Consider the following 72089-nt stretch of genomic DNA (forward strand, 5'->3'; position numbering starts at 1 on the left):
GAAAAGGCTACCAGTCTGGAGAATACCATAATAGCCCCCTTTAGAAAATGACTTTTCTCTCTCTGTATCTCTCTCTCTCTCACTCTACCCCAAACGCACCCTTAGAAAAATAATTCAATGGACTGGAATAATAGGGGAACACTTTACAAGAAAGAAAGGGCAGAAGCTGTACCTTGAAGGACAGGGTGACAATGGATAAACCAAAAGATGGAGACATTCTAGGTGGATAGAAGGGGCTGAGCACTGAAATGATTCCCAAAATGCACTTCTAGGTTAACATATAATTCTCTTAGGTATAACAGCCAGGACTCACTGCCTTTTCTTTCAAGTTAGAAATAAAAGAGCAAAAGGAAGAAGGACCACTTTTTATTCAGTGAAGGGGTAACACTCTCTCTCTATTGCTAGATATTGGTACATATATATTAAAAAAAGTTAAGGGTGTTTTCTTGACTCTTCCGTACTCAAAATTATACTTTTTAAATTCTAGTGGTGCTCTTTCTCCCTTCCAAGGGCTTGGCCTAGGTACAATTCCTAAGAATAGGAATGAATAAATGAATAAAAATAGATAACATCTTCAGCAACCTTAGTGCTGGTTCTACATTAAGTTCTTTATGTGTATCTTCTCATGTCATCTTCTTTATAAAATATGTATTATAAAACAAAACTCTACCAAGCTAATAATTAACAGGAGGAGAAAGACTTTCCCCAAGAAGTAATATTTACACTGGATTTTCAACTACCATGTGGGAGTTCTCCTGGTAATCAAGTCTGGGAACAACATTCCAGGCGGTAGCATTGCCATCAAAGAGATAGGAACAAGGATAGAATGTTCCAGAAAAAGCAAGTGGTTCACCAAGGTTAGATGATAGGGTCCTTGTGGAAAGGGGTAGGGATGGGAATGAACAGGGTAAAAGAAACCAAACTGTGGGGAGCTTTGGATGTAGTGATTTTATCAAAATGCAGCAGAAATCCACTGAAGTACTTTAAGAAATGTGCATCTTTGAAAGATCATTTAGGGGTGGCATGCAGCACGGACTGACGGAGCAAGGAAACTGGTGGGAGGAACAGCCAGCTAGGAGGCTATCGCTATAGCTGTCCACCTGAGAGATGGATGAGGAACAGAACTAGCCAGTGATGGAGGAGACAGAGGGCCAGACTCAGTCAAGAGGTGTGTGAAGAGGAGGATGAAGTCCCTGCCCTCCAGGGCTAAGACCCAAAGAGAAAAGGAAAAGCTAGCAAACAAGTGCCACCAGCTGTAGATGGGTGAGGCCAAGCAGACAGCAGATGAGGGAGGTGCTGGGCAGGTTCAGAATGCAGGGAGGAGGGCCTTTCAACTGGGGAGGGACAAGCAAAGCTTCCAAAAGGGATGATGGTTGAGCTTCATACCAATTAATGAGTAGGATTCTAACAGGCAGAACTACTGTGAAGTGCTCTCCAGGACAAGACAGTGAAAGCAAAGATTTTAAAAACGGAAAGTGTGGGGCTGCCTGGGGAGATGGGAGAGTGGAACAGACAAACACACAGAGGCCAGCTTCACCACGTAGCTCCAGCCATCAGAGTCCTAGAGCAGGATGCTTCAGCGCCCCCACTCTCCTGCAAGACCCTCAGTGATAACCCCCGTCCAGGCAGAGGTAAAAGAAATTACAGGTTGTCTTTGTAACAGAAAACCCCAGTTAATGGTCTGGACATGATCATGGACCTGAAATAGCACTCCCTCAATAATGCCCAGAGGATGGCAGTGGGATAGACTCTTCATCAAGAGGAGTTTCTCTTATAAATCTGTTGGGCTTTTTTAAGCCTGTTCTAGCTACACTCCACTCCTAGTTTTCTCGGAACAAATGGCCCTGCATATGGTTGAGTGCTTTGTTGTCTTGAGAGTTCTTCTCAGATTGTTTCGAGAACAAAGAGAACATATGGATACCCGGAGGGGAAGGAGGATTGGGATAAATTCCAACACTGGCATTGACATATCTATACTGCTGTTGTTCAGTCACCCAGTCATGTCCAACACTTTGCAACCCCGTGGACTGCAGCAAGCCAGCTCTCCCTGTGCCTCACCATCTACCGGAGTTTGCCCAAGTTCATGTCCATTGCATTGGTGATGCCATCCAGCCATCTCATCCTCCGATGCCCTCTTCTCCTTCTGCCCTCAATCTTTCCCAGCATCAGAGACTTTTCCAATGAGTCAGCTGTTCCCATCAGATGACCAAAATACTGGAGTTTCAGCTTCAGCATCACTCCTTCAAACAAGTATTCAGGGCTGATTTCCCTTAAGATTGACTGGCTTGATTGCTTTGCTGCCCAAGGGACTTTTCAGGAGTCTTCTCCAGCACCACAATTTGAAGGCATCAATTTTTTGGCCCTCAGCTTTCTTTACAGTCCAGCTCTCAAGACTATACATGAACACTGGGAAGACCATAGCCTTGACTATAAGGACCTTTGTCAGCAGAGTAATGTTTCTGCTTTTCAAAACACTAAGTTTGTCATAGCTTTTCTGCCAAGAAGCAATCATCTTCTGATTTCATGGCTGCAGTCACCACAAGGATTTTGGAGCCCAAGAAGAGGAAATCTGTCACTACTTCCACCTTTTCCCCTTCTACTTGCCATGACGTAATGGGACCAGATGCCATGATCTTAGTTTTTTAATATTTAGCTTTAAGCTGGCTCTTTCGCTCTTTAGTTCCTCTTCGACTTCTGCCATGAGAGTGGTATCATCTGCATATCTGAGGTTGTTAATGCTTTCCCCACCTGTCTTGACTCCAGCATCTAACTCATCTAGCCTGGCATTTCTCATGATGTGCTCAGCATATAGGTTAAACAAACAGGGTGACAACAGACAGCCCTGTCGCACTCCATTCTTAATCTTGAACCAATCAGTTGTTCCATACAAGATTCTAAGTGTTGCTTCCTGACCAATAGATAGGTTTCTCAGGAAACAGGTAAGATGGTCTGGTAGTCCCATCTCTTTAAGGGCTTTCACAGTTTATTATGATCCACAGGGTCAACTAAACATGCAAAAATGAAGTTCATGGCACCTGGTCCCACCACTTCATAGCAAATAGATGGGGAAACAATGGAAACAGTAACAGATTTTATTTTCCTGGGCTTAAAAACCACTGCATATGGTGACTGCAGCCATGAAATTAAAAGAAGAAAAAAAGCTATGACCAACCTAGACAGCATATTAGAAAGCAGAGACATTACTTTGCCAACAAAAGTCCATCTAGTCCAAGCTATGGTTTATCCAGTAGTCATGTATGGATGTAAGAGCTGGACCATAAAGAAGGCTGAACACCAAAGAATTGATGCTTTTGAACTGTGGTGTTGGAGAAGACTCTTGAGAGTCCCTTGGACAGCAAGGAGATCCAACCAGTCCATCCTAAAGGAAATCAGTCCTGAATGTTCATGAGAAGGACTGATGCTGAAGCTGAAGGTCCAATACTTTGGCCACCTGATGAAAAGAGCTGACTCACTAGAAAAGACCCTGGTGCTGAAGGCAGGAGGAGAAGGGAGCAAAAGAGGATGAGATGGTTGGATGGCATCACTGGCTCAATGGAAATGAGTTTGAGCAAGCTCCAGGAGTTGGTGAAGGACAGGGAAGTCCAGTATGCTGCAGTCCATGGGGTCACAAAGAGTGGAACACAACTGAGCAACTGTACAACAACAAAGTCAAAGGCTTTAGTGAAGCCCATTAAACAGAGGTAGATGTTCTTCTGGATTTCCCTTGCTTTTGCTCTGATCTAGCAAATGTTGGCAATTTGATCTCTGGTTCCTCTGCCTTTTCTAAACCCACCATTGGCATCTGGAAGCTCTTGGTTCACATAATACTAAAGCCTAGCCTTCAAGACTTTAAGCATGACTATACTAGCATGGGTGGAGAAGGCAATGGCAACCACTCCAGTACTCTTGCCTAGAAAATCCCATGGATGGAGGAGCCTGGTAGGCTGCAGTCCTTGGGGTCGCTAAGGGTCGGACACAACTGAGCGACTTCACTTTCACACATTGGAGAAGGAAATGGCAACCCACTCCAGTGTTTTTGCCTGGAGAATCCCAGGGACGGGGGAGCCTGGTGGGCTGCCGTCAGTGGGGTCACACAGAGTCGGACACGACTGAAGTGACTTAGCAGCAGCAGCAGCAGCATACTAGCATGGGAGATGAAAGCAACTGTCCAATGGTTCAATCAGTTCAGTTCAGTCGCTCAGTCGTGTACGACTCTTTACAACCCCATGGACCTGCAGCATGCCAAGCTTCACTGTCCATCACCAACTCCCGGAGCTTACTCAAACTCATGTCCATTGAGTCAGTGATGCCATACAGCCATGTCATCCTCTTTCGTCCCCTGCTCCTGTCTCCTTCAATCTTTCCCAGCATCACAGTCTTTTCTAATGAGTCAATTCTTTGCATCAGGTGGCCAAAGTATTGGACTTTCAGCTTCAGAATCAGTCCTTTCTGGACTGATTTCCTTTAGGATGGACTGGTTGGATCTCCTTGTGAAAAGTTGTTGCTGAACCATGAAAGACACCAGGATTCTTGGCCTCCGGAGGAGAAGAATTCAATCCAGGGCCAGAGATGAGGCTTGATCACTCAGAGTTTTTGTGTAATAGAGTTTTATTAAAGTATAAAAGGGACAGAGAAAGTTTCTGACATAGACATCAGAAGGGGGCAGAAAGAGTACCCCCTCACTAGTGTTAGCAATGGAGTTATATACTTTTAATTAGTTATTACAGTGAATCAAAAGAATGTCTGGAGGTTGTAAAGACCTTACTAGACCCACTCTCATAATTTACATTTTAAGATAACAGTATAGGCCAGAAGGTTTTTCCAGAAACTGTCCTCAAACAGGATACATTATTGTTATATAATCCCAAGGAATGTAGAGGAAAAAAAAGTTTGTCCTTTCCTCTTCCTTGAGAATTCCAGACCCCTCTCTCCTTGGGGACCCCTGGACTTCTTATCAACCTGTCTAGGAATTGACTCTCTCACTTGCAGTCCAAGGGACTCTCAAGAGTCTTCTCCAACACCACACTTCAAAAGTATCAATTCTTCAGCACTCAGCTTTCTTTACAGTCCAACCCTCACATCCACAAATGACTACTGGAAAAACCATAGCTTTGACTAGACAGACCTTTGCTGGCAAAGTAATGTCTCTGCTTTTAAATATGCTGTCTATGTTGATCATAGCTTTTCTTCCAAGGAACAAGCATCTTTTAATTTCATGGCTGCAGTCACCATCTGCAGTGATTTTGGAGCCCAAAAAAATAAAGTCTGTCACTGTTTCCACTGTATCCCCATCTATTTGCCATGAAATGATAGGACTGGAAGCCATGATCTTAGTTTTCTGAATGTTGAGTTTTAAGCCAACCTTTTCACTCTCCGTTTTCACTTTCATCAAGAGGCTTTTTAATTCTTCTTCACTTTCTGCCTTAAGCGTTGTATCGTCTGCATATCTGAGGTTATTAATATTGATATTTCTCCTGGCAATCTTGATTCCAGTTTGTGCTTCATCCAGCCCAGTATTCTACATGATGATTCTATTCTAACTCTGCATAGAGGTTAAATAAGAAGTTAAATAAGTTAAATAAGACAATATACAACTCTGATGTACTCCTTTCCCAATTTGCAACCAGTCTGCTGTTCGCGACTGAACTGAACTGAACTGCTGTTCCATGTCCAGTTCTAACTGTTGCTTCTTGACCTGCATACAGATTTCTCAGGAGGCAAGTCAGGTGGTCTGGTATTCCCATCTCTTGAAGAATTTTCCACAGTTTGTTGTGATCCACACAAAGAGTTTGGCATAGTCAATAAAGCAAAAGTAGATGTTTTTCTGGAACTCTCTTGCTTTTTTGATGATCCAACAGATGTTGGCAATTTGATCTCTGGTTTCTCTGCCTTTTCTAAATCCAATGCCCTTTCTAAGTCCAATGGTTAGCATATTCTTTAGTACTACTCTTCTTGGGAACTGGGATGAGGATTGACCTTTTCCAATCCTGTGGCCACTGCTGGGTCTTGCAGTCCAGATTTGGCCAGATTTGCTGACATATTGAATGCAATCCCCTTCACAGATCACTGCCTTGTCATGGTGAAGGGGCTTGTGTAACTCGATGAAGTTATGAACCATGCCATGTAGGGTCACCCAAGACTAACACATCATGGCAGAGATTTCTGACAAACATGATCCACTGGAGGAGGGAATGGCAAACAACCCCAGTATACTTGCCGTGATAACCTCATGAACTGTATAAAGGACAAAAAGATGTACATACAACTGTGTGTAAAGTCAATTACTAATGAGAATCTACTGTATAGCACAGGGAATTCTACTCAGTAACCTGGGGTGACCTAAATGGGAAGGAAATCCAAAAAAGAGGGGGTATATGTACATGCATAGCTGATTCGCTTTGCTATACAGCAGAAACTAACACAGCCTTGTGAAGCATCTGTACTTCAATTTTTAAAAAATAAATAAATAATAGAAACAACATGACTAACCAAATTTTAGTGATATTCTTAAATTAATGTTGTATGGACTAAAATGTAGCCATTAAAATCATTGTCGAAGAATTTCTAATGACACAGAAAAATAAATGTTCATGATTTAATACCAAAAAAAGATACAGTTTAGCTCAATGCCTTCAGCTCGGAGGCAGCTCGGGAGTCCCTGCCTGCTGGCTCCCTGGACTCCCCCACCTGGAGTATGAGGTCTGCAAACTGAAGCCTAATATTCCCTCATTCTTCCCTCTCTTTATTCACAGGCAGCACCCCCCCCAAAGCTGTTCATCAGTCAATGAAGCATTTATTCTTTAATTCTCAGATGTATATGATCTGAAAAAAAATAAAGAACAAAATAACCCGAGGACGTCAGAGGGAGAGAAATGTGGGGAACAGATGCTGACACTTGTTTTTGCCCTGTTTTATCTTTGAAAAATACATAAAACATGAATAACTAGGGAGAAAGAGTTCCAGCTTCTGGTAAAATCAAAAAAAGGGATTTATCTTTTTTCCATTGGGCTGGAACTTCTTAAATTTTAAGACGTTTTGCTACCCAGCACTCTTTGTGAAGTTAGAGAATCCTAGAGCAGGAATAGAACTTGAGAAGTCATTTCTTCCTGTTTCTGGTCTTTACCGGGTAAATGGGCATCTTGGCTATAAAAAGCCCATTTTCCCTTTTCACTCAGTTTACAAATTCCCCTGCCATGCCATGCTCACCTGGTTGAAACTCCCATGGAGTCAAAGGGATTTTTTTTGCTGTTCAGTTGCTCAGTCATGTCCAACTCTTTGGGACACCATGGACTGCAGCACGCCAGGCTTCCCTGTGCTTCACTATGTCCCAGAGCTTGCTCAAACTTATGTCCGCTGAGTCAGTGATGCCATCCAACCATCTCATCCTCTGGCATCCCCTTCTTCTCCTGCCATCAGTCTTTCCCAGCATCAGAGACTTTTTCAATGAGAAAGCTCTTCTCATCAGGTGGCCAAAGTACTGGAGCTTCAGCTTCAGCATCAGTCCTTCCAATGAATATTCAGGACTGATTTCCTTTAGGATAGACTGGTTGGATCTTCTTGCAGTCCAAGGGACTCTCAAGACTCTTCTCCAACACCACAGTTCAAAATCATCAATCCCTCAGTGCTCAGCCTTCTTTAGGTCCAACTCTCATATCCATACATGACTACTGGAAAAACCATAGCTTTCACTAAATGGACGTTTGTTGGCAAAGCAATGTCTCTGCTTTTTAATAAGTTGTCTAGGTTGGTCATAGCTTTTCTTCCAAGGAGCAAGCATTTTTTAATTTCATGGTTGCAGTCACCATTTGCAGTGATTTTGGAGCCCAAGAAAATAGTCTGTCACTGTTTTCATTGTTTCCCCATCTATTTGCCATGAAGTGATGGGACCGGATGCCATGATCTTAGTTTTCTGAATGTTGAATTCTAAGCCAGCTTTTTCACTCTCCTCTTTCACTTTCACCAAAAGGCTCTTTAGTTCCTCTTTGCTTTCTGCCATAAGGGTAGTGTCATTTGCATATCTGAGGTTATTGACATTGATATTTCTCCCAGCAATCTTGATTCCAGCTTGTGCTTCATCCAGCCCAGCATTCCACATGATATACTCTGCATAGCCATTAAGTAAGCAGGGTGACATATACAGCCTTGCTGTACTCCTTTCCCGATTTGGAACCAGTCCATTGTTCCATGTCCGGTTCTAACGGTTGTTCTTGATATGCATACATGTTTCTCAGGAGACAGGTCAGGTGGCCTGGTATTCCCATCTCTTGAAGAATTTTCCACAGTTTGCTGTGATCCACACAGTTAAAGGCTTAAGCATAGTCAATGAAGCAGATGTTTTTCTGGAATTCTGTTGCTTTTTCTATGATACAATGGATGTTGGCAGTTTTATATCTTTCATGTTATTACAAGTTATTAATTATAGCTCCCCATGCTACATAATAGGTCCTTGTTACTTATCTATTTTATATATAGTAGTATGTTTGTTAATCCCAAATTCCTAATTTATCCCCCTACTCACATTTGGGTTTTTTTTTAATGAAGGAATATTGACACTGTAGATTCATTTGAAAATTTTTGTGTTTCATCTATTTGTTTTATTCATTTATCAAGTAAATCATCCACTGATTTTTTTGTTGTTTTATCATTACCTAAGTGCAAATGTATTTATTTTAGCATTTTCACCTCTTGCAATATTTTTCTTAACATTTGGGTGAGTATGACACTGTACTGGCAGCACTCAAAGATTTAAATCTTTCCATTCTGAAGATAATGGGCAAAACAAAGTAAAGAAATGTTCATTGGTTTCTATAAAAATCTCTTTGAAATATATTTTTCTTGAAAATCATACCTATTTTCTAATTCATTTTTATCACTGGTCATCTACTTTTCTTGATGTAAATGAACTATTTTATTCATTCACAAAAATTACAAAATGCTTGCTAGATACCAGATACTGTGCTTCATGCTAAGGACACAAAGATACAAAGAGCTGTTATTCAGTGGGGAGACAAGTAAGTAAACAAGTGATTATAGCACAACAGAGAGAAGCACAAGATAAAACATATAATTCATGCTGGAGGAGACGACACGTGAGCAATTCAAATTAAAGAAAGTCATTATAGCCAGGCAAAGGAGAACCAGACACAAAGAATGTCTTGTGCCAAGTCCCTGTGTCAGAAGGGACACAGAGTAACCAAGGGAAAAAGATGGTCAGCCAATAAGGCTGAAATACAGAAAACCCAAGAACGGCACCACAGAGGTGTCCAGAGGACATGTGAAGTGTGTGGTGAGAGGACCTAAACCAGACTGAGGATGAAGTTTGTGGTAAATGATTTTAGCTTAAGTGACAGAAATATTAAAAAAAAAAAAAAAACTAAGATCATGGCATCCAGCCCCATTACTTCATGGCAAATAGAAGGGGAAAAAGTGGAAGATGACAGATTTCCTCTTTTGGGGCTCTAAAATCACTGTGGATGGTAACTGCAGCCATGAAATCAAAAGACGATTGCTTCTTGGCAGGAAAGCCATGACAAACCTGGACAGTGTGTTGAAAAGCAGAGACATTACTCTGCTGACAAAGGTCCTTATAGTCAAGGCTATGGTCTTCCCAGTGGTCATGTTCGGTTGTAAGAGCTGAACCATAAAGGAGTGTGAAGTGAAGTGAAGTGAACTCGCTCAGTTGTGTCCAACGCTTTGTGACCCCACGGACTGTAGCCTATCAGGCTTCTCCGTCCATGGGATTTTTCAGACAAGAGTACCGGCATGGGTTGCCATTTCCTTCTCCAGTAAAGAAGCGTGAGTACCGAAGAACTGATGCCTTCAAACTGTGGTGCTGGACTCTTGAAAAGTCCCTTGGACAGCAAGGAGACTCAAACCAATCAATCTTAAAGGAAATCAACCCTTCAATACTCATTGGAAGGACTGATGTTGAAGCTAAAGCTCCAGTATTTTGGTCATCTGATACAAACAGTCAACTCATTGGAAAAGTCCCTGATGCTGGTAAAGATTGAGGGCAGAAGGAGAAGAGGGCATCAGAGGATGAGATGGCTGGATGGCATCACCAGTGCAATGGACATGAACTTGGGAAAACTCTGGGAGATAGTGAGGGACAGGGAGGGTTAGCAGTCCATGGGGTCGCAAAGAGTCAGACATGACTGGGCAACTGAACAACAACAGAAATATATAAACACAGCAATATTTCTGCATCATTCTTTACTTTTCAAATATGTTTACAACAAGCTCTTCATTCATTTTATTATTATGCCTGATTTATACATGAGGAAATGGAGATCTGAGTTTTCAAAAATAGTAGGTGACTCACAGACCTAGAAAAACAAACTTATGGTTACCAAACAGGATAGCAGCAGGTGGAGATAAATTAGGAGTTCTGGATTAACATATACACTCTACTATATATAAAACAGATAAACAACAAGGATACACTGTTAGCACAGAGAACTATATTCAATATCTTGTAATGACATATAATGGAAAAGAATCTGAATATATATGCATGCATGTATGTGTTTGTTATATATATATGTTTGTGTGTATGTCTGTAATATAATATATCTACATAGGCTTCCCTGGTAGCTCAGATGGTAAAGAATCCACCTGCAATGCAGGAGACCTGGGTTTGTTCCCTGAGTTGGGAAGCTCACCTGGGGAAGGAAATGGCTACCCACTCCAGTATTCTTGCCTGGAAAACCCCATGGACAGAGCAGCATGGCAGGCTGCTCTGCCCATGGGGTCACAAAGAGTTGGACATGACTGAGTGAATAAGCACAGTGTATTCATAAATATATATATTTGAATCACTCTGCTGTATACCTGGAACTAATACAATATTGTAAATTAACTATACTTCAATTTAAAAAATGGTTGAAGAAGTTCAGTTCAGTCTCTAAGTCATGTCCCACTCTTTGCAACCCCATGGACTACAGCACGCCAGGCCTCCCTGTCCATCACCAACTCCCGGATTTTACTCAAACTCATGTCCATTGAGTCAGTGATGCCATCCAGCCATCTCATCCTCTGTCATCCCCTTCTCCTGCCTTCAATCTTTCCCAGTATCAGCGTCTTTTCAAATAAGTCAGCTCTTCACATCAGGTGGCCAAAGTATTGGAGTTTCAGCTTCAATAACAGTCCTTCCAATTAACATTCAGGACTGATTTCTTTTTGGATGGACTGGTTGGATCTCCAGGGAGTCCAAGAGACTCTCAAGAGTCTTCTCCAACACCACAGTTCAAAAGCATCAATTCTTCAGTGTTCAGCTTTCTTTATAGTACAACTCTCACATCCATACATGACCATTGGAAAAACCATAGCCTTGACTAGGCGGACCTTGGTTGATAAAGTAATGTCTCTGCTTTTTAATATGCTGTCTAGGTTGGTCAGAAGTTTTCTTCCAAGGAGTAAGCGTCTTTTAATTTCATGGCTATAGTCACCATCTGTAGTGATTTTGGAGCCCCAAAAAATAGTCTGTCACTGTTTCCACTGTTTCCACATCTATTTGCCATGAAGTGATGGGACCAGATGCCATGATCTTTGTTTTCTGAATGTTGAGCTTTAAGCCAACTTTTTCACTCTCCTCTTTCACTTTCGTCAAGAGGCTGTTTAGTTCCTCTTCATTTTCTGCAATCAGGGTGGTGTCATCTGCATATCTGAGGTTGTTGATATTTCTCCCGGCAATCTTGATTCCAACTTGTGCTTCTTCCAGCCCAGTGTTCCTCATGATGTACTCTGCATATGAGTTAAATAAGCAGGGTGACAATATACAGCCTTGACGTAATCTTTTTCCTATTTGGAACCAGTTCCATGTCCATTTGGAACTGTTGCTTTCTGACCTGCATACAGGTTTCTCAAGAGGCAGATCAGGTGGTCTGGGATTCCCATCTCTTTCAGAATTTTCCACAATTTATTGTGATCCACACAATCAAAGGCTTTGACATAGTCAATGAAGCAGAAATAAATGTTTTTTCTGGTACTCTCTTGCTTTTTCAATGATCCAGCGAATGTTGGCATTTTGATCTCTGGTTCCTCTGCCTTTTCTAAAACCAGCTTGAACATCTGGAAGTTCACGGGTCACATATTGTTGAAGCCTGGCTTGGAGAATTTTGAGCATTACTTTGCTAGAGTGTGAGATGAATGCAATTGTGCAGTAGTTTGAGCATTCTTTGGCTTTGCCTTTCTTAGGGATTAGAATGAAAAGTGACCTTTTCCAGTCCTGTGGTTGAAAAAGTAGTGGGTGACTGAATTGGGAGTCACACGCGGGTCTCGGAACTTTAGGTTTCCTGCTCTCTGCTCTCGCTGACACTGCCTTTCTATTTATCATTTAAAGAAATAAAGTACTACTGTGGAGCAGAGCACTGTGGTGTGTTCGGTGCATGGGGTTCGAGACGATGGTACAAAGATGAGTAAACCTTTAAGAAGTTTCTAGGTTGAGAGAAGGAGAATAACAATCATACACAAAGAGAAGGGTCTCCTTTTGTTGTTGTTGTTGTCGTGGTTGTTTGGCAAAACTAAGCGCACCCAATAAGTGAAGCAGACAGTGACTGATACAGGAGTCCAGGGAGGGAGACGTCACCACACCATGGGTGTCACACAAAGGATGGGCTTGGTCTGAGCGTCACAGATGGAAAGCAAGGCCTTGCAGCTCGGGAGTGGAGGTCAAGTAAGGAAAACGGAAAACCATGAACTCTATGTGAGAGTGATCAGAAATAAGAGTGGTAAGAGTCAGTTGGAGATGGCTTTGTGTCCCCACTCTGTCCCTTTTGGGTGACTGTGGGTCATTTACTTCCAGACCATGTAAGCATTGGATGAGATTTCACACATAAACATTCACCATGATTCCTGGAACACACCAATCTTCAGTAAATGGTGGAGATGCTGGTGGTGGTGGTGACATCACTGTTAACATCATCACCATCAAGCCTGCCCTCTCAGGACCCCCACACGCTCCCAGCCACCCACCCAGGGGCTGATCTACAAGCCTCTTAGGAAGGCATGATTCTCCCCACTCCTCCCTTCTCCAGTCGCAGTGCCCGCCTCTCACAGAATGACCATTTCCACAAACCTGCCTTTCCTGCAGGATCTCCCTGTTTTCTCAAAGATTCTGTGGGATTGACACCCCCAGAATGGACAGGCCTTCTCCCCAGGGATCTGGAGAGTGCCTACTACCACCCCCAGTAGCCCCTGGGCAGGGAGGAGTCCAGGCAGGGAGGGGCAGGGGGGAGAGGCGGCCCTAGGACTTGACTGCTCTCCCCTGGAGCTCCTCTCCCGGTCTGCTACTACTTACTGCATGACTCTGGACTGCGTTATTAGCAGCCGAAGCTGTGGGGGACCCAGCTGCCATGAAACAGACACAAAAAGAAAGAATGTGAAGCCAAGAATGAAGGGCTACAGCTGAAATCTGTGAAGGAGGCAATGTTTCTATTTGGAGCTCAAGCGCCTCGCCAGCAGGCCTCCACACACCACCTCCTCCCCTACCCCATGCTCCCTCAGCCTCCTCCAGTCCTCCACAAGTTGTCAATTAACCCCCCTGATAGGAAGGCCAGAAGGTGTGCCAAAGAGGGCTTTGGCTGGGAGTCAGGACCCTGGGGTCCAGGTTGGATTCTGCCAGTGATGAGCTATGGGAACTTAGGCAAAGGATTGAATTTTTCTGAGCCTTCATTTGAAAATGACTGGACTAGTGGGCCCTCCAGCTTTAAACTTGTTACTGACCTCTTTTCTTAGCACATACTTATATAGATACACAAACACACACATTCACTTATTGAATCACATTATTTCCAACTGTCATAACAGTTATCCAACAGTCAGTTTGATGTTAAGAGCAAAGGAATTCTTGTATTAATTCTATGGACAAAGGTTACTTTCTGTAAGGTATAAAATTTGATTCAACATGATAAAAAATGTAAGTCTTAAAAATAAAATTATGTAGAGAATATGAATGGAATATTTACATAAGAAAATGTACAGATGGGAAACAAAATTTGGAAATACATCTTCTTTATGGGTAAAACTGCAAGTGCCAATTAAAGAAGCATTAATATATTAATATATATTGTAAACTCTTATTAATCAAAACAGAAACTTCTGCAGCAAAAACAGAAAAATGGATCAGTGTGACAGAGAACTCAAAAACTGGTGTGCATGTGAATATGTAGGTAGGTGGGTGTACACTTGACAGGTGATAAAGGTAGCAACACAAACCAATGAGGGATGACAGATGATTTAGTAGATGGTTTTGCAGAAATCAGCTCCCGTATGAGCAGACATGAAGAGCCAGATCACAAAAGTAACACAAATGTCCAACAAGCATTGGAAGAAATGCTCCAACTTACCAATAATCACAGAAATCAGACTGAAACAACCTGATACAACGTGGTAACTTTTACAGTCACCAGAAAGCAAAAACAGCTGGTGAGAGTATAAACTGGCACTGCCGTCCTAGAAAGAATCTGCCAGAGTTTAGCAAAACGAAATGTTTATTTTTCTGACCCAGTGGTTCCACTCCTAGGTGTAAATCGCAGAGAAGTTATCCCACAGGTTCATAAGTGTGCACATATTAAGATGCTTCCCATGACATTGTTCAGAGTCACAGGCAGTTGGAGGCAAACTGTTTTGGTCACTAAGAGAATGAATATATTATGTGTAGGAAGTGCACGCTATGGCATCCTGTGCAGTAATAAACTAAAAAGCAAGAATAAATCTCTAAAATATATAAAAAGTCAGAAACAAAATGAGAATTATAACATAATTCCATTGATGTAAAAAAAAGATATCAAATGCAGTCACAAAACCACTTTACAAGAACATATATAGCGGTACATATTGGAATGGTTCACACATATTGGAATGGTTCCACAACAAACTGTGGAAAATTCTTAAAGAAATGGGAATACCAGACCACCTTACCAGCCTCCTGAGAAATCTATATGCAGGTCAAGAAGCAACAGTTAGAACCAGACATGGAACAACAGACTGGTTCCAAATTGGGAAAGGAGTACGTCAAGGCTGTATATTGTTACCCTGCTTATTTAACTTACATGCAGAGTACATCCGGAGAAGGCAATGGCAAGCCACTCCAGTACTCTTGCCTAGAAAATCCCATGGACAGAGGAGCCTGGTGGGCTGCAGTCCGTGGGGTCGCTAAGGGTCGGACACGACTGAGCAACTTCACTTTCAATTTTCACTTTCACACATTGGAGAAGGAAATGGCAACCCACTCCAGTGTTCTAGCCTGGAGAATCCCAGGGACAGCAGAGCCTGGTTGGCTGCCATCTATGGGGTCGCACAGAGTCAGACACGACTGAAGCAACTTAGCAGCAGCAGCAGCAGAGTACATCATGCAAAATGTACATCAATACATCTGAGCTGGATGAAACACAAGCTGGAATCAAGATTGCCAGGAGAAATATCAATAAACCTCAGATATGCACATGACACCAGCATTATGGCAGAAAATGAAAAGGAACTAAAGAGTCTCTTGATGAAAGTGAAAGAGAAGAGTGAAAAAGTTGGCTTAGGACTCAACATTTGAAAAACTAAGATCATGGCATCCAGTCCCATCACTTCATGGCAAATAGATGGGGAAACAACGAAAACAGTTTCAAACTTTATTTTCTTGGGCTCCAAAATCACTACAGATGGTGACTGCAGCCATGAAATTAAAAGATGCTTGCTCCTTGGAAGAAAAGCTATGACCAACCTAGACAGCATATTAGAAAGCAGAGATGGTACTTGGCCGACAAATGTCCATTTAGTCAAAGTTATGGTTTTTCCAGTAGTCATGTATGGATGTGAGAGTTGGACCATAAAGAAAGCTGAGCACTGAGGGATTGATGCTTTTGAACTGTGGTGCTGGAGAAGACTCTTGAGAGTCCCTTGGACTGCAAGGAGATCCAACCAGTCCATCCGAGAAGAAATCAGTCCTGACTATTCATTGGAAGGACGAATGCTGAAGCTGAAACTCCAATACTTTCGCCACCTGATGTGAAGAAATGACTCATTAGAAAAGACCATGATGCTGGGAAAGATTGAAGGCGGGAGGAGAAGGAGACGATAGAGGATGAGATGGTTGGATGGCATCACTGATTCAATGGACATGAGTTTGAGTAAACTCCGGGAGTTGGTGATGGACACGGAAGCCTGGCATGCTGTAGTCCATGGGGTCACAAAGAGTCGGACACAACTGAGCAAGTGAACTGAACTGAATTGGAATGGTTTTCTCCCAAACCATAATTCAAAAAGATACATGTACTCCAATTTCATTGCAGCACTATTTACAATAACCAGTACATGGAAACAACCTAAATGTCTTTATATACCTGCTGTATAGCACAGGGAACTCAGCTCGGTGCTCTGTGATGACCTAGAGGGCAGCGATGGGGGCTTGGGGAGTGGGAGAGAGGCTCAAGAGAGAAGTTATATATATATATACACATACAGCTGAGTCGATTCACTTTGTTGTACAGCAAAAACTGATACAATAGTGTAAAGCCATTATACTCGAATAAAAAATTAAAAATATAAAAGAGTGGTTTTCTACCAAAGATTTATCAGTGAGGATTCAGTTGAAAAAATAGAAATCTCCAAGCAGAAAGGACTTAATGTAGGGGCTGAGGTATTTTCATAAGTATTCAGGATTTCCCTGGTGATCCAGTGATTAAGACACCACACTTCCAATGCATCGGGCGCAGGTTTGATCCCCAATCAGGGAACTAAGATCCTACATGCCCTGTGGCCCCCCCAAAAAAATTTTTAATTTTAATAACAACTTTTTTTTAATATGTTGTATGCAGTTTAAGTTTTTTAAAAAGAAAACTATCGGAAGGGCTAGAGGAGTGAAGGGCAGGGAAGACCGTTGCCAGTTCCCAAGTTCACTACCTGCCTTCATGAAAAAAACAGGATGTTGATGCTGCAACCCACAAGGACTAAAGGAAATGTCACCGATGGTTACAGCTGCATGAGCATCAAGGCAGGCGATTTATGGGACAAGCCCTGAAGTCACTGCAAGATCTCACACCAGCCAAAGCTCACACATCTGCCTGCCACTCAGTTCAGTTCAGTTCAGTCGCTCAGTCGTGTCCGACTCTCCGCGACCCCATGAATCACAGCACGCCAGGCCTCCCTGTCCATCACCAACTCCCGGAGTACACTCAAACTCATGTCCACAGAGTCGGTGATGCCATCCAGCCATCTCATTCTCCGTCGTCCCCTTCTCCTCCCGCCCCCAACCTTTCCCAGCATCAGAGTCTTTTCCAGTGAGTCAACTCGTCTCATGAGGTGGCCAAAGTATTGGAGTTTCAGCTTTAGCATCAGTCCCTCCAATGAACATCCAGGATTGATCTCCTTTAGAATGGACTGGTTGGATCTCCTTGCAGTATAAGGGACTCTCAAGAGTCTTCTCCAACACCACAGTTCAAAAGCATCGATTCTTCGGCGATCAGCTTTCTTCACAGTCCAACTCTCACATCCATACATGACCACGGGAAAAACCATTGCCTTGACTAGACGGACCTTGGTCGGCAAAGTAATGTCTCTGCTTTTTAATATACTATCAAGGTTGGTCATAACTTTCCTTCCAAGGAGCAAGCGTCTTTTAATTTCATGGCTGCAATCAGCATCTGCAGTGATTTTGGAGCCCAAAAAAACAAAGTCTGACACTGTTTCCACTGTTTTTCCATCTATTTCCCATGAAGTGATGGGACCAGATGCCATAATCTTTGTTTTCTGAATGTTGAGCTTCAAGCCAACCTTTTCACTCTCCTCTTTCACTTTCATCAAGAGGCTTTTGAGTTCCTCTTCACTTTCTGCCATAAGGGTAGTGTCATCTGCATATCTGAGGTTATTGATATTTCTCCCAGCAATCTTGATTCCAGCTTGTGCTTCTTCCAGCCCAGCGTTCCTCATGATGTACTCTGCATATAAGTTAAATAAGCAAGGTGACAATATACAACCTTGACGCACTCCTTTTCCTATTTGGAACCAGTCTGTTGTTCCATGACCGGTTCTAACTGTTGCTTCCTGACCTGCATACAGGTTTCTCAAGAGGCAGGTCAGGTGGTCTGGGATTCCCATCTCTTTCAGAATGTTCCACAGTTTATTGTGATCCACACAGTCAAAGGCTTTGGCATAGTCAATGAAGCAGAAATAGATGTTTTTCTGAAACTCTCTTGCTTTCTCCATGATCCAGCGGATGTTGGCAATTTGATCTCTGGTGCCTCTGCCTTTTCTAAAACCTGCTTGAACATCTGGGAGTTCACGGTTTACATACTGCTGAAGCCTGGCTTGGAGAATTTTGAGCATGACTTTACTAGCGTGTGAGATGAGTGCAATTGTGCGGTAGTTTGAGCATTCTTTGGCATTGCCTTTCTTTGGGATTGGAATGAAGACTGACCTCTTCCAGTCCTGTGGCCACTGCTGAGTTTTCCAAATCTGCTGGCATATTGAGTGCAGCACTTTCACAGCATCATCTTTCAAGACTTGAAATAGCTCAACTGGAATTCCATCACCACCACTAGCTTTGTTCGTAGTGATGCTTTCTAAGGCCCACTTGACTTCACATTCCAAGATGTCTGGCTCTAGGTCAGTGATCACATTATCGTGACTATCTTGGTCGTGAAGATCTTTTTTGTACAGTTCTTCTGTGTATTCCTGCCACCTCTTCTTAATATCTTCTGCTTCTGTTAGGTCCATACCATTTCTGTCCTTTATCGAGCCCATCTTTGCATGAAAAGTTCCCTTGGAATCTCTAATTTTCTTGAAGAGGTCTCTTGTTTTTCCTATTCTGTTGTTTTCCTCTATTTCTTTGCATTGATCACTGAGGAAGGCTTTCTTATCTCTCCTTGCTATTCTTTGGAACTCTGCATTCAGATGCTTATATCTTTCCTTTTCTCCTTTGCTTTTCGCCTCTCTTCTTTTTACAGCTATTTGTAAGGCCTCCTCAGACAGCCATTTCACTCTTTTGCATTTCTTTTCCATGGGGATGGTCTTGGTCCCTGTCTCCTGTACAATGTCACGAACCTCCATCCAGAGTTCATCAGGCACTCTATCAATCAGATCTAGTCCCTTAAATCTATTTCTCACTTCCACTGCATAATCATAAGGGATTTGATTGAGGTCATATCTGAATGGTCTAGTGGTTTTCCCTACTTTCTTCAATTTAAGTCTGAACTTCGCAATAAGGAGTTCATGATCTGAGCCACAGTCAGCTCCTGGTCTTGTTTTCGCTAACTGTATACAGCTTCTCCATCTTTGGTTGCAAAGAATATAATCAATCTGATTTCGGTGTTGACCATCTGGTGATGTCCATGTGTAGAGTCTTCTCTTGTGTTGTTGGAAGAGGGTGTTTGCTATGACCAGTGCATTCTCTTGACAAAACTCTATTAGCCTTTGCCCTGCTTCATTCCGTGCTCCAAGGCCAAATTTGCCAGTTACTCCAGGTGTTTCTTGACTTCCTACTTTTGCATTCCAGTCCCCTAGAATGAAAAGGACATCTTTTTTGGGTGTTAGTTCTAAAAGGTCTTGTAGGTCTTCATAGAACCGATTAACTTCGGCTTCTTCAGCATTACTGGTTGGGGCATAGGCCTGGATTACTGTAATATTGAATGGTTTGCCTTGGAAACGAACAGAAATCATCCTGTCATTTTTAAGATTGCATCCAAGTACTGCATTTCGGACTCTTTTGTTGACCATGATGGCTACTCCATTTCTTCTAAGGGATTCCTGCCCACAGTAGTAGATATAATGGTCATCCGAGTTAAATTCACCCATTCCAGTCCATTTTAATTCACTGATTCCTAGAATGTCGACGTTCACTCTTGCCATCTCCTGTTTGACCACTTCCAATTTGCCTTGATTCATGGACCTAACATTCCAGGTTCCTATGCAATATTGCTCTTTACAGCACCGGACCTTGTTTCTATCATTGGTCACATCCACAACTGGGTATTGGTTTTGCTTTTGCTCCATCCCTTTATTCCTTCTATAGTTATTTCTCCACTGAGCTCCAGCAGCATACTGGGCACCTACCGACCTGGGGAATTCCTCATTCAGTATCCTATCATTTTGCCCTTTGTTACTGTTCACGGGGTTCTCAAGGCAAGTATACTGAAGTGGCCTGCCACTACAGAGGAAAAATAATGGCCTTCTAATTCTAGTGACGGCATCTCCCACTAGTGAAATATAAACGGAACACCCTTCTGATAAGGGAATCTGGAACATGTAAGTTTTTAGCTTAGTGATCTTGGGAACACCTGAAAGGAAGTTCGAATGGGGCTGAAGACAAGCAGACATTCTTCTGACTGCTCAGGACCCATCCACCCCCTTCTGTATTTAACTTCCAAACAACAACAGTATCAGAAGCACACTTTCTGCCTAACGTGATGCAAGAGCTAACTCTTGTACAAGTGAGGAGGTATTCACTCTCTTCCCAAAAATGTTCCCAAGTTTAACATCATTACTGTAACCATCATCTAGTTCAATCACAGTTCCTCTTCAACAACATGTAATCACTCTAAAGACATGTACTTAATCAACCACAGCATATTTACATAAAAGAGTAAGGGGAAAGAAGAGGGGAAATGGAAATTCTGTATTGCTTAAGATATACAAATAAATACATATACATATAAGCCTAAGACAAGAAAATATGAATAGCTGCTACAGTCATCATTTCTATATCCAAGATCATAGTGTTTTAACTCTTACTGCAGTACCCTTTCCATAATCTCTTTGCCCTTCAGCTACCACTTTAGGCTATGGTTCTAGATCTACTGCATGTGTGCTAAGTCATTTCAGCCTTGTCCAACTCTATGCCACGCTATGGACTGTCGCCTGCCAGATTCCTCCGTCCTTGGGATTCTCCAGGCAAGAATATTGGAGTGGGTTTCCATGCCCTCCTCCAGGGGATCTTCCTGACCCAAGGATCAAACCCATGTCTCCTGCAGCTCCTGCATTTCAGGCAGATTCTTTACTGCTGAGCCACTAAAGAATGGGGAGACCCCTCTAGATCTAGGACACTGACCCAAAACTTTATTCCTAAATGGTCTGGACTATTATTAGTGGCCCTGCCTGTGTTGGGCTGCTATAATCTTTTTTTTATTTTTTAAGTGGAGGAAAATTGTTTTGCAATGTTGTGTTGGTTTCTGCCATACAACAACGCAAATCAGTTACATTCTTTCATCAGATTTTTACTGATATGAAAGTACAACACTAACAGGCCCACCTAACTCCCTGGATTCCACATATATGCTTTCTGATCCTGATTTGAAGTAGCAACCTTATTTGAGGGTTGATTACTTTTGACAATACTGGAACCCCCTTGTGTCTCTTGATTCAGTGACATGAGGATAACAAAATGTGAAACTTCTGTTTCATTGTAATGTCCCCTAAAGAAAGTTTTTCACCTTTGGGAACTAAGATCACTAAACCAAGAGACTAAAGATTCAGGCATGTGAGGCAAATTTTTGCAAGAGGAACAATGATTATTAAAAATAATAATAACCCACAGGAGCCTGAAAGGGAGAAGAGTTTGAGGAGAATGGATACATGTATATATATGGCTGAGTCCCTTCACTGTTCATGTGAAACTATCACAACATTGTTAACTGGCTATGCTCCAGTACAAAATAAAAAGCTTTAAAAATAAATAATAAAATGGATAATCAAAAAGGACCTACTATACGGCACATGGAACTCTACTCAATGTTATGTGGCAACTTGGATGGGAAGCAGGTTTGTAGGAGAATGTATGCATGTATATGTATGACTGAGTCCCTTCGCTGTTCACCTGTAACTATCACAATATTGTTAATCGGTGATGCCCAATACAAAATAAAAAGTTTAATAAAAATAATAATAGTGCAGGGATTTCCATAGTCCAGTGGTAAAGAATCTGCCTTGCAATGAAGGGGACTTGGATTTGATCCCTGGTCGAGGAACTAGGATCCCACATGTTGCAGGGCAGCTAAGCCAGTGAACCACAGCTAGAGAAAGCCGATGCACTGCAACGAAGACCCAGCACAGTCAAAAACAAAAATAATAGTGCAAGAAGCCATCACTCCTTTTTCCTACTCTTAGTCCCCAGTCAAGTGTAATCTGGCTATGGGAGACCATGCATCACAAATTGGTCACTTGTTCAAAGTATATGATGTATTTGACAGTTCTCCACCCACCCAAGCTTTGCACTTCCTGCTGGGCACAATATCTAGTCTTCACTAAGACAGGCACCATTCTATAAAATCAGACCCTTCTATGGGAAGAAATACAAAAAAGTACAAGTGAGCCTTATGGGCATGAAAGTACTATCACACTTTTTTGTTGTACAATTAGTTGCTTGGTCAAACAATATAGGATGGAATTCCATATGAATAAGGTGTTTGCTGAGTTCACAGATGGTGAAGCAAAAGCATTACAGGCAGGAAAAACAAATTCATATCTGGGATAAATGCCTATTCCTTTAAGGACAAAGCGTTACACTCTTTTTGATGTAAGTGGTCTAATATAATAAACCTGCCACTAAGAAATGGTATCATGTCAGGCTTAGACAGCTTCTGCCATGAAGAAGTTGGGTATCCAGCAGTGGTCTAAGCCTTAGTGAGGGGAAGCTTATGTTGCTGAGCTAATGCAAAACCTCTAATGCTGGCAACTTTATCCATGAGTCCATTGAGCAAAAACTGGAGCATTTGGAAAAAGATGCTGAGTGACATCCACAGAAAGGGTCACCTTGTCCTCTTGAGTCTTCTGTACAGTAGGTACCCTTTAGTTAGCATTTACAGGAGGCACAGATATCTTCTCATTCTACCTGGAGAATTTTGACGATCCACTCTCAAACATACCCTTTCTCCATATTCCTGTGTCATCAATTCCTCCAAGTCCTGGGCCAAAAGACTAATGTCTGCCCATGAAGGACATAAGCTCATACCTGTAGACAGCCTTTCATCCATCCAAAGTAAACCACAAGATGTATCATTTGAGGTTATACCCACTGGGAAGATTGGTCTTACATGTCTTTACTAATCTTTCAGAATCAATGCTGAGTGTGACTATAACACTACAATAATCCATTCCCAGATGGTGCTAGCCTATATTTAAATAAAGCTTAATTTTGCTTTCTCAATCAACTGATCTTGAAGAATTTCCCATGAGTTTAAATGGATCCAGAGAGAAGTAAAAATGCAGCAGGAGTAGCTATGGTGGCAGTCTGAGTCAGCTGCTCATGCAATATACTTGTTGCCTTAGTTACTTTTTGAACTTCTTCACCTACTTCAAGTATATTATAGAGTCCTGCAGCATATGCCCAACTTTTTATTTAGGGTGTCAGGTAACACCAAGTTCATGCTGAGTGGCTCAAAGTTACTTGCCCACTGGTAACGTCATGATCAGAAGTGGAATCTTTATCCATGGCCCACTATCAAGACAAGACCTGTTTCTCAAAAGAAAAATAACATTTGTTTAAGGGTATGTGGTACTACTCCCAAAATCCTAGGGATCTGTATTTAAGTTCTTCTGTTGTGGCTTCTCTTACTGTGGCTTGCCAGAGACTCCATACAGCATCACTACCCATTGGACCTCAACTAGCACTGAGTCTTCTAAATCATAAAACTTGAGTCAGAAGAGGAATTCGTACTGAAGCCTGGACTAACTACAGAGATTTCTCGTATACTGTAACTCCCTAAAATTTACAGCATTATAGGTTACTCAGTAAATAGGTCACAAGGGTGCATTCAAATGGGGTGCATTTTATCTCTCAACTTCCAAGAGGAAGGACATAGCATTTAAAAGAATGACATAGCCATAGGACATGAAATAAACTGATTAGAACCGAATGGGTGGAAGATAGTAGATGAGTTGACTTCCACTGGACTTTCAACTTCAGTATATGCTTATCATAACAGTTCAATAAGCTAAGTGACATACCTACCAGCACCATAACAGTCCTGAGGCAGACCAAATTAAAAAAAAAGTGGACAGCAACCCAATTCCTGTAAATCCTCACCTTTTCCCCAAAATAGTTGGAATAATCCTCCCATTCATTAGCCAATGAAATTACCCAGCCCTTGAAAACTAACCACACCATATTTAGGGTCCGCTCACCTTCCGACATGGCCCACACTCTGTCTGTAGAGTGTTTTCCTCCCTAAATAAATCTACTTCTTACTTATCAAAATAAATGAATAAAAATAAACTTCAGAGACCCGCCACATATTCTGCCTTTTTCTTAATTTTAGGGGTACAAGGTGTGAAGAGTTTTCTTTTTTTCATTATGAAGGTGATTTCTTGATCTGCTCTGGATCTCTGGGCTCAGAATCTTCAAGTGTCAGGCTTCAGAATAGTTATGGATTTATCTCTCACTCTCTTATGTATGTAACGCACTAAGCACCCACATTCACTCACCAGGATGCCATTAATATAGTGACCAGGTGTGATATCCAGATGGGGAAATAGTCAATATCCTTGCAGACACATGATGCCTGAAAGAGCCCACTCACTTACAGCGAACAGTTTCTGCTGTGTTTACTAAGTAAAATAGAGAGAGACTTTTGGAAAAGATGGAGTAGAAGCACTAATCTCTTTTTCCCCCCTAAGTTACAACTGAAGATCCAGGATATTGCAGAATTAAAAATACGTAAAAAGATTCTAAAAGATGAAGAAGAGAAGGAAGACTGTCTAAGCACCTTAGTAACTGCATAACAGCATAGTGGCATGTTCTAGGTGTTCACCTTGCTTGGTATATGCCAGTTTAGAGTTGAAGAAGTCAAGGTACAGACCAAAAACGTCTCCAGTGAAAGCCTGCTCTCTAGCTATAGAACCAAGGAAGTAGCAGCTTCGTAAGGCAGAAAACTTTTAGACAATAAGTATTCTCTTTTTCTTAATTGGGGTGCAGTTGCTTTACAATGTTTTGTTGGCTTCTGCTGTATGACAACATGAATCAGCCATATGCAGACCTATAACTCCTCCTTTTTGGATCTCCATCCCACCCCAACCCCATCCCACCCATCTAGGTCACCATAGGACACTGAGCTGAGCTCCCTGTGCATACAGCAGGTTCCCATTAGCAATCTGTTTTATATATGGTAGTGTATATGCTTCCCTGGTGGCTCAGAGGTTAAAGCGTCTGCCTGCAATGTGGGAAACCTGGGTTCGATCCCTGGGTCGGGAAGATCCCCTGGAGAAGGAAATGGCAACCCACTCCAGTGTTCTTGCCTGGAGAATCCCATGGACAGAGGAGGCTGGTGGGCTACAGTCCACGGGGTCGCAAAGAGTCGGACACGACTGAACAGATTCACTCCCTCACTCAGAGTATATATGTCAATTCCAATCTCCCAATTCACCCCACTCCCCTTACCCCCGCCACGTCCACACCTCTGTTCTCTACATCTGTGTCTCTATTCCTGCCCTGCAAACAGGTTCAGCTGTACCATTTTTCTAGATTCCACGTATATGCATTAATATACAATATCTGTGGTTCTCTTTCTGACTTATTTCTCTCTGTATGACAGTTTCTAGGTTCATCCACAGTCTCTACAAAGGAACCAACTTCATTCTTTTTATGGCTGAGTAATATTCCACTGTAAAAAAAATAATAATAATAACTATTATTCTCCAGTTAAACACCACATAATAATGAGAAGCAGCCTTGCCACTCCCCAGGCCAGCAAAGGCTGTGTCAAAAGACTAGTTCACAGGCACAAAGCTACAGTGAAGTGTCCACCAGGATGGAGTCAGGGAATGGCACATAGGGAGCCAGGACTCACCCCCAGCCTGCTATATTCTATGGTATCTATAGTGGCCACGGGGGGACCTGGAACTACCACCCTCATCCAGCAGTAACAAGGAAACTCTGCTTTGGATATCAATGGAAACTGGGCACAGAATCCAGATTTTTACATCCCCCTGGCAGTAATAAGGTTGTGCCCTCTCTTTTCCTGCTAAAACCATGCCAGAAGAAACCAGTTCAAACAGAAGCTTTACATGATGTCCACAGTCCCATGATAACTAAAACGTCCAGGTTTCAGTTGAAAATCACTCATCCTAGCAGGAAACAGGAAGATCTTAAGCTAAATGAACAAAGTTAATTTGAGTTTAATTATCTGACAAATATTTCAAAGCAGCTCCTGTAAAAATGCCTCAGTGAGCATTTGCAAGCCTGCCTAAAACAAATGGAAAAAATAGAAAGCTTCAACAAAGGAACAGAAGATGCAAGGAAGAACCAAACGGAAACTTTAAAATGGAAAAATGCAATAATGGATATAAAAAACTCATTGAATGAGCTCAACAGTGGAATGAAAGGGACAAAGGAAAGCATCAATGAACTGGAACAAAATAAATTACCCAATCTGAACAGGGGTAAATGTAAAATTAATAGAGCCTCAGAGACCTATGAGACTATAACAAAAGTTTTAACATGCATGTCACTATAGTCACAAAAAGAAGGGGGAAAGGGCAAGGATGAAAAAGTATTCAAAAAAATAATGGCTAAGAAATGTGCAGATTTGGCAAGAAGTATGAACAAGACCGTCAAGAAGCTGAATGATCACCAAAAAGAATAAATCAAAGCAATCCATGCCAAGACACATAACAATTAAACTTTTGAAAACTAAAGGCAAAGAAAAAATTCTGAAAACAGCCACAACAAAATGATACCTTTCTTTGGCGGGGAAAACAATTCGAATGACAATGAATTTCATAACAAAAATGATAGAAGTCACAAATAAATGGCATACTATTTTCCAAGAGTTGAAAGAAAAGAGTACTCAACCCAGAATCTTACAACCAGTAAAAATATCCTTCAGGAAGGAAGGAAACATCAAGACAATCTCAGATGAAGGAGAACTAATTTTTCACCAGTTGGCCAACACTAGAAGTGTATCTAAAGGAAATTCTCTACACAGAAAAAAAAAAAAAGATAAAATAAGGAACTTTGGAAAATCAAGAAGAAAAAACAGTAAAAATATGAGTAAATGTAATAAACTTTTCTCCTTTTCCTCCTCCAGCATAATCTAAATTATGTTGATTGTTGAAGTGAAAACTTTAACACTGTTATTCCATGGGTCAAATAGCCAACATGGGGTTGACTACCAACTATGCCTATTTTAATTATTAAATATATATTCCAAAACTAGAGAAGTAGCCACTGGGGCCATTGGAAATAGACTTAAGCCAAAATTCCATTTATCACACAACCATAGTGGGTTTTGAGGTATTCAGTGATTAGTGTCAACTCAGAGTCAGATATTCAGCAATTTCTGAAAGTCAGGGTATTTCTCTCTCCCCAGTATGTGTGTGTGTGTGTGTGTGCTCAGTTGCTCAGTCATGTCCAGCTTTTTGCAACCCTACAGACTGTAGCCTGCCTGACTCTTCTGTCCGTGGGGTTTCCCAGGCAAGAAATGGAGTGGGTTTCCATTTCCTTCTCCAGGGCATCTTCCTGACCCAGGGATCGAACCCATGTCTGCTGCATCTCCTGCATCACCAGGTAGATTCTTTACCACTGAGCCACCTGGGAAGCCCCCTCCCCAGTACTTAGTCACCTGTAAATGATTAAGTGACTCTTTGGAGAAGACTAAGAAAAATATTTGCAATACATACTTTGTGTCAGAGCCATGAGATACATTTTCCAGAGGACCTGCCCTAATTTCATTCAAGGGATTCTAGGTCTATAAACTTGTTTAAGAATAAGAATTGACTAAAGGACCATAAATCACCATTGTGAGGACTCAGATCAAAACCTAGAATACTTCTGTTTATGCATATCAAGTAAGACTTTCATAGCTTTCCATCTATTGATTCTTGGAGAATCATAATCAATTAAATATCAAAGATTTCTGAAGGTCAATTATGATTACCACTTCAGTCTTAATTCCCATGTTGGTAATCTGCTCATTTGGTCTCTGGTTGTCAGTGTTGTTTTTCGATCACTGCTATCCTAGCAAAAGATCATTTCAATAGCAGCATCACCAGCCTTAATTCTCAACTTTCACAAGAAAGTCACTACAGAGTTTTTAAAGAATGTCAGTGCTCCTCTCACAAAATTTCTTTTTCATGCTTTCCTGAGACAAGTATCATTTGGACTCTTTCCAAGGACCTGATGAGGGGGTTGGTAAGTGAGTCCTAGCATCTCAATTTATTTATTGTGGGACAGAGTTAAATTCAGGCTTCAAACAGTACTGGTTAACTTCTGCTACATAATTACTCTCTCAAAAACAGTGGATTCAAACCACAGTATTATTTCTGTGATTCCCTGGGCTTGTTGGGCAGTTCTTTGAGTTTAAGACTGAACGACCTAGGATAAACTCCTTCACAAATCCAAAGATTTGTCTGAGATTGTTGAGACTTTTCTTCAAGTCTTCAAGTGATCATTCATCCACCAGCACCTAGCCTAAGTTTATTAAAGGCAGAATGTTTCCAAGTAGCAAGCACTTTTCGAGCCTCTGCTTAGATCATGTTTGCTAATGTCTCATTGCAAAGCAAGTTACATTGCCAAGTCCAGATTCAAGAAGTGAAGAAATAGTAAAGTCCTTTTGATGGAAGAAGTGGCAAAGTCCCATCACAAAAGGACAGGTATACAGTAGTTAAAGGAATTATTGAGTAAATTTTGCAAACAAATTATCACAGAGTCAACCAACAGAGAGAACTGTAGAGCCATTCCTAGTTGTTGAAATTGACACACTGAAGCCATAATCTTTCGATAGTGCAGCCATATCAATAACTGTGACACATCCCAGGATTGTTTCTATCTGTCTTGAAACTGGGGGTCAGGGAGCATAAGCTATCTCTTCCCAATTAGACTTGTACTTGTACCCCTAGGGTATACTGGGCTATGACAGGTAGGCTGGTAATGAGGATTTATAGAGCAAGTCTCAAGGAAAACTAGGATCTACTTATAAGAGAACTGCTCCAGGTAAGATTATCGCAGGCTTTTCCAACAAGAGAAAACTTGTTTTCTCTCCTCAGACAGGGAGGAAGACCTGCTGGGAAGAGAGTGTCAGTTAGATGTGGGGCTTTAAGGTAACCAGATTCATCCAACCTTTACCATATATTCCCAACCCACTCTTTATGGTCCCTCTCTTTGCAAATCAATGTCATAATTGTCACATAGGACATAGCAAGACTATGAATTCAACCTACAATGTAATTCTTTGAGATGCGGGATCAAAGTGTGGATCTGACTTTCATACATTAGCCCTGTAGCCACAATATCTAATAGGTTATTTTAACTCAGTCATCTAAGTTCCCTGGTTCCCTAACTGTGCTTTAATCAGATATTTAAACTCTCTATAATAGTCATAAGGCATTGTCCCAACTCAAAGTCCCAACTGACTGCAACAGTCACTTGGTCACCCAAAGTCTTTTCTTCAACAGAAAACTTGATGTTGGCAACAACAGGTGATCATTTAAATAATGTTTTTGGTTATCCCATAGATTATTAATAGCTACATCACTGCCAATCATGACATCACTGCTTTCAAATATTAAATAGATCATATAACGAATCCCAGCTTTCCATATATGAAGATATATTTCCTGCAGCCACTACTTATACCAAATATTTTATCAGTTAATATTTGGTCAGGAAAACACTAGCACACTAAGTATTTCAATCAAGAAAGGACTTAGCAGAGAAAATGCTGTGTTAAAAATTGATAGAGTTGATGAGGAGAAAAAGTCAAAGAAGGATGCGCTACCTCTCAGAGAAGTAGGAAGTTTCTGTTAGCCAAGTCAGTACCAGCAGGAAATCACTGTTGAAGTTCACAGCTGATGCAGTAAAATGCTGTAAAATCTCATCTGGCTAAATTCTGACATCTGCATGCCAGGGATGGAGGGAAATTAATGACACCTGCATCTATTTTGCCTTCCAAATCTTTAATAAGTGCTTCTCATTGGCAAAATATAAAGTGGAACCTTACTGTCAAGAGATTCTGAAAATTGTAGTTCCCAGGATACTTGGGGAAAGCAGACAAGAAGGTGGAATTTTGAGACTGAGTGGGAGTAAAGTTGAAAAAGAAGGGGGGAAATGGAATAAATTTAAACAGTGAAGAGGCCTTGTATGGATGATGACAAAGTGCCTTGAATTAAGGAATATAAATTAGTCAGTTCTCTGCACCTGAGGCCTGGTGGGAAAAAAACAAGGACAAAGAAATAAGGACGCTCATTCACTGCATATAGATAGAGTTCTCTGGGAAGATAATGTGTATATTCATATCAAAGTATAAGAAGGAGAGGATATATCTATACATATAGTTGATTCACTTTGTTGTACAGCAGAAACCTTACTTCATACCTTCTTCTTTCTTACTTAAAAGGAATTATTCAAAGCAAAAAGAACACTTTATGCACAATAAAAGTATTACATACAAATAAAGTATAGTTGATCCTTGATATTCCCAAAAGCTACATCCTGAGAATTTTGAGTATTCCAGATTTGTGGATTTGTTTACTTTTCCCTTAAATTTAGTCATTTTTTTAAAAAATATTTTGAGGCTCTGTAGATTATATATACCTTTAGAATTGTTCCATTTCCCTGATGGACTGACATTTTATCATCATTAACTATCCCTCTTTGGCTACAGTAACACTTCTGGGCTTTATATTTACTTTGTCCATTGCTATTAGCATAGCTATTTTGGTTTACTTTAGATTTTACATTATATTTTTTCCATCATTTTATTTTCAAAATTTCTGTATCTTTGTATTTAAGGTCTATTTCCTGTAGGCATAATATACTTGTTTTTGGTTTTTAAGCCAATCTGTTATCTTAGTCTCTTAAGAATGGTATTTAGTCCCGGGCTTCCCTGGTGGCTCAGACGGTAAAGAGTCTGCCTGTAACGCAGGAGACCCCAGTTTGATCCCTGGGTCAGGAAGATCCCCTGGAGAAGGAAATGGTTTCTTACTGAACTTAAAGAATTCTTTTCAGTATTCTTACCTGGAAAATCCCATTGACGAAGGAGCCTGGAGGGCTACAGTCCATGCGGTTGCAAAGAGTCAGAGACGACTGAGGGACAAACACACACAGAGCTATGTGATGTTCTTAAAAGACACAAGCATAAGAACCAAAATGACAGTAACCTCTAATGCTCCAACTGAATCCCAGTCCCACTTCCAAAAGAAACACAAATCAGCTAGATTTGGCCATGAAAAGGAAAGCCCCGGGGACATTGCCTAAAACATGACAAGACAAAATAACTAATCACCATTTACACAGTGAAGACATTTCCCAAGTGAACCTAGATCAGGCCAGTGGGAAGCTGTTACACAGCACAGGAAGCTCAGCTCGTACTCTGTGATGACCTAGAGGGATGGGATGGGGTGGGATAAGAGGGACGCTGAAGGAGAGGATATATGTACACACACAGCTGATTCACTCTGTTGTACAGCAGAAACTAACACAAAATTGTAAAACAATTATACTCTAATAAAAAATTTTTTAAGATTTTTTTAAAAAGAAATCTAAGGAGAGTAGATTTTGGCCACTCCATTTAGATTCTTCGGCTAGACTGGCCTTAGAAATCTTCTTGTTCATTTGTTAGTTTTTCCCAAACATTTTTGTTTACATATTTGAAATGAGTGAGATTCAAGTGTTCTACATAAATCTTACCAGAAGGCTTGAAATGTAAGTATATAACAGAGGTGATAAGGGGCCTTCACTTTTGCTCCTTTCTCCATCTGTCTAGAAGCTGAGGAGTTTCAGGAGGCTGTGTAAGAACAACTGCTCTGATCCAATCCTCACTTCTCATATGAGGAACTCTGAGCTCTGAAGTGCATGTGGCTTGTTCATGGACCCACAGGTACCCACTAGAACACTGAGGCGAGGCCCTAGTTCTCTCCTGACTCACAGTCCAGTGATGTCTCCATGATATCTGGAATTCTCAAACTGGAAGATGATTGCTCCCAGTGGTGCCCAGTGAGCAGTATGTCAGAGCAATGAGAGGCCTCAAGATAAACGAAGAGCAGCCTGGAACTTCAGCTTCCTTCAGAAATTTGATGTAAATTTGGAATAAAACAAATTCAGCTAAAGAGTGCAAATTGTGCCCAAAATTATAAGAAAAACACACAATTTAAATGAAATATTGAGCCTTCTGAGGCATTTAAGTTGATTTAAGTTCAAGTTCTTCTGGAAGTACATATTCATTCCCCTTACTCTAACAGAAGTGAAAATGAAAGAGCTACTCAGTCTTGTAGGACTCCTTGCAACCCCATGGACTACAGCTCTTTAGGCTCCTCTGTCCGTGGTATTCTCCAGGCAAGAATACTAGAATGAATAGCCATTCCCTTCTCCAGAAAGACCTTCTCAACCCAGGGATCAAACCCCAGTCTTCTACATCACAGGATGATTCTTTACCGTCTGAATCACCAGGAGACATGGGCTGAGAACTCTGCTAAGCACTGCTTTGCACTATGCTGTTCTCATGCCCCTGCCTTCAGTATGATTACCAGCTGCGTGCCTTTAGGCAAGTTGCTTAACTTCTGTGCCTCTATATCCTCACCTGTAAAACAGAGATGAAAGTAGTCCCCACACCTTGGAATTGTTGCTTAGAACAGTATCTGGCACATTGTAAACTGCTCAGTATATATAATTGCCATGTGAAATAATACATTTGAATGTGTTTGGTAAACTTTAAAACATCTTCAATAAATAAAGCATCATTATTACCATAGTTGGCTCAATAACTAAGATATAGTCATAGGTCATAAAATTAACATGGACAGAATATTTACTCTTTATAAAACCCTGACAGTTGTTCTGTTTAGGGAATTTAAAAGAGCTGCCCAAATAGAATCCCAGGAGGAGAAAACTGCCTCAAAAGAAAGATGACCCTTAGATAAACAACCATAAACAGATTTCAGTATCATCATTAGAGCAACAAATCACCCTTCAAAAACGCCAGCTGACAGCTCTGTGATCCAGTACTGATGGGAAAGTAAACCCTGCTGGGGTGAAATAATTGAGGGAAATATGGCCGGATTAGATGTCATCCGATGAGTTTACATTCTATAATAATTTAAACAGTCATTGAGTCTCCCAATCCTGCTTTATCCAGCTCTGCTATGCTTAATATTTTGTGGCTGCTCAGGGTTTCTCTCCCTCTGCCCTAACTCCTGGCCCAGGATTTGTTTAGATAAACTGGATTTCCTGGGTGTGATTTGAAATAAATTAGCCCTGTGAATGCCTGCTTCCCCCTCCCCCAGGTTCCCACTGGTTTCTTGTACATACTGCTTTATTCTAAGTGCTTAAGAGCATTTTTTAATAGCAACTCAGCTGCGCCAAGAGAAAAGAACTAATCATTCATTTGTTGGCCCAGCCAACCAGGAAGAATTGATTCAACTACCAGACTGCACTATGTGCCTTGTTGCAGCATAGAAAGCTAAGAAATAGTCCTAGTGTTTGAGTCAGAGCAAAAGTGGCAGCCCTGAGAAGGGCCAGAACAGAAGTCGGTCTCTATGGCTTTTTGTGGTCCATTTCAGCCTGACCACCAGCAGCCCATTCCTTCTGTTGCTGTCTGGATTCATTCACAAAATTCCATATTTTCACATGAAATTTGAAAATCATACTTATGATTTTGCATTTGTTGTTTATCATTCATTTTTGTCCTTTTCCCATCTGCTTATATGAGGAAGCCACATAAGAGGGGAGAGAAAGAGAACTAAGAAATTAATTTCATGAAATGAGAATGTACTGTACAGCATGGTGGAAAGCACAAAAGAAGGGGAGTGGTCATTCACTCTTGAGAATGTGACAGCTTCTGGGTGTCTCAGATCTAAAGTGGACAGGGGGAAGATAGTTACTTTGAGACATTAGTCTGCCATCTTCTCAGTCAGCCAGTTTTCCAAATAAAGTCGTATTCTGTATTCCTTGACTCAAAATAAATAAGGTGGAGGAGGAGGCATTTTCTTTTCCAGCATTCAAACATCATATTTCTTCTTGTTCTGTGAAGCAAGAATCTTCTTCTGAAAGACTGTCCAAGTTTACCAAGTGTTTGACGTTAATATTTGGCTTCCAAACCTGGGTGAGTCATTCAGTATTTTCACTGCTATTGAGGACAAGAAAATGTAAAAATTTAAAGGGAGCCTGGAGATTATAAAATTCAACATCATTTGGCAGATGAGAGAACAAATGCCACAAAGGTGGCTATTCACCTAAGGTCATATACAGGTAGGTGGCCAAGCCAAGACCAGAAGCTACAAGGACTCTTCATTCCCCAGTACAGGCAATTTTCACAATGACATGCACCCTGAGTCCCATGCATTCTGACCTTGCCCTGATGAAGCTCAGACCCAGGAAAGCCCTGTCAGGGACAAAGAAATCACTGCTTCTATGGACATAGACATGGAGGCCTGGTGTGCTGTGATTCATGGGGTCGCAAAGAGTCAGACACAACTGAGCAACTGAACTGAACTGAACTGAACTGATTGGCATAGATCTATATATATGTTCCAGGCAACAAGGGTCTCACCTTTGATCCAGAAAATTTTCACTTCAAGAAATATAGTAGTTTAGCAATATAATAAAATATAATAGTTTAGCAATTAATAATATGAACTTTCTATTATTAAAAAGGACAGCCAAAGTATATATACAACACCAATCTTTAAGTTACAAAGAAAGAGATTTGAAGAATGTGTATCAATTGTGAGCAATATTTATTTCTGATTAATTGGATCGTGAAAGATGTTTTCCTCTTTGTGATTTTCTATGTTATGAGCTTTTTTCAAGTTGTACTTATATGCAGAGTACATCAAGCGAAATGCCAGGATGGATGAAGCACAAGCTGGAATCAAGATTACAGGGGAAAATATCAATAACCTCAGATATGCAGATGACACTATACTTATGGCAGAAAGCAAAGAGGAACTAAAGAACCTCTTGATGAAAGTGAAAGAGGAGAGTGAAAAAGTTGGCTTAAAGCTCAACATTCAGAAAACTAAGATCATGGCATCCAGTCCCATCACTTCATGGCAAATAGATAGGGAAACAATGGAAACACTGACAGACTTTGTTTTCTTGGGCTCCAAAATCACTGCAGATGGTGACTGCAGCCATGAAATTAAAAGATGCTTGCTCCTTGGGAGAAAATCTATGGCCAACCAAGACAGCATATTAAAAAGCAGAGACATTACTTTGCTGACAAAGATTCATTTAGTCAAAGCTATGGTTTTTCCAGTAGTCATGTATAGATGTGAAAGTCGGACCATAAACAAAGATAAGCACCAAAGAATTGATGTTTTTGAAATCCGGTGTTGGAAAATACTCTTGAGAGTCCCTTGGACTGCAAGGAGATCAAACCAGTCAATCCCAAAGGAAACCAGTCCTGAATATTCATTCATTGGAAGGACTGACGCTGAAGCTGAAACTCCAAAACTTTAGCCACCTGACGCAAAGAACTGACTCATTGGAAAAGACCCTGATGTTGGGAAAGATTGAAGGCAGGAGGAGAAGGGGACAACAGAGGATGAGATGGTTGGATGGCATCACTGACTCAATGGACATGAATTTGAGAAAGCTCTGCGAGTTGGTGATGAACAGGGAAGCCTGGCATGCTGCAGTCCATGGGGTCGCAAAGAGTCAGACATGACTGAGCAATTGAACTGAACTGAACTGTGTGCATAGATTGTGTTATGATATTAATTTGTAATTAGTAAAAATATTACTTGAACAAAATATTTCAAGGACCACTTTTTCATTTCTGCTCCAGGACAACCGCTCTACAGAGTGCTTCACTGAACCGAGTTTTCTAGCTCTATCACCACCAAACTCCAGATCCACTCCAATACCTTGCCCCTAGAGGCTGCTCCCTGTTTCCTATATCCCCTCCAAAAGGCATGTTCTCAGGATCCACTGAGTTCCTACCATGAAGGGTGTGATCACCAGAAAGGCCAGTGCTTTTACTCCTCAGAGTTCCAGCACCTAATAGAAGATAAAACCACAGAACTAACCTCTCCTGGCAATCCCATGGACCATCAACTTGAGTGGCTCCTTTGCTTGGTGTCCCAAATGGATGATCAAGTTTGGCCTTCTCCTGTCCTTGATGCAATCAGCTTCTTCAGCTGGGTCAGGGTCCCCAGTTTAAAGCCCCCTTCCTAGTTCCAGCTTCCTCCAGTGGTTCATCAAGTCCAGGGGTTGAGAACCTAGCATACTTTGAGTCTGTATCCACTGGATCCACAACATACAGAAGCAACTAAAGTTGAGGTTCTTCAGGGGAAGCTCTTGGGAAGAGACACATGTCCTCCAACTCTAGAAACATGGCAGAAAACTAGTAACAAAAGGTTGTATGTTTAAAGAAATACTTAGCAAGGATGGATGAGCTTAAAATGAATAAATTCCATTCCACTATAGATATAGACAAACCGTGGATTCTTCTAGAGCTTGTTGGCACTTTGTGTCTCCTGGAGATGTCATCATATGAGATTAAACTTTACTAATTTAGCAGGAATCACATGAGGACAATGAATCACCCAGTAGGAGTACTATTTCTACCCCCTTATCACCTCAGTAATTTCAGGAATTCATAAAAGAGATTTAAACATAATTTTAGGTACTCATATCTCTGAAGTTGTTTCTGGGGAATCTTCAAAGTAAGAAAGTGAGCTCAAGAAGAAAATCTCAAGAAGAAAATCAAATCAGAGCTCCTAGGCAAGTTGGTTTCCCTTAAGCCCCAGTTCTCTATTTAAAAAAGAAAGAAAGAAATTTAAAAATTAAAGTTTTCCCTCCAGAGTGTAAGACAGAACTCTTAGATGGAGTTCATGGGACAGAGGGATGGAGAAGGGGCAGTGGAAAATGAGCATCACCAGCCCGCCTTGTGTGAGAGGAGATCGTAGCTTGAGTTTTGCCCATTAAAATCATGTAAGCGTACAAATTTCTGGCAGAAAATTAAATGATGCAAACAGATGTAGATAGCAGTATCTTAATGCCCAAAGAAATTTGTCTTAAAATATAATGATATGAAATAGAAAAAACAACTTTGCTCCTGAGCATCTGTTTTTATCTTAAAAGAATCTGTCAGAGGCAAGAGTGTAAGATTGCTTTTGGAGCTGCATAAACCTAAATCAAGCAGAACAGGTATGAGGGGATGGTTCCAGGGCTCAGGGTCCAATGGTCAGACCAAGAAAAAAGACAACGACTCAGCAAGCAGCTTTGCCAGCAGCTGCAGCAGCATGTGGCAGGACCTGGCTGCAGTTTTTGGGGATCATCCAGTTCCTAGGGACCAGAATACCCAAGGCAGGCCTGTTCAAGGTCATTGACTAGGGCCTGGGGATTCTGTCACCGAATCCAATTTCTTTGTGGCATATTTGTTAGTACATTCCACAGTTTCAAAAAGTCAGACAATACAGGGAGAGAAAGGCACTCAGTGCCAAGAACCAGAATTGAATTTCCAATAAAAACAGCAACACTACAGAAACCTCTATTCCCTATATTTCCTCCATGCAAACCATACCCTGATGACTGATGGGTGGTTTTGAGGATGAGACTGAAGACAGTAAGATCACTTAATCAAGGAAGCCTATACACAAAAGACTGAGATAAATACAGTTGACATTACTTGTGAGAAAACTAGAGACTCATCAAAGCCCTCAGATATAGAATTAAACACAATTAGGGCAACAAACGGAGAAGGCAATGGCAAGTCACTCCAGTACTCTTGCCTAGAAAATCCCATGGATGGAGGAGCCTGATAGGCTGCAGTCCGTGGGGTCGCTAAGGGTCAGACACGACTGAGCGACTTCACTTTCACTTTTCACTTTCACACATTGCAGAAGGAAATGGCAACCCACTCCAGTGTTCTCGCCTGGAGAATCCCAGGGATGGGGGATGGGCTTCCGTCTATGGGGTCACACAGAGTCAGACACAACTGAAGTGACTTAGCAGCAACAGCAGCAGGGCAACAAAACTACCTCCAGACTCTACCTGGTAAAGAAGCTGAGATTTCCAATCCTCCAGCTCTCAGTTCAAGGTTCTCAGATATCTGTCATCATGCTGGCCATGGACTTTAATTTGCCAAGGTGGGAGACCCAGATCATCAAGGGAAATTCCCTAATTCTATAAAAACCAAGACCATGATGCTAAGTGAAAGTTCACTATGATTAGTCACAAAGTATGATTCATGAAATAAAGTAGTTTGGCTGTTTTTATATTATATGTAAACACAGATATCCAAATGAGTGTTATTCTTCAACACGTGATCTCTCTGAAGCTAAACTCCTCTAATGTTTTTGGATCTCCACTTAGTCTTGAGCATGCATTTACAAATAACTTAAGGAAAAGTAAATGTCTCTCTTATGAGGGTTCATTTGCTTTTTTGTTTTTTTATTAATAACCAAACACAGGCTTATCTAGTGAGTAAAGTAGACATTCATTTGAAACACAATGCTGGGTCAAAAATGAGACGGGACAACAAAGTTAGAAGAATCTGTGCACTTTGACTCTAATGCAAGGAAAATATAAGAGCAGAAACAGGATGTTGAGACTGACCTTATTAATAATTTATCAATAAATTCAGAAAGTAAATTTACTTGTAGTTAGGCCTTCTATCTTTTCCCCTCCCTGACCTCCCAACATGGAACCAGGTAGATGGTCATCAGTCAACTTGTATCTGTAGAGTCCTTTCATGTGCATCATTCAATTTAATTATTTTTGATATTTGTTTTTCCAGTTTATTGAGAAATAATTAACATACATCTCTGTATAAGTTTAAGGTATACAGCATGATGGTTTGATTTACATATATTGTGAAATGAGGACCACAATAGTTTCAGCTAACATCCATCTTCTCATACAGTTGCAATAAAAAGAGAAAAAAAAAAAAGAAAAAAATGCTCCCTACAGTAAGAATTATTAGGATTTATCCTCTTAACAATTTTCTTATGCCTTGTACAACAAAGCTAAGTATAGTCATCATGAAAGTGAAAGTCGCTCAGACATGTTCACTCTTTGCAAGCCCAAGGACCATAGAGTCCATGGAATTCTCCAAGCCAGAATACTGGAGTGGGTAGCCTTTCCCTTCTCCAGGGGGTCTTCCCAACCCAGGGATCAAACCCAGGTCTCTCTCATTGTGGGACCAGCTGAGCCACGAGGGAAGCCCAAGAATACTGGAGTGGGTAGCCTATTCCTTCTCCAGTTGATCTTCCCGACCCAGGAATCGAACTGGGGTCTCCTGCATTGCAGGCGGATTCTTTACCAACTATCAGGGAAGCATCAGGGAAACATAGTCATCATGCTGTACATTAAATCCTTATACTTACTTATCTTATAAGTGGAATTTTGGACCTTTTGACCACCTTCCTCCAGTTCCCCTTCCCACAACCCTCCACCTCAGATAACCACAAGTCTGATCTCTTTTTCTGTGAGTTTGGTTGTTTTTTGCTTGTTTCTGTTTTGTTTTTATGTGTGTGTTTGTATATTCCACAGATAAGTAAGATAATACAGTATTTGTCATTTTCTGTTTCATTTATTTCACTTAGCATAATGCCTTCAAGGCCCACCCACCTGCATGAGGGTCCCTCCCCTCAGAATCCCTCTATCAACTCACCAATTGACTAGAATTTTCACTGGACACCATTTAGAATCACTGGTTTTTAAGGCTTCTGTCCACCAATTCTGCTTTTTACCCACTCTTGCTTTTTGTCCTGAGAGATCCCCATTTAGGGGCACTGATATGATTGGCCTACTTGATTTGGGGCAAGAATCAGGATTTACCCCAGTGTTGTCAAAAATGCCCTGCAAGAGCAGAAAAAAACAACCCCACAGTGGAAAAAAATCACACCAATGTTGCAGGAGATAAAACCTAAATGGGAAGAAGCATGAGAGAACTTTCTGGATTGATGGCAATATTCTATACCTTGATAGGGGTTTGGGTTAAATAAGTGTATGGATTTACTAAAAAAAAAAAAAAACTTCACTGAAAAGTATATTTTATAGTGCAAAATTCACCCTCCACTTAAAAAAGGACTCTAAATAAACACTGGACTCCAGTTAATGAATGCATAATGAAGTAAACCTAACTGATGAAATGCATTATTTTGTAACATATCAGAAAATAAGGTGGGCAACCAGAAAGGCAATGATGAAAAAAATCCATAAACAATATAATGGTGACTCTAAATAAACACTGGACTCCAGTTAATGAATGCATAATGAAGTAAACCTAACTGATGAAATGCATTAATTTGTAACATATCAGAAAATAAGGTGGGCAACCAGAAAGGCAATGATGAAAAAATCCATAAACAATATAATGGTGAAGAGGGTGTATAGGGAAGGAAACCCTCCTGCACCGTTGGTGGCAATGTAAACTGGTACAGCCACTATGAAAAACAGAATGGAGGGTCCTTCAAAAACTAAAATTAGAGCTACCATATGACCCTGCAATCCCACTCCTGGGCATATAACAGGAAAAAAACATGGTCCAAAAGAATACATGCACTCTAATGTTCATTGCAGCATTGTTCACAATAGCCAAGACATGGAAAGAACCTAAATGTCCACTGACCAGGAATGGATAGTATATGGTACATATGTATCAGTCAGTTCAGTTCAGTCGCTCAGTCGTGTCCGACTCTTTGGGAACCCATGAACCGCAGCACGCCAGGCCTCCCTGTCCATCATCAACTCCCGGAGTCCTCCCAAAACCATGCCATAGAGTTGATGATGCCATCCAACCATCTCATCCTCTGTCGTCCTCTTCTCCTTCTGCCCTCAATATTTCCCAGGATTAGGGTCTTTTCCAATGAGTCAGCTCTTCGCATCAGGTGGCCAAAGTATTGGAGTTTCAGCCTAAACATCAGTCCTTCCAATGAACACCCAGGACTGATCTCCTTTAAGATGGACTGGTTGAATCAACTTGCAGTCCAAGGGACTCTCAAGAGTCTTCTCCAAAACCACAGTTCAAGAGCATCAATTCTTTGGTGCTCAGCTTTCTTTACAGTCCAACTCTCACATCCATAAGTGACCACTAGAAAAACCATAGCCTTGACTAGACGGACCTTTGTTGGCAAAGTAATGCCTCTGCTTTTTTATTAAAAATGTATAATGGAATATTATTCAGCCAAGAGGGTGAAATAATGCTATTTGCAGAAACATGAATGGACTTGCATATTGCCATCAGTTCAGTTCATTTCAGTCACTCAGTCATGTCCAACTCTTTGGGACCACATGGACTGCATCACTCCAGGCCTCCCTGTCCATTGCCAACTCCTGGAGTTTACTCAAACTCATGTCCATTAAGTCAGTGATGCCATCCAACCATCTCATCTTCTGCCATCTCCTTCTCCTCCTGCCTTCAATCTTTCCCAACATCAGGGTCTTTTCTAATGAGTCAGTTCTTCACAATAGGTGGCCAAAGTATTGGAGTTTCAGCTACAGCATCAGTCCTTCCAATGAATATTAAGGACGAATTTCCTTTAGGATGGACTGGGTGGATCTCCTTGAAGTCCAAGGGACTCTCAAGAGTCTTTTCCAACACCACAATTTAAAGCATCAATTCTTCAGCACTCAGCTCTCTTTATAGTCCAACTCTCACATCCATACATGACTACTGGAAAAACCATAGCTTTGACTAAACGGACCTTTGTCAGCAAAGTAATGTCTCTGCTTTTTAACATGCTGTCTAGGTTGGTCATAACTTTTCTTCCAAGGAGCAAGGGTCTCTTAATTTCATGGCTACAGTTACCATCTGCAGTGATTTTGTTGCCCAAGAAAATAAAGTCTGTCACTGTTTCCACAGTTTCCCCATCTATTTGCCATAAAGTAATGGGACCAGATGCCATGATCTTAGTTTTCTGAATGTTGAGTTTTAAGCCAGCCTTTTCACTCTCCTCTTTCACTTTCATCAAGAGGCTGTTTAGTTCCTCTTCATTTTCTGCCATAAGGGTGGTGTCATCTGCATATCTGAGGTTACTGATATTTCTCCCAGAAATCTTGATTCCAGCTTGTGCTTCATCCAACCCAGCATTTCTCATGATGTACTCTGAGTAGAAGTTAAACAAGCAAGGGGACAATATACAGCCTTGATGTACTCCTTTCCCAATTTGCAACCACTCTGTTTTTCCATGTCCAGTTCTAACTGTTGCTTCCTGACCTGCATATAGATTTCTCAAGACTCAGGTCAGGTGGTCTGGTATTCTCATCTCTTGAAGAATTTTCCACAGTTTGTTGTGGTCCACACAATCAAAGGCTTTGGCATAGTCAGTAAAGCAGAAGTAGATATTTTTCTGGAATTCTCTTGCTTTTTCAATGATCCAGAGGATGTTGGCAATTTAATTTCTGGTTTCTCTGCCTTGTCTAAATCCAGCTTGAACATCTGGAACTTCATGGGTCACTGTTGAAGCCTGTCTTGGAGAATTTTGAGCTTTACTTTAGTAATGTGTAAGATGAGTGCATTTGTGCGGTAGTTTGAACGTTCTTTGGCATTGCCTTTCTTTGGGATTGGATTGAAAACAGACCTTTTCCAGTCCTGTGGCCACTGCTGAATTTTCCAAATTTGCTGGCATATTGAGTACAGCACATTCACAGCATCATCTTCCAGGATTTGAAATAGCTCAACTGGAATTCCATCACCTCCACTAGCTTTATTCATAGTGATGCTTCCTACAGCCCACTAATTTCGCATTCCAGAATATCTAGCTCTAGGTGAGTGACCACACCATCGTGATTATCTGGGTCATGAAGATCTTTTCTGTATAGTTCTTCTGTGTATTCTTGCCACCTCTTCTTAATATCTTCTGCTTCTGTTAGGTCCATTTTTGTCCTTTATTGTGCCCATTTTTGCATGAAATGTTCCCTTGGTATCTCTAATTTTCTTGAAGAGATTTCTAGACTTTCCCATTCTGTTGTTTTCCTCTATTTCTTTGCATTGATCACTAAGGAAGGCTTTCTTATCTCTCCTTGCTGTTCTTCGGAGCTCTGCATTCAACAGGGTATATCTTTCCTTTTCTCCTTTGCCTTTTGTTTCTCTTCTATTTACAGATGTTTATAAGGCCTCTCAGACAACCAATTTGCCTTTTGGCATTTATTTTTCTTGGGGATTGTCTTGAACACCCCTCTGGTACAATGTCACAAACCTCCATCCATAGTTTCAGGCACTCTATCAGACCTAATCCCTTGAATCAATTTGCCACTTCCACTGTATAATCCTAAGTGATTTGATTTAGGTCTTACCTGAATGGTCTAGTGGGTTTCCTTACTTTCTTCAATTTAAGTCTGAATTTGGCAATAAGGAGTTCATGATGTGAGCCACAGTCAGCTCCCAGTCTTGGTTTTGCTGAGTGTACAGAGCTTCTCCATCTTTGGCTGCAAAGAATATAATCCATCTGATTTCAGTAATGACCATCTGGTGATGTTCATGTGTACAGTTTTTGGAAGAGGGTCTTTGTTATGACCAATGTGTTCTTTTGGCAAAACTCTATTAGCCTTTGCCCTGCTTCGTTCTGTACTCCAAGGTCAAATTTGCCTGTGACTTCAGGTATTTCTTGACCCCCTAGTTTTGCATTCCAGTCCCCTATAACGAAAAGGATATCTTTTGGGGGTGTTAGTTCTAGAAGTTCTTACAGGTCTTCATAGAACCATTCAACCTCAGCTTCTTCAGCATTACTGGTCGGGGCATAGACTTGGATTACTGTGATATTGAATGGTTTGCCTTGGAAACAGAGATCATTCCATTGTTTTTGAGATCGCATCCAAGTACTGCATTTCAGACTCTTTTGTTGACTATGATGGCTACTCCATTTCTTCTAAGGGATTCTTGCCCACAGTTGTAGATATAATGGTCTTCTGAGTTAAATTCACCCATTCCAGTCCATTTTAGTTCACTGATTCCTAAAATGTTGATGTTCACTCTTGCCATCTCCTGTTTGACCACCTCCAATTTGCCTTGATTCATGGACCCAACATTCCAGGTTCCTGTGCAATATTGCTCTTTACAGCATCAGACTTTACTTCCATCACCAGTCACATCCACAACTGGGTGTTGTTTTTGCTTTGGCTCCATCTCTTCATTCTTTCTGGAGTTATTTCTCCACTGATCTCCAGTAGCATTTTGGGCACCTACCAATCTGGGGAGTTCTTCTTTCAGTGTCCTATCTTTTTGCTTTTTCATGCTATTCATGGGGTTCTCAAGGCAGGAATACTGAAGTGGTTTGCCATTCCCTTCTCCAATGGACCACGTTTTGTCAGAACTCTCCACCATGACCTGTCCATCTTGGCTGGCCCTTCACGGCATGGCTCATAGTTTCGTTGAGTTAGACAAAGCTGTGGTCCATGTGATCAGATTGGTTAGTTTCCTGTGATTGTGGTTTTCAATCTGTCTGCCCTCTAATAGGGGGCTTCCCTTGTGGTTCAACTGGTAAAGAATCCGCCTGCAATGCATGAGACTAGTTTGATCCCTGGGTTGGGAAGATCCCCTGGAGAAGGGAAAGGCTAACCACTCCAGTATTCTGGCCTGGAGAATTCCATACACTGTATAGTCCATTGGGTAGCAAAGAGTCAGACATGACTAGAGGCTTATGGAAGCTTCCTAATGGGAAAGACTGACTGAAATTGGGTCTTGTTCTGATGAGCAGAGCCATGTTCAGTAAATCTTCAATCCAATTTTCTGTTGATGGGTGGGGCTGTGTTCCCTCTCTCTCATTTACCTGGGGCCAAACTGTGGGTCAACAGACTGGTTCAAAATAGGAAAAGGAGTACGTCAAGGTTGTATATTGTCACCCTGCTTATTTAACTTCTATGCAGAGTACATCATGAGGAACGCTGGGCTGGAAGAAGCACAAGCTGGAATCAAGATGGCTGGGAGAAATATCAATAACCTCAGATATGCAGATGACACCACCCTTATGGCAGACAGGGAAGAGGAACTAAAAAGCCTCTTGAGGAAAGTGAAAGAGGAGAGTGAAAAGGTTGGCTTGAAGCTCAACATTCAGAAAACAAAGATCATGGCATCTGGTCCCATCACTTCATGGGAAATAGATGGGGAAACAGTGGAAACAGTGTCAGATTTTATTTTTTGGGGCTCCAAAATCACTGCGGGTGCTGATTGCAGCCAGGAAATTAAAAGACGCTTACTCCTTGGAAGGAAAGTTATGACCAATCTAGATAGCATATTAAAAAGCAGAGACATTACTTTGCCAACCAAGGTCCGTCTAGTCAAGGCAATGGTTTTTCCAGTGGTCATGTATGGATGTGAGAGTTGGACTGTGAAGAAAGCTGAGCACCAAAGAACTGATGCTTTTGAACTGTGGTGTTGGAGAAGACTCTTGAGAGTCCCTTGGACTGCAAGGAGATCCAACCAGTTCAGTCTAAAGGAGATCAATCCTGGGTGTTCATTGGAAGGACTGATGCTAAAGCTGAAACTGCAATACTTTGGCCACCTCATGAGACGAGTTGACTCACTGGAAAAGAGTCTGATGCTGGGAAGGATTGGGGGCGGGAGGAGAAGGGGATGACAAAGGATGAGATGACTGGATGGCATCACCGACTCGATGGAGGTGAACCTCGGGAGTTGGTGATGGACAGGGAGGCCTGGCGTGCTGTGATCCACGGGGTCGCAAAGAGTCGGACACGACTGAGCGACTGAACTGAACTGAACTGAACTGAAACTACGGGTAATGAAGATAACGGTGACTTCCTTCAAAAGGTCCCATGCATGTGCTGCTACACTCAGGGCCCCTAGCCCTGCAGCAGGCCACCGCCAACCCACGCCTCCACTGGAGACTCCTGGACACTTACAGACAAGTCTGGGTCAGTCTTTTGTAGGATCACTGCTCCTTTCTCCTGGGTCCTGGTGCTCACAAAGTTCTGTTTGTGCCCACCAAGAGTTTGTTTCCCAGTCCTGTGTAAGTTCTGGTGGTTCTATGGTGGGGTTAATGGATTCCTCCTTCAAGAGGGCTTATGCCATATCCAGGTCTGCTGCACCCAGAGCCCCTGCCGACCCGTACCTCCACAGGAGACACTCAAACACAAGAGATTGTCATGCTGAGTGAAGTCAGTCAGGCAGAGAAGGAGAAATATACAACATTCCTTATATGTGGAATCTAAAAAGAAATAATACAAATGAACTTATGAAACAGAAAGAGACTCACAGACTTAGAGAACAAACGGTTGTGAGGGGAAGGATCGGGGGAAGGAATAGTTAGGGAGTTGGGAATGGGCAGGTACACACTGCTATATTTAAAATGGATAACCAACAAGGAACTACTGTATAGCACATGGAATTCTGCTCCATGTTATGCAGCAGCCTGGATGGGAGGGGAGTGTGGCGGAGAGTGGATACATGTATACAATTGGCGGAGTCCCTTCACTTTTCACGTGAGACTATCACAACATCGTTTGTTAATTGGCTATACCCCAGTACAAAGTAAAAAGTTTTAAAAAATAAAGTGGAGTTTTGGATGAATGGAGACAGAGAGAAGTGGATTTACATATGATAAACAAATACAGCACAAATTAATTGTATAATCTTTGTGGTGTTTATTGTAAGATTCTTTCAACTTATGTTTGGAAATTTTTTATAATAAATTATGGGGAGGGGTGGGAAATGACCTACAAAAAATGTTTTTTCAGTGTCTTAATACCTATACATACTTTGTTTCAGGTAGTAATGCCCATGCCACAAGACCAATCTGATTATTTTCTGTAACCATAATAATGATACCCGAATTTCCAGTAAAATGTCTTCATGGAATACTTCAATGTGCGGGCACTATCTTCAAAATTCTGAACATAATATTTCAAACAGAACACTTTTTGTTTTTTAATCAATAATTGCTATACAATAGTCTTTCACTAATTCCAAAAAATAAATTATTGAAACCCCTATGGTATGAAAATTGAATTTAAAATCTTATTTTAAAAAATAGTGTTGAGAGACAGAGATTCCAAAAGAGCTTAAAAAATGTCCTTTCATATATAAATCAACTTTTTGCTTGCTTGCTCAGTTGCGTCTGATTCTTTGCAACCCAACGGAGGGTAAACCTCCAGGCTCCTCTGTCCATGAGATTTCCCAGGTGAAAGTACTGGAGTGGGTTGCCATTTCCTTCTCCAGGGAATATGCATGACCCAGGGATTAAAGCCACATCTCCTGCATCTCCATTGGCATTGGCAGGTGGATTCTTTACCCCTGAGCCACCTGGGAAGCCCAAATCAACTATATTTCTATATTAAAAAAAGAAAAGAAACAAATTTTCCTAAATATTTTCATATTTAACAAAACACAAAAACAGCAAAGTAAATTATTTTTAGTTTCTTAATATTTCAAAATAATAATTATTACAGCAAAATTAGACCATTCAGGTATGACCTAAATCAAACCCCTTATGATCATACAGTGGAAGTAACAAATAGATTCAAGGGATTAGATCTGATAGACAGAGTGCCTGAAGAACTATGGATGGAGGTTTGTGACATTGTACCAGAGGGGTGCTCAAGACAATCCCCAAGAAAAATAAATGCCAAAAGGCAAAATGGTTGCCTGAGGAAGCCTGAAAAACAGCTGAGAAAAGAAGAGAAGCTAAAGGCAAAGGAGAAAAGGAAAGCTATACCCATTTGAATGCAGAGTTCCAAAGAATAGCAAGGAGAAATTTAAAAAAAAAAAAAAAAGCCTTCCTCAGTGATCAATGCAAAGAAATAGAGGAAAACAATAGAATGGAAAAGTAGAGATCTCTTCAAGAAAATTAGAGATACCAAGGGAATATTTCATGCAAAAATGGGCACAATAAAGGACAGAAATGGTACGGACCTAAGAGAAGCAGAAGATATTAAAAAGAGGTGGCAAGAATACACAGAAGAACTATACAGAAAAAATCTTCACAACCCAGATTATCATGATGGTGTGATCACTCACCTAGAGCTAGACATCCTGGAATGTAAACTCAAGTGGGCCTTAGGAAGCATCAGTATGAACAAAGCTAGTGGAGGTGATGGAATTCTAGTTGGGCTATTTCAGATCCTAAAAGATGATGTTGTTAAAGGGCTGCACTCAATATGTCAGCAAATTTGGAAAACTCAGCAGTGGCCACAAGACTGGAAAAGGTCTGTTTTCAATCCAATCCCAAAAAAAGGCAATGCCAAAAAACGTTCAAACTACCGCACAATTGCACTCATCTCACAAGCTAGCAAAGTAATGCTCAAAATTCTCCAAGCCAGGCTTCAACAGTACGTGAACTGAGAACTTCCAGATATTCAAGTTGGATTTAGAAAAGGCAGAGGAACCAGAGATCAAATGGCCAATATTCATTGGATCATAGAAAAAGCAAAGGAATTATAGAAAAACATCTACTTCTTTTTTATTGACTACCCCAAAGCCTTTGACAGTGTGAATCACAACCAACTGTGGAAAATTCTTCGAGATGGGAATACCAGACCACCTTACCTGCCACCTGAGAAATCTGTATGCAGATCAAGAAGCAACAGTTAGAACCAGACAAGGAACAATGTACTGGCTCCAAATTGGGAAAGGAGTACATCAAGGTTGTATATTGTCACCCTGCTTATTTAACTTCTATGCAGAGTACATCATGAGAAACGCTGGGCTGGAGGAAGCACAAGCTGGAATCAAGATTGCAGGGAGGAATATCAATAACCTCAGATATACAGGTGACACCACCCTTATGGCAGAAAGCAAAGAGGAACTAAAAACTCTTGATGAAAGTGAAAGAGGAGAATGAAAAAGCTGGCTTAAAACTCAACATTCAAAAAACATGGCATCTGGTCCCATCACTTCATGGCAAATAGATGGGGAAACAATGGAAACACTGACAGACTTTATTTTCCTGGGCTCCAAAATCACTGCAGATGGTGAGTGCAGCCATGAAATTAAAAGATGCTTGCTCCTTGGAAGAAAAGCTATGACCAAACTAGACAGCATATTAAAAAGCAGAGACATTACTTTGCCAACAAGGGTCCATTTATTCAAAGCTATGGTTTTTCCAGTAGTCATGTATGGATGTGAGAGTTGGACCATAAAGAAAGCTGAGCGCCAAAGAATTTATGCTTTTGAACTGTGGTGTTGGAGAAGATTCTAGAGAGTCCCTTGGACTGCAAGGAGATCAAACCAGTCAATCCTAAAGGAAATCAGTCCTCAATATTCATTCATTGGAAGGACTGATGTTGAAGCTGAAGCTCCAATCCTTTGGCCACCTGATGCAAAGAACTGACTTATTGGAAAAGACCCTGATGCTGGGAAATATTAAAGACAGGAGGAGAAGGGGACGACAGAGGATGAGATGGTTGGATGGCATCACCGACTCAATGGACATGAGTTTGAGTAAGCTCTGGGAGTTGGTGATGGACAGGGAAGCCTGGCATGCTGCAGTCCATGGGGTCACAGAGTCAGACACGACTGAGCAACTGAACTGACTGAACTGAACAGCAAAATGAAATATTGCCATCTCTTTCTCACTAGACCATGGTTTCTCAACATCACCAGTTTTAGCGACTGGGGCCAGAGAAATCGTATTTACATAGAGCTGTCCTGTGCCACCTAGGCTGTTTAGCAACATCCTTGGCCTCTACCCACTAGATGCCAGTAATACTTGTTTCAGTCATGACAACAAATGTCTCCAGACGTTCCCAGAGATTCCCAAATATCCCCAAGGCAGAAATTTCCCCTAGTTAAGAACTGTTGTTCCAGATTCTTTTCTTGATAATTCCTTTTCAGTATCTCAATGAGTTGTAAAGAGATGCATTTTGCTTTTTCCTGGATAAATCACACATCAAGAGGAACATATTCTGTACATTTTTTAATCAATTTACATGCCTAATGTTACTGCATTTATAAAGAAAATTTAAGTTGTGTGTGTGTGTTTTCAGAAAATGAACTTCTACTATGTTATTTACATTTCCATTTAAAAAAATATGTCTTAGAGACCTACCCATGCTAATACAAACAGGCTAATTGCACTTCAACTGCTATATACAACAAATATTTAGTATTTACTGGTAGGATATATATGAGAAGGAAATGGCAGCCCACTCCAGTATTCTTGCCTGGAAAATCCCATGGACAGAGGAGCCTGGAGGGCTATAGTCCATGGGGTCACAAAGAGCTGAACACGGCTTTGCAACTAAACAACAATGACAAAACCTTGTTTTCTTTGGAATCCTAACTCTCTAATTACAGTCATTAAAATCCGCCTGCAATGAGGGAGATGCAGATTCAATCCCTGGGTCAGGAAGATCCCCTGGAGAAGGAAATGGCAATCCACTCTAGTATTCTTGCCTGGAAAAATCCCATGGACAGAGGGGCCTGGTGGGCTACAGTCCATGAGGTCTCAAAGAGTCAGAAAAGACTTAGCAACTAAACAACAACAATATATTAGTTTACTCTGTCCTTCCCTATTGATGGGTGTTTTGTTTGTTGCCCATTTTTCAACATTGTAAACAACACTGCAGTAAACATCCCTTGTATATGTTTTATTCCTTTATTATTACCTTAGTCATACATGTGTTTTCCAAGGGAGAAGCAGAATACTAAGTTACAGAGTAAGATCACTTAAAACTCTAATGGACACTGCCTAATTCTTTCCAAAGTTGCTCTACAATTCTACAAGTACTTCCATTGACAGTATTAGAATGCCCAAATATTTCTGTTGTCCACATTTGAAAGGAAACATAGATTGAAAAGGAGTTCTTTAATTGAGCCATGTTGAAGCTATAGCCAGTGTGTGGAAGGTCAGGAAGATTCCCTGGAGAAGGGAATGGCAACCCACTCCAGTATTCTTGCCTGGAGAATTCCAAGGACAGAGGAGCCTGGTGGGCCACAGTCCACGGAGTCACAAAGAGTTGGACACTCAGTCTTAGGAAAGTCCCTTGAAATCTACTTTCAACCTACTTACTGCCTATTGTCAGTGTACTAGTTGACAGCTGAAGGTGTTTTGGGCTGACTGTGACAAGGATAAGGATACAGTAAACAAAATCGTTCCTCAGTTCCAGCCTGTCTGAGACCACAGCACCTTCACGCTTTGCAATTAAGTTTTGGCGACTTGGCAGGTAAAGAAGGTGGGGTGATTGTGAGACCTGGAATACCAAGGAATGTTGGGACTACTCTGGGCTCCAAGGTTGCCTTGGAGCTCTGAGAGATCTTGAAGAAAAGTGTGGAGGGAAGCCAGTCTTCTTGCCTTTCATTGATCTGTGGTTGACCAAAACAAAAATAGGACTGGAAAACAAATGCAGAATTATAGAAACATCTGTCAGCTTTCTGCAGAATGGGAAACCAGTTAGGTTAAGTCTTCTGCCTGGAGTAAGTATTCAGAGCTCTTATGTTCCTCTGCCTGGCTCTCCTGGCAGCAACTCAGGGACTGTAAAATTCAGATACTCTTGAGACCATGATTCTACTCATTAAGTATTTACTGAGAACTTACTCTGTTCCAGGCACTGGCATCTGTACTGGGAAATCAAAGGTGAACAACAGACACTCCAGCTCTCATAGAACTTATTGTCTGATGGGGAGGAAAGGGCAAGGTGGTGTGAGGATGATGCAGTGCAACCATCTGGGCTCTGTGGATAAGAGAGGTTTTTCTCCTGGGATGCAGGAGGGCAGTGTTTCCTGTGCCTGAGGGCCTAAGTAATTTGAATATTTCTATTTAGTGTTTCTGAGAATTTATTGGGGCTGATTCCTTGTAAGTCTCAGTGGGGGGACACTGAGCCTTGGAGAGGAAAGCAGCTGGGTTAGGAGGAGATTCAATCCTTTTCCCAGCAAGATAGTCAGTGACACTATATTAGAGTCTAGAGATGTTGCAAAGGTGGTTTGGGGGCTCTCAGGGCTCTTGGGGACATGAAAAGACCCAAAGGGCATTTCTGGCTGGGGTAATACCAGAGGTGTCCCAGAGTGAACACTGAAGGGAAATTTCCTGTATTATTACATCATAAAGTCCCTGAGTCCATGGGGACAGCATGGACAGTCAGGCCCATTGGATTCAATGTAGAATATGGGGTCAACCCTCTGCTTAGGCTAGTTCTTTTCCCCAGTGTTCTATTCAATAATATGTCTAGGTTGGTTTTGGCAGGTCTTACCAAAATTGTAAAAAGCTCAGAATTGTGATTCACTTGAATTGGGAATAATAAGAAAAATTTAGGAGAGTTGATTTGGGGGACAGAAAAGAGCAATCACGACAGATGCAAATGCAGGTTTAGGAGGAGCCTTTGGCATGAAGTTACTCTGTGCAGGGAAAAGTCTTTATAAACCTGAGCCTGTGGGTGTTGCATGTGTATGTATGTATGTGTGTGTGTGTGTGTGTGTGTGTGTGAGATGGAAGGGGCTTAAAGACATCTCAGCAGAGAACAGACTATTTCAATAAGGACTGTGCTGTGCTTAGTCGTTCAGTCATGTCTGACTCTTTGCAACCCCGTGTACTGTAGCCCCCCAGGCTCCTCTGTCCACGGAATTCTCCAGGCAAGAATACTGGAGTGGGTTGTCATTTCCTTCTCTGGGAGATCTTCCCAACCCAGGGATCGAACTCAGGTCTCTAGCATCACAGGCAGATTCTTTACCATCTGAGCCAAGGATTAGTAGGAAACCTTTCTCTGTCTCAAGCTCCAGGGTTCCTAGGTTCCTTCTAGTGCAAAGAGGCTGGCAGTAAAACATGAAACCACAAAATCAGAAAGACATGGGGCTTTGGGGGGAAGGACTTGATACCGAATAAGTGCCTCTTGGTGTGTGAATTATCCAGAACAAAGCAAAATGAACCTATAGCAACTCTCTGAAATACTGGGAAAGAATTATCAAGAAAAGGATCTGTCATGGTGGATCTCAATCAGGGGCAATTTCTGCCTTGGGGACATTTGGAGACGTCTGGAGACATTTTGGTTGTCACGACTGTGACAAGCATTATTGCCATCTAGTTGGCAGAGGCCAGGGATGTTGCTAAACACCCTCTGTTGCACAGGACAACTCCATACAAGAATTCTCTGGCCCCAAACACTTATAGTGGAGAGGCTGAGAAACCACGGTCTAGTGAGAAAGGGATTGTAAATATTTTATTTTGCTGTACTAAAACGTATTTTGAGAGATTAAAAAATTAAATTGTGTATTTATTTGGCTGTTTTTGTGTTTTGTTAAATATGAAAGTATTTAGGAACAGTTCTTTTCTATTTTTTTATATAGGAGTATACCCACCTGCCAATGCAAGAGACATAAGAGATGCAGGTTCTATCCCTGGATCAGGAAGATCCCTTGGAGAAGGAAATGGCAACCCACTCCAGTGTTCTTGCCTGGAGAATCCCAGGGACAGGGGAGCCTGGTGGGCTTCCGTCTATGGGGTCACACAGAGTCGGACACGACTGAAGTGACTTAGCAGCAGCAGCAGCAGGATACCCAACTGCCAATGCAAGAGACATAAGAGATGCAGGTTCTATCCCTGGATCAGGAAGATCCCTTGGAGAAGGAAATGGCAACCCACTCCAGTATCCTTGCCTGGAGAATCCCAAGTTCAGAAGAACCTGGCGGCTATAGTCCATGAGGTCGCAAGGAGTCAGACACAACTGAGCACACGTGCACATAGCTAATACACATAGGAAAGGTTTTTTTAGGTTCTTTTGGAATCTCTCTCAACAGTGTTTTTTAAATAAGATTTAAAAGTCCTCAGTTTTCACACCATTGGGGTTTTAAGAATTTCTTTTTTGCCATTGGTGAAGGACTATTATATAACCACAGTGGTGACCTTGGAGTTGAGGGCAAAAAAGAAGAGAGAGGAATGAGAGAACTGAGGTATTGGTCAAGAGAAATTGTAGTCTTACATGTAATATTTTAATTTTTTCAAAGATAAAATGTGCATGCAAATACCTTGCAAAATTAAAAATTAAATTTAAAGAGAGAGAAAGAAAAGCTCTAGTGGTTTGACCTCTGCAAGGGAAGGAAGGCTTTAGATGAAACTACCAGAAAACAGCAACCCTTAGAATTGTTGCAATGATCTGGGGCAGGATTGTCCCTGCGTGTGGGCTAAAAGGCATGGCTCTATTAATGTCACTGTGAATGCTCTCAATGTAAAAATACAAATCTTTCACTTGGAGAATTCTTTGCTGGGAAGGGAGGCTATGTATCAGGTGGAAAGTTGAACCAGATAACCTATAGCATGTAATTCCTAGAAAGCAGTCTAATCGCCCGATACATAATGACAGCAGCCACACTCTACCAAGTATTCACGTATGCCAGTCACAGTGCTAAGTACTTTGCATACAGCTTCTCAGTCCATTATCATAACCCTGCAGGTGTGTATAGGTATTTTCATTCTACAAGTGAGGAAACCAGGTTAGGAATAAGTAGTGAGCTGAGATGTAAAGCCAGGTCTGTCTTACATCCAAGCCCAGTTTCTTCTTTTTATATTGGAATATAATTACCTTACAATGTTGTGTCAGTTTCTGCTGTACAACAATGTGAATCAACCATCTGTGTGTATGGTTGATTCACCCCCACTAGGTCATGACCAAGCACCTAGCTGAGCTACCTTGCTATACAGCAGGCTTCCACTAGCTATCTATTTTACACATGGTAGTGTATACCTGTAAATGATACTCTCTCACTTCATCGCACCCTCCCCTTTCCCCTGTGTGTCCACATGTCCATTCTCTATGTCTGCATCTCTATTCCTGCCCTGTTAATAGGTTCATCTGGACCATTTTTCTCACTCTCTTAAGCACAATGCTATGCTACACCAAAAATTAGGGGGCTGATGGACAGGGAGGCCTGGAGTGCTGTGATTCATGAGGTCACAAAGAGTCGGACACAACTGAGCAACTGAACTAAACTGAACTGCCCACTTGAAATGGGTTAGGGTTTTGTAATTAACACAGGGATGCATGGTCCTTTTCTAAAATGCTTCCCAGAGCTCCAAATAGCCCTATGGCTTACCAGGCACCATGGAATCATTTCTCCATGTCCAATAAAATGAAGTTGCCTCTAAAGAACATTTTTCTGTATCTGACATTCCTCAAATGCTGTCCCAGGAGCTGTGTGATAATGGAGTTTCATTGTCATTTGAAAGAAGTTGGAGGAAAAGGGAAATGAGTCCCAGGCGGGGCAGATCTGAATGGTGTAGCAGAGGAAATACTGTCCCCATGAACACAAGCAGCTGAGTGTCTGGATGCATCATAAAATTTTATTGTGAAATGCACAGATGATGGGCCAGCTGCAAAGCATCAGGAGTGTTTATCATGATCTCCCAGCACATTCTGGCTGTGCTCCCCTTTGACACTGTTTTTTGTGGGCTTAACCTAATTGAGATGAAGACATCAAAATGACTTCAAGGTGTAGCCCTTCAGTGAGGCCCGCCATAGGCTTCCCTCTCTGAAGGGCATCGTACCATTTGTCATGATGGGCTGGACCACTAGCAGGGAATAAATAGTATTAACATGAGAAGATGGCATGACCCAGAGTCAGTTTACCAAACTTTGCCTGGACATCCTTATATTACCAGCTTCATCCGTTATCAAGCTCACAGGGAGGCCATCTTATTGGCCGGACATGGTCAATGAACAAGATCACCAAATGCTACCATGCTATACAACTAGGCATACGTATGTTTGTGTTTTAGTGAATGAGACAATCTACAGCCTAAAAATAGTTTTATCCTCTCCCTTTCTCTCCAGCCATCCCACATACCTGGGCTTCTATAAGCAATTCTATCTTTGGTAATAATTCCTTCATTTAGATAAAACTTTTCCCTTAAAGTCATGACATTCTCAACCAGGATTCCTCCTCTGAAACACAGAACACAGAAAATGTTTTGAATGACTTTTTTTCTCTTTCAAGGATAATACATAACTAGTACCATTCTGGATACATAGGAAAGATGTTAAGTTGTTACACAGAAAGCTTGCATTATGCATTAAGACTTAATTTATTTACTGTATTTCAGTAGAGAGACACTTACTAACACCTAAAAATTTATGCAGCTTTAGGACTAAGCCATAAAAATCTCATAATGGAAATGCCTCTTAGAAGTTATCAAGCAACATGGTTACCAGGGGGAAAGAGTGAGGGGGAGGGATAGATCGGGCATTTGGGATTGACATGTACACGTTTCTATATATAAAATAGCCAACAAATATATATAATATATATAAATATATATATAAATAACCAACAGGGGCTACTGTATAGCTCAGAGAATTCCACTCAATATTCTATAATAACCTAAAAGGAAAAAGAATTTGAAAAAGAATAGATATATGTATATGTATAAATGAATCACTCATTATACACCTGAAACTAACACAACATTGTAATCAACTATGCTCCAATACAAAATAAAGTTTTTTTAATCAAAAAATAAACTCATTAGTAGAAGAGAAAAAAACAAGTTGCCAATTGCAACAACCCTTTCTTGTTCATTAATTCCTAATGATATCCTGAAAAGTGACCAACTAACCTCTACCTGAACCACTCAGTCATCAGAGGCAGCAAACATTATTTATGGAGAACTCTGACTGGCAGAGCTTTCCAGGTGACTCAGTGGTAAAGAATCCGCCTGCCAATGCAGGAGACATGGGTTCAATTCCTGGGTCAGGAAGATCCCCTGAAAGAGGACATGGAAACTCACTCCAATAGTCTTGCCTGGAGAATCCCATGTACAGAAGAGCCTGGTGGGCTACAGTCCATAGGGCCACAAAGAGTAGGACACAACTGAGCACCCAGGTACTCACTGCCAGAAATTATTCCTCTGAATGTGGAAGGAAAAGACCGGATTGTGGGGAGTCTTGAAAGCTAGATCGATCAAGACATTTGGACTCCATCTTGTAGGTTCAGTTCAGTTCAGTTCAGTCGCTCAGTTGTGTCTGACTCTCCTCAACCCCATGAATCACAGCACGCCAGGCCTCCCTGTCCATCACCAACTCCCGGAGTTCACTCAAACTCATGCCCACAGAGTCGGTAGTAGCCCATTAATTCCCCTTCTCTCTTCAGGGCCAGCACAATCCCAAACATGTTCTCCTCCAATTCTGCCAAATCCTATTATATTATTTCAAGGAGCAGCATCCTCAGAACTGCTGACAAGTTTAGAAAGTCGATGCAGAACCACCAGGTAGATGCTATCAGTAGGTAATGCCATTCATCTCTCTCACGGGAATTTGCTTGGCAGGGTAGACAGTGCCTGGAGGAATGCCATCCCTGCCTGTGAACTACCAAGATTCCCCTGTACCTCCTGGGACAGCTTGAAAACAGCCCATCAAGATGTCTTATCTGGTTTTTCCGCATCAAGCCTGGGCTGAGGTTTCGGGCGTCAAGTTGCAGACTGAAGGGAGATTTATGGTCCTGTTATCAGCTCTAGACAGAGAGAGGCTGTGGTCACATGGCAGGGAAACAATTGCCCTGCAGGGAAGGCCACAAGTAGGGCTGCTGGTCGCACCTGGAATCACCTAAGCCCATACAGTCCCCGTGAGCAGGGGCAATGGGCTTAGTGCTGGAAATAGAAACATGCTACAGGTCCTGGGAAAGCAGTTCCATCCACTCAAATGTGAAGAGTGCAATCACTTATGAACTCAGATAGTATTGCCCACAGCTAAATCCAGTCACATATTTCAGAGCCTTTAAATCATTTCAGCAACATATAAAATAGAAAGCCTATCACAGCTGTTTGGGGTTAAGGAGGTCATGATAAATGGAGAGGGAGTGAGAGGACACCTTGGGGGCTTACGCATGCCCACGCTCAAACCATGGAAGGGGCAGGCTGTAGGCTTGTGCTGGTAAACTCCCACCCTCCAAGGACAAAAATGAGATTTAACAAGACTACCTCTACAAGTCAGGCATGGGCAAGAGGAGTAGGCAGAAATAAATCCCATTGTCATAGAGACCATAGGTCTTCCCCAGCTCAAAGTTTCTACCATTGCGGACCTTCACCTCCTTTTCTCACAAATCCTCCTCCTCAACCATATATACATATACATGCACATAAATATGTATATACACAAATACACACATATATTTATGTGTATATCTCCTATGTGTGTATGTGCTCCGTCATGTCCGACTCTTTGCGACTCCATGGACTGTAGCCTACCCAGCTCCTCTGTCCGTGGGATTCTCCAGGCAAGAATACTGGAGTGGGTTGCCATTTTCTTCTCCAGGGGAATCTTCCTGACCCAGGGACTGAACCCATGTCTCTTGCATGTCCTACACTGGCAGGTGGATTATTTACCACTAGTGCCAGCTATGTGTGTATATTTCCTATAGGTGCTGGCATTTTTTAAAATACATATCCACCTCATATCATCATATACCACATGTTATAAACTCCTAAAAGACAGCATCTATATACATAATTTCATAAATGTAATTATATGTATGATGAGCTACCTGCTTCCCCATTCTTAGTTGCACCCTCGCATTGTTATATCTCGAACACACAACCTCTGCCAACTTCCTTGTTGATGCCGTGAGTGGAGTGCCCTAAGAGAGAACCTCTCTAGTCCCCTCCCTAAACCACAGCTCTCTCCCAGCTTTCAGGCATGGGGAAAAAAGAAGAGAGTAAAATCCCAACCCTAAGCACCAGGGAAAAGCATCTAGTTATTCCAGCCTTCTGCTCAGTCTGCCAGCGGAGAGTTTAGATTTGCCAAAGAGATCCTCTTCCAGTAGGCGTGAGGCTAAAGTCACCACTCACTCCCCTTGGCCTGCCACACAGATTTCATCTGCTGAGTCAGGGCCTGGGCTGAACCTGAGCAGGTGACCCCAGGGGAAATGGCTCTAGTGTGCCCATGAGCAGCTGTTTTCTTCGGAGCCTTTCTCAAAGCACAGTCTCTCCCAAGATTCTTCCCTGGTTTATCCTGAGTAATTGAGTAGGAGCTGGACTTCACTCAACAAATATTTACTGAGTGCCTCCGACATAGAGAACATGATGTCAAGGAGCCATTTCAATTCTGTTCAGTTCAACTAACATTTATTTGGAAGTTTTTATTAGTAAGAAATGGAGCATAATGGGCTCTGAGCTATGCTGTCTGGTTCACATTCAGAGTCACCATCTCTTTGGATATTTTAAAGTTATATGAGTTAATATCTCCAAAATAATTAAAGCCGTGCCCAACACAAAATAAGCACTCAGTGCATCTTGATCATTGTTAAGGTTATACAGTATGTACTTGGCTAAACCATGGGGAAGTCATGATCGGTAAGTTATCTGCAGCCCCCAAGGAAGATACAATCTATGGAACAGAAGACCCAGAGGTATTTCAACACAGTTTTGTTTGCAATCAGCCATGATACCATGATAGACCCTAAGCACTTCACAGGTTCCCTGTCATATTGTGAACAATGTTAAAATGTAGGTGAAACAGAAAAAGACAAATTTTATGTGGTATCACATAATATGGATACATGATATTATGTGGAATCTAAAATATGATACAAATGAAATTATTTACAAAACAGAAAGAGACTTGCAAACATGGAAAACAAACTTATAGTTACCAAAGGGGAAAGGGGATGGGAGGCATTAGGCATTTGGAATTAACATACACACACTACTGTATATAAAATAGAAAACATCAAGGACTTAATGTGTAGTACGAGGAACTATATTCGATATCCTGTAATAACCTAAATGAAAAAGAATCTGAAAAATAATATATATGTATGTGTATATGTAAACATGTATACAATGGAATCACTTTGCTGTATACCTGAAATTAACACAATATTATAAATCAACTATACTTAAATCTTTTTGTAAAAAAACAGAATGCTTGACGCATGTAAGTACTCTAACATCTGTGTTCCTGGGTTAAATCATTGAACTGAGTGGAAAGACAAATTGCGTAGAGCAGGGAGTAATGCCAAGCTTGCACCAAAGAAAAATCACTTATTACTTATTTAATAAGTATATAAGAAAGTGTTACTGGGCCACAAGTAGTTCTGTACAAACAGTAAGGGTAACTCAGAGATACTTTTGTCTGCTAATAACATCACCCAGCTAAAATGAATAAGGTATAAGAACGTTTATTATCTTGCATAACAAAAAGTTTGGAGGAAGGTGGTTCAAAGACTGGTTCAGAAGCTCGATTCCATCTTCAAACCTAAGCCTTTGACTTAAATCTTTAAATATCTATCCCCATGGATGCAGAATGGCTGCCATAGCTCCAATCATCAAAGGTAAATATGATAATGATCAGCAAAGAATTTCCCATGAGCCTCTTTTTTTCTGAAGTCACATGTCCCTGAAATCCCATTTGCCAATATTGAATCACATGGTCAGGCCCTAGCTGCAAGAGAATCTGAGAAAGCAAGTGTCTGACTATTTTAGCTTCCGTGACGGGAGATAAGATGCACTAGGAAAGTGTGTAACCAAGAATATCTGCATAGTGAAGATGCGAACTGTCTGGAAACTGTGGATGCTTATTCAAATGATGTGAGTTCTTGTTGTCCTAAAGTAGTAATTGCATATTAGTTATTATTAGTTAATTGGGTCTGGTCTTAAAAAGGTTTAATCCCTGCAAATGTGCAGCCAAATATTCTAGTCCTTCAAAATGGACTACCAACATGGAAAGGCTGAGCACTAGTTCAGTACATGTTAGTAAATGGTACTCATGCAAATGAAATGTTATGGGGAGGGGTGTGGGGGACTGGTGAATCAGCCAGGAGTTCTTTATATATCTGTATAGTCTTCATTCATTTCATAAATAATTTTTGACCATCTGCTCTGTATCTGGCACCATTTAGAGCAGTAAATAAGACTAAGTCTCTGCCCTCGTGAAATTTAAACCTAGTGGGTGTGATCACATCACCTTTCGTCCCCAAGACCCCTAGATCATATCATCCTATGTTTGCAGAAGTTGTTATTAATCCTGTTATTCTGTGACCCTTCTTCTAGTACTAGTCCTTACACTCTGCAATTTGGCAATTCTGTCTATTGTCTGTGAATATTCTTACACTCATAAAAGTGCCTCTCTCCATCAAGTCTGCCAACAAGAATAAGGAAAACAGGACTTCCATTAATTTGGGGGACCCTTAAAGTACAGGCTATTCATCTTATTTACAGTGGCAATTTGGCAGAGCAGAAAAAGGGCAGACTAATGCACTCAGCCCAGGTCTGTTACTTCTCAGCCATATAACATTGGGCAAGTCACTTTTCGAGACTATATTTCTCATCTGAAAATGGGCAAGTTAACAGGGCTCGTGTTGCTATATAATGCTACAATAATGCTAAATCCTGGTACCAAGCTTAGACAAAATAAGGGTGCAATGGCTGGTATAGCGTAGACACTCATTAGATGGGAGACCAGTCATCATCTTCACTGCTACTTGACCTTCTGTTCTCATCGGCCACTTGTCAAACAAAACTCACCCCCAGCGGCAGGTGGCCAGACCAGTCAATTAATGCCCGCAGATGGCATGCTGATCTGCTAATTGCTCCAAGGCCTCCAGAATCTAAATTGGTGTGGTTGCTCAACTGCCAAGGACATCAGGTTTTCTTCTCTCCCTCCTGCTGCCCACAGCCCCACTCCTGAGAATTCCGATGAAAACTCTGATTCTCTGGGGACACATCAGCAGTTTGTGTTGTTAAAAATAAGTCATTTGGACACTGACCTGACATTTATGAGGAAACAGAAGACACTTAGCGCCATCTTTGATTTCTTTATGTCCACCACCATAAAAAAAAAATTTTTTTTTAACTATGGGGCTTTTGCCATTCTTCCCATGATTCAGTTCTTCATCACCCAGACTATTCCCTGACTGGGTAGGAGGTGAACAGAGGGCCTGAGAAGAGACCCGGGATCTCAAGGAAATGTCAAGTTCAATTATTTATTCAAAGTGGCAGAGCATTGTGTATACTCACTACCATGAAGCCATCAACTTTTAAAAGAACTGTGTATTTCTACATGTATAAATAGATGCTATTTTTTTTCCAAATAATCAACTTAGCCTCCCAACAATTCAAAAAGAAAAAAAAATACATCTGCTTTTGTAAGCTCTCTCACCACAGATGTCTTTCCTGAGTTGTAAACCACGGCATGGGTATGAACTTCCTGCTAGGAAGTATGGGTAGCTTAGCATTTGTTGAGGAAGAACCTCAGCACATATTTTTTCCTTGCCATTCTACAAACATGGCCTGTTACCCATACATCAAAGCATCAGCATGTCCCCAGCACATCCTCTCCCATGCACTTAATGTATGGTAATGCAACTGAAAGGACAGAGAAGCAAAGGAGAGAGAGGAAACAGATGGAGAAAGAAAGCTCCCCTTTTACAGCCCAAATGGGCACTTGTCTATGGAAAGGTGTCTTCTTAAATAAGAAGAGTAGGAGAAAGACTTGGCAAAAGCCAAGCAAAAGGAGCCCAGTTCTTCTCATTGCCATTTGAAACCAGCACTGATATGAAGAAGGTTCTTGGGAATTCATCATTTCGTGTCAAATTTCAGAAACAAACTGCAGCTCTGCTACTTGTATTGGTCAGCTCCGGCTGCCCTAACAAAAAAACACAGACTGGGTGGTTTAAAAAACAAGAGTTTATTTCCTCACAGTTCTGGAGCCTGGCAGTTCAAAATCAAGATCAAGATGCCAGCCAAATTGATTCCTAATGAGAACTCTCTTTCTGGCTTGTAGATGACCACCTTCTCACTATATACGTATATGTCAATGAGAGAGAGACAGAAAAAGAGAGAGAGTTGGAGATGCTCTCCAAATATAGTCCGTGAGGGTGAAGGCTTCAACATATGAATTTTAGGAGGATGTAATCAGTCCACTGTGAAGAAAGCTGATCGCCGAAGAATTGATGCTTTTGAACTGTGGTGTTGGAGAAGACTCTTGAGAGTCCCTTGGACTGCAAGGAGATCCAACCAGTCCATTCTAGAGGATATCAATCCTGGGTGTTCATTGGAAGAACTGATGCTAAAGCTGAAACTCCAATACTTTGGCCACCTCAGGCGACGAGTTGACTCACTGGAAAAGACTCTGATGCTGGGAGGGATTGGGGGCAGGAGGAGAAGGGGACGACAGAGAATGAGATGGCTGGATGGCATCACCGACTCTGTGGACATGAGTTTGGGTGAACTCCAGGAGTTGGTGATGGACAGGGGGGCCTGGCGTGCTGTGATTCACGGGGTCGCGGAGAGTCGGACACGACTGAGCAACTGAACTGAACTGAATCAGTCCACAGCATTGCTAAAGAACTCGGTCTTTCTGAAACTCCCTTACCACACCCTAGATCTCTAGATGTAGGCATCCTTAGCACACACTGGCTGCTCCAAGATATGGTGACCCAGTGGCCCCTAGCTCACTAGAAGCCCTCAACTTAAGTTATACCCTTCCCTGTGATCACAGGCCTTGCTTGTAAAAAGTCTTTGTCAATATTCAAATTTATATTTAAAAGGAATTGTTGCTTTATCACAGGATTCCTCAGATAACGTATGTTCTATGAATTATTAAGAGAAACAGGAGTATCTGGGTGGGAAGAGTTTGGGCTTCCTGCCCTTTGGAAAGTTATTAGAGATGAAGGGAAGTCCCATGTTCACTGCAGCATTATTTATAGTATCTAAGATATGGAAACAGCCTAAGTGTCCATCAAGAGACAAATGGATAAGGAATGTGTGGTACATGTATACAGTGGATATTGTATATAACTAAGCCATACAGAAGAATGAAATCAAGCAATTTGGGACAACATGAATGGACCTGGAGAGCATTGTGCTAAGTGAAATAAGTCAGAGAAATACAAATATAGTATGTGATATGGGTAAAGAGACTCAGCAGGTACAAACTTCCAATTATAAAACAAATAAGTCCTGGGGATGTAATAAAAAATGTACAGCATGGCAACATAGTTAATAATACTCTATCACATACTCCAAAATTTCTAAGAGAGCAGACTTCAAAGTTCTCATCACAACAAAAAATTTCTAATTATATGTAATGACAAATATTAACTAGACTTATTGTGGTGATCATTTTGTAATATATACAAATATGGAATCATTATATTGTATACCTTAAATCAATATTTTATGTCAATTATATATTAATTTTTAAAAAGAATGTATTTTCAGGACTTCCCTGGCAGTCCAGTGAGGAAGACTCTGCCCTTCTGATCAATTGCGGGCTCAATCCCTGGTCAAGGAACTAAGAGTCCACATGCCATGTCTCGCAGCCAAGAAGATATATTTTTTAAAAAAGAATATATTTTCGGTAAAAATAGAAAAAGTAGTAAATTATCACAGACCAGATGAGGGTAAGAAGACAAAATGAGTAAATGGCAGTGTAACATTCTGGATTAAATCCTGAAGCAATAAGAAAAAGGGATATTTGTGGAAAAGGTGCAACTTGAATAAAGTATGTACTTCTATCAAAAAAAGAAAAAGAAGTGAAGATAAAGAAGGATTAAAATCATAACACAGGACAATGGTAGATGGACTCTGAGTTGTGCCCAACCATTGCAGCGGCGAAGGCAATGGCAACCCACTCCAGTACTCTTGCCTGGAAAATACCATGGCCGGAGGAGCCTGGTAGGCTGCAGTCCATGGGATCATTAGTTGGACACGACTGAGCGACTTCACTTTCACTTTTCACTTTCATGCATTGGAGAAGGAAATGGCAACCCACTCCAGTGTTCTTGCCTGGAGAATCCCAGGGACAGGGGGGCCTGGTGGGCTACCGTCATGGGGTCGCACAGAGTCGGACACAACTGAAGCAACTTAGCAGCAGCAGCAGCAACCATTGTAGAATGTCTCTACTACTAAAACAAGGCAACATGCTCCTTGATATTATTATTATTATTAGTGCTATCCTGTATGGCTCCATTTTTCTCAAAGAAAAACATGTTTTATATTTCATACATATATTCATCTAATATATAACGTCATAATTCTAAAAATGATAGTGCTCCAGGCTATGGATAAGAAAAGGTCAGGGTTCTGTCTCCCTCTGAGATGCCATATACATTCTATTTAATTCAGCCAATATTTATTAAGCAGCTGCCACAGGCCAAAGCTCACCTAGGCACTGACAGAGCCAAGGCTTAGGAGAGTAGATCATTTCCCAGATCTCTTCCTCTCTCCACCCCACACCTTGTGGGTCCTGAGACCGTGCCTGGCAGCAGCATTGAACTAGATGAGTTGCCCATCTTTGTCTGGAGCAGGAAGAGGGCAAAGCTCACAGGTCAACGGAGACGTCAATCAGAGGAAATGATGGTGGTGGTGACTCTGAAGAGCCCACAAGGTTCCCTACCAGCCCCAGGCTATTCTCATTTTCCTTCTGTTCTTCCTGATTCCTTCCCTTTCTTCTCTTCTGTGTCTTACTTGATTACACCTGAAAGGGCCTGGGTCCCCCTCTTAGAGATTCACCAAGTACATCAGTGAGAAATCTTACAATAAAAAAGCTTATTTAACCCAATATTTCCCAAGTGTATTTCTTCTCTGAGGCAGTGCATAGCCTTTCGGATAGCTTCTAGGATTTGGTGACTAGCAAAGGATTGAGCCGACTCACTAAGTTGCCCTAATTATAACTCTGAAGATGACAGTCTTTGCCTGCAATCCTCTCTTCTCTCACCTTCCCAGGTGCTTCTGCTCATTTTGGGCGTCCACCACGTGCCAACTTTTCCCCCAACTCCACTCCTTGCTACTTTAGATTCAGGATCTTCCTCCTGACCTGACACACAGAGGACCACCAGGTTCTACATTCTCCAGACAGAACTTGATCCTCCAAGCCAGAGCTTCCAACTGGAAACACTAAGGAATACTTATCCTTAAGAAATGATTAAAGAGAGAAAGAAAGCTCATAGTTATATGTTTACAAAGTAAATTCCCCTCTTAGATGTTTACAAGATGCTTTATTAAAGGCTCTGAGAAGTCCTATAACAGAGCAACTTGACCTAAGCCCTTCACTTCCCCAGATGCATCTGACCTCAGTCTCCCTTTTTAATTACACCTAACAATGGTGGAAAGATCTATGACTCCACAGAATATGCTTTGAGAACCTCCAGTGCAGATTGAACTCCCATCAAATGCCCCCATTTGTTGTCTCATTCCGTCAGGATCCAGTTAGATAATTGAACTAATATTGACATGTTGAGCTAATAATAACAGCACACTGTTTGGTACTAGTTCCTATTCCCCAAAATACTGTGGGTAGCGTCACCCACATTTTACAAATGAAGAGGCTGAGGCTCAGAGAAAGGGAGGAACTTTCTCAAGTCCCACCCAACTAGGAGGTATCAAGCTGGGATTTGAACCCGGGTCTACCAATGGCTTATTTTTTGCTAGCCACTTTGTCAATAGGGGGTTAAGATGCTCACTTTCTAGAGCTGTTTACATTTTGATGTCAAAGAGAAAAAAATACTTTAATCTCAGAATAATGAAATGAATCCCTACTAGCAGGAATCCTGGAAGACTTTTTTTTTTCTCCAGTGTCTCCCCTTGGGCAATGTTCAGCGAGGCATGCTTGCAGCCCATTACAGATGTTTGGGTTCTCTAAACTCAGGGTTCTTCAGCTGTGATGCAAACCCACCTTGTGCACAGTGTCCACCTGGGTCACTCCATGGTATTGGCAGGACAACGGAAACCAGTGCTTGCTGTGCCATGAGAGCTAGGAGGAAGCCAGGGGAGAAAGAATTTGGGAGTGCAGATCTTCCTTTTTATCATTCAGATTATAGTTTCCCTCTTCCTATAGGCTCAAGGAAAGTTCTGCCTGTTTGGGTAAGAAAACCAATCATTAAGATAGCCACGTATTTATATGTCGTCACAGTTAAGGAGTGGGACTGTAGAAAAGTAACTGAATAGTCTGATCCATGCAGCCCTTTGCCATCAAATAAATGTGGCTTATGGTTTTATTCCAGTGGGGCCAAAATGAGACCTACTGCCATCACACATGGAAACTTTTTCTAACAAAAGGAGTATGTTGATATAACGCTAGCTGTGTCAAGTCCAAAATTAATGCCTTTCAAAAACAAGTGTCTTACTGGATATTTCCTGAAGATCATAATCCTTAGAAAAGAAAGAAAGAAAGAAAGTGAAGTCACTCAGTCATGTCCAGTTCTTTGCGACCCTGTGGACTGTAGCCCACCAGGCTCCTCCATCCATGGAATTTTCTAGGCAAGAGTACTGGATTGGGTTGCCATTTCCTTCTCCAGGGGATCTTCCCAACCTAGGGATCAAACCCAGGTCTCCCACATTGCAGGCAGACACTTTACCGTCTGAGCCACCACAGAATCCTAAGAAAGTGGTACCCATTTTCAGTATGTACTTTCTCCCAAATGGATAGCAAATTCACCCAAGTCCCCAGGTCAGAATCTAGGGTGACTTTCCAATTGAAGAAATTTTCCTTAGTGGCATCCCTTGTAATGTATTATAAATATAAATGCATAGTCTATAACGATGATCTAGTCTGCAATGAAGCAGAAATGGAATGTTCCTCAGCCACCCGATGGTCATCTCATTAGGCTCCAATCCAGTTCTGTTTGTACTTCTCCATCACCTTTATTTGTTTAAGAGGCCTGACAAGGCAAACACTCCTGATGTGATGTTTACATTGCAGCTTTCACTGGAGCTTATTAAACTCATCGTTACTTCATATAAGCTGCAGATATGTGACTAGGGCCAGTGAGTGTTGACAGTAAGTAACAGACACCCTGTCACAAGGTTACATGTTTATACACTCCATTGGATGCCTGCTGGATTTTGTTCCTGTAAAACTATCACAGATAATGAAGCTACTATCAGATAAGAGACTATAATAAATGACCACAATTAGGTCTCTGGTTAATGAAAACACTTGGTGGTCTCTCCAGCCTGACTTGGACAAATCCCAGGCAGGCAAAAAAATAAAAAGGAATCAAAAATCAGATTTAAATGAGATTGATTTAATAGGATACCATTTGATTTTCAAAAGGAACCAGAGAGAAAAGAAACTGAGTTTTTATCTTCCTTCCCGACCCTCTTTCCTTCCTTCTCTTACCCTTCCTTCCATCTCAAAAGTAATAATCACATTCTGAAATCAGATTCCTACAAAATTCTAAGTCACTTGGCATGCCTCCTCCCCAAATGGCCCCAGGATACCTAGACCAAGGGAAAACATGACAGGACATTGAAGCTTGGGGGAGCTTCGCCAGATGGAAGGGCCTGTCTTGGGTTGTTATTGCACCCAGAAGGAAAAGCAGAGAAGAGACAAAATCACCGAGGGTTCTCGGCACAAACTTCAATATAGCCGATGGTCAAGGCTCCATTTGGCAGCTTGCAAGGCGCGACGATCATCACTTCTTTAAAGGGTTTTTGTTGCCCCAGCATGCTCCCATCACACAGCAGCAAAATGATAGCACAGAATTTAAGTGCTCTGATGAAAAGGTCTTTAAAAGATATTTATTTTCTTATCCGTTATAGTCATTTCCAGGATGACTTACTGATTTACAGCAAGCTTTTAATATATACGTATCACTTAAGAATGTGCTGAAAGAACATGTGTAGGGCCCTTTTCGAGACCTTAAAAGACAACACGAGAAATGTGGAAACTGACTGGCAGGAAAACACACACCCCAGCGTGCTGCACAGTTATTTTTCATGGCGACAACTATTTTGTTTATGTCATGTCACACCAGCCTGTCCCAGATATCTCTCTCCTCCTTCTCCCTGATATTTCCCCCATGTCCCTCTCCCCACTCACCCCAACACTCTAACCATTCACTCTGCCTCCTTGAATCACAACTACATTTTTAAAATCCAGCTAGAGTGGAAATGCTTTTCTGTGAAGTGTTTACTCCAGCAGGGAAGGAGGGAGTTCTATTTTCATTTGATTGAATGTTTTCTATTAATAGTTTTAGGAGAAATTACCCTGAATGGTAGAGTGATTCCCCCCCTAGAAATAAATGTTTTGGAAGTTGAGGGTGGGGGTGCATGGTGATTGATGGAGCTTTTTGTATATCCCTGTTGCCAGAAGACCTCATAAACTCAGGAAAGCTGCCCAGGCATCAATCTGTTTACCTTTTCACGACTTTAAAGGTGATTTATTTGACCTTTGAAAACTGGGATCCTACCTCTTGCTGGAAACAGTGCACATTTCAGCGTAAACGGTGACTGTCAAGATGGTAAAGCCTCCAGTTGGAGGTCCTTTATCACATTTGTCTTGTCCTAATCTGAATGGGAAGTGTCTGCTGGATTCTTAGTACAAACATATTTGAGGGACATTGTTTAAATATACGGAGATAAGTGTGTGTTTATGCACTATATTACATATAGTTTCCATAACGATTTTTAAAACTATTTATAAATGCCCTGGATATCAGGTAAACAAGAGGTAGCATGGATAGAGAAAAAGCCTGGGATTTGAGATAGGACCTGAGTCCCTCGTGGGCTGGGTTACCCTAATTATATAACTTAGCATCTTGTAAGGGAGAACTCTGGAGTCAAACCACCTGCACTGGATTCCCAGTTTGACTTACTCCCAATGTAATCGTAGGCAAGATACTTAACCTCTCTGTGCCTTGATGTTATTATCTGTAAAATGGAATAATAACATGCCTATATCTCATAAAGCTGATGTGAGGATTCAATAGGTTGAAGCATGTAAATAGCTCACAATACTGTTTGGCACATAGAAAACAATAAATGTTTGTTATTACTATCCTCAGTAAAGAGAGCAAAATAATTATACCTACAAGGAATTTAAAATGGAGGAAATAACAACAGACATATTAAGTACCTTGTACAATGTAACAGGCTATGTAGATCCACTAACCCATTGAACTGCAGACAAGTCAGTAAAGCGCCATTCATATCACTAGTTCTGAACGATGTAACTTTTTTATACTCAAACTATAAAAGCAGTAAGGCTGATCATTTGTGTCTTCATTTTACATATGAAAAAAGTGAAGGTCAAAAGACATTGCAATGACTTACTAAAGATCACACAGCTCCTCAGAATATATGGGCATCCTAATTAAAATTTGATAGTTATAATGTTATTGATTCATTGGGTAAAAATGAATGGGTAACAGCTATTGGCTCCTCAGGTTCATTAGGTCCACTTCTCTTCAGGTTCCTGGAACCAGTTTCCCTTCAGAGGGACCCAACAAGTAGAGGAAACGGTTCCCAGAACAGAAAGAATGTCATTAGCAAGGTCAATGTTTCCCTGAGACTCAGTGATCAAGGGAGGAAATGAGCAAAAGCGTTCAACTGTACAGACTGGATCAAGGGAATTGTTTTACCAACTGCACTCCTGATTTTGCTTCCAGGGGACACCAGAAAGGATATCTGGTATCAGAAAGATTTCTATTTTAAAACACTGTATGGCTTTTTAGAACTCAATCCATCAGTAGAAGAATGAACAACTGCAATGTGAATCCAGTCTGTTATAAGACAGAACGAGGAATTGAGTTCCCTTCCACTGATGACTTCAGAAGTCTTCCCAACAACTGGCCAGCAGAAGAGGGTGCGGCTACCTGAGTGTTGGGGGAACATTTACATCGCTAGTACTGTGAGACCATCACACATTTTCAAACCTCACTGGAGATCGTGGTATGATACTGTGGGAGGAAATCTCCTGGGAGTCCCAAAAGTGCTAACAGAGGATCCCAGAGAGAGCTGACTGATATGGTCTAGAAACCTAACCTATATTAGAAAAGTGCATGGCAACCCACTCCAGTATTCTTGCCTGGAGAATCCCATGGACAGAGGGACATGGCGGGCTATAATCCATACAGTTGCAAAGAGTAGGACACAACTGAAGCGACTTACCACGCATGCACGCAGAAACCCATATTCAACAACCTTCTGAGGAACCTGAAGACAAGTTCTCGGGACATCAGTGAAAGCTGTGCTTTCCTGGCAATGAGCAGCTGCTCCCTAGAAACTTCTAGAAAGCCACCCATTCTGGGGAAAGACCCACCTGCCCCAACACTCCCAGAGCCTCATCAGCAGAAACTGGTTTCAGCAGAAACTGCTCATGGCCATGTACTTCCCATGGTCCTTGAGTCCCAACCTCCTCTGCATGTCTCAGAAGCATTAGCGTTAACAGGTGTCATGACAAGATGCCCATCTTCAACCCTGCACACGTCCGGCTCAAACCCCTGTGAATTGAGAAGGCTCTGGAGCTGCCCACCATCTTCTGTGATGACAGCTCATAATTTATTACCCACAGCATTTCTCTTCAGGACGTGACCACTGACTGTGTTGGAAGGGGACAGCTGAAGGCCCATTAATCTTCACCCTGGTGGGGAAGAGACTGATGGCAATTTAATTTAACTGGATGTGTGAGGTAGATATAAAAGACCACAAGGTAAAAATGACAAGATTATTAACTGCACCCAGAGCCGTCTGTTTACCAAGCTGCCTCAGTAAATGGAAGCAGGTTGGTGAAACGTGGACCAAGGTTCAAGCAAGGTTTACAGAGGGGAGTTTCTGGCAGATGTGGGTAATGGCAAGCCTCCACATTTCCAGGGAGAAAGCAAAGGACTTTTGTGGTTAGAAGAGGAACTTGGGCTTCAACCAGCTTAGCAAGCAGGCTAAAGTTTAAAAGGTCAGGGCAAATTCAGAAATATTTCTCTCCCACACCCACAAAAAGGAAACGGTTGAACTTAATCACCAAGGTCCCCCTTCAAGTCCTCCCCTGACCGACCTCCCATTCCAGCTAACTCAATTTTTCCTCCTGTCCAGGTTGTTTTGAAAGGCTGAGCTACAGCTCCTTGCCTGAGAGAAGCGCGTCTTCTCCCACCACCTCCATCCACCTGTGGAAGGAGCGACTACCTCAGGCACTCTTTGAGGGGCTTTCTCCTCACCAGCCCACTGTCCCCTGAAAGACAAAACATCAGGTAAAGGCATGTGAATTCCTCTCTGTCAGCATCCACCATGGGTTCCCTCTGGAAGACATTTTCTAGGTGTCTGCATTCCCACATTGGAGTCTAAGAAACCCCAGAATCAAAAAACACTGCCCCCAGATGCAGACCACAGTAAGAGCGGAAAGCCTTTGTTCTCCCAAGTCCTGGTCTGGCTCAGGTTCTGCGCACAGACACGTAACAAGGAGCTTTTGAACCCTCCTCACTGTCCCAGCTTTAGGCCTGAATTGACCCTGGTCCCAGCTTCCTTGAGGCCCTGCCCTCTGTCCCACCTCCAGGCCCAAACTGACTATGCCAAAGTATCCATCAGCAGAACCACAGAGGTGGCCCCGAACAAGGACAACATTCGTACTGAAAAACCAACAGATAGGG

Source organism: Moschus berezovskii, chromosome 17 (genome assembly GCF_049115385.1).
Source record: "Moschus berezovskii isolate FMDL1 chromosome 17, NW_MosBer_1.0, whole genome shotgun sequence".
Classification (NCBI taxonomy): Eukaryota; Metazoa; Chordata; class Mammalia; order Artiodactyla; family Moschidae; genus Moschus; species Moschus berezovskii.